The sequence below is a fragment of the Nymphalis io genome, chromosome 25 (assembly GCF_905147045.1).
Source record: "Nymphalis io chromosome 25, ilAglIoxx1.1, whole genome shotgun sequence".
Classification (NCBI taxonomy): Eukaryota; Metazoa; Arthropoda; class Insecta; order Lepidoptera; family Nymphalidae; genus Nymphalis; species Nymphalis io.
Window position 1 is genome coordinate 7,232,864 of NC_065912.1, and position 58,105 is coordinate 7,290,968.

The window sequence follows — 58,105 nt, forward strand, 5'->3', positions numbered from 1 at the left end:
TGAAGGAAAACATCGTGAGGAAACCTGCATGTGTCTAATTTCATTGAAATTCTGCCACATGTGTATTCTACCAACCCGCATTGGAGCAGCGTGGTGGAAAAAGCTCCAAACCTTCTCCTCAAAAGGGAGAGGAGGCCTTAGCCCAGCAGTGGGACATTAACAGGCTGTTACTGTTACAATAGGCTAAAATAAAAGAAAACATGCAAGCATTACTAAAACAGTGAGGTTTTTTTTTATATTCTAGAAAAAGGAAAATATTTCATATTGAATAAAAAATGAAAATAAAATAATAGTAATAATAAAATATATAAATAATCACTCATATTATATATACATATTATATATATGTCATACATATTATATATGACATATATATAATATGTATATGTCAGGTCAGGTGACATATATATAATACATATTATATATATGTCACCTTATCAGAAATAACCTTGCGAGAAAATTTTATGTAAAAACATTTTGTGGGGTTGAGGTACATTTGATTTAAGTAGCACCAATCACAAATATAGTTTATATCCGTTTGCAATATTAGCTTATCTAAATCATTATTAATTATAATAAATTTTCAAGTCATCAGCATAAAATTTGAAGTTCGATTTTATATTAATACATAAATTTAATTTATTTTAATATGGATTTAGCAGGTTTCGGCTTAATGTCACAGTAAAAAATAACCGCAACATGATCTGTAAAAGGAGCGTCAAACATAACAGTGGTGGTGTTTTTGTTACTTCTTAGGATGACATGATCAAGACACTTCTTATTTCTAGATGGAGTTACATATGCAGGCAGCATTCCATGGATGGCAGAGATGTTAAGGTAATCATCCATACGAGGATCCTTAATAGCTGGGTTAATATTAATGTTTATATCTGCAAAGATTGCTGCAGTTTTAATGCTCGCTAAACTAAGTAGGACTTTATCAAGACTGTCAATAAATAAATAAATGTTGTAGTAAGAAGGTGAGCGGTAAATGGCTACTAGAGCAATATCAGAACGGAATTTTAAAACTAGACAGTTAGCTTCCGCAAAAAGAAACTCCTCAACACGACAATCTAAACAGCTTCTGAAGTATGCAACGATGCATGGTTAGTGTACTGTGACTTAAAAGAACTGAAACCCGGTAACGTAGGTAAGACTGACACCTTTCTTAACCAACATTCAGCTAAAATAAGCACGTCAATCTGTTTGTTCAATCTATTTAGCAAAACCAAGAGTCTATCGAAATTACAGTTCAAGCTTGTTATGTTAACATGAAAAACCTTTAGCCCCGTTTTGCATTTCAAAAAATCGCCACTTAATAATATCTTGCCCTGAGCAGTCTCAGGGCAAGATATTATGAAAGCTGAAGCTGTTATAGCTTCAATATTTTCGTTAATTAAGTTTAGATCATTCATAAAGAAATATTATTGAATTTAACAATGGTACGAGTAACGGTCGTTCTATGGAAAGAGATTTGATTCCATTTATCTTGGCCTTACTCACTAAATAGTTTAGAATATTATCAGCAAATGAAAGATTTGATAAGACTGAAAATATGGAAATATGGTAAGGATGTTTTGTGATGGATATATATGTATAAATATAAGGATTAATATAATATAATAATATTGATCTAAATTAAATATAATATTGATCTAAATAATTATAAAAATTAACAACATAGAAATGTAGGAATATGAACTAAGATTAAATATAAAAAAATTCTATCATTAGTATAAAAAGTTTACGAAGAACAAGCAGCATGCATCTACAGCAAATAGCGACATTTGTGTCATTTCTTCATTTTTAAGGAATCTAGGTCCAATTCGTTTTTTATGTGAATTAACTGGTCCCCTTCTTTCTTACGAAGAAATATTTTGCCATTGGACGTCCAGCAATAGGCGTAGGATAAAGATTTGAAAATCACGACTAAAATAAAATAACCTCTTTATTTTAGATATAAAAATCGGTTATCACAATTCTTTAAAAATAATAAAACCTTAACTTACCTAAAAAGCCGAGATGACCCAGTGGTAAGAACGCATGAATCTTAACCGATGATTGTGGGTTCAAGCCCGGGCAAGCACCACTGAATTTTCATGTGCTTAATTTGTGGTTATTATTTATCTCGTGCTTGATGATGAAGGAAAACATCGTGAGAAAACCTGCATGTGTCTAATTTCATTGAAATTATGCCACATGTGTATTCTACCAATCCGCATTGGAGCAGCGTGGTGGAATAAACTCCAAGCCTTCTCCTAAAAAGGGAGAGGAAGCCTTAGCCCAGCAGTGGGACATTAACAGGCTGTTACTGTAACTTACCTTTAATTAACATGATATAATTGGTCGATATCTAGCCTGTGGTATTCATGGATCCGACAAGGATCTTTTCTTTTTCTATTACTCTTACTCATTTATAAAAAATGACTTTCCTCATCTGGTGGGTCACACATGATAATCTGTTCTCTAGTAAGACATTTGGTGTTAATTACATACTATTAAACAGTAAAAAAATAAAATGCAGTAAAATTAATATTTGATATATTATAACTGCAGAATAGAGAGCAAATAATAAAATATAAACTAAGAATTAAAATAATACCACTTTTTAATTTAGTAAATGTTTATTTATATAACATTTCTTCATAAAATAAACGATACAATACTTATAAATGGCCATATTTATCACACTTAATGTATTACTAAAATGCAGAAAAGTTCAAGTTATTTAATTTTTTGTTACCAAATTTTTAACACAATTGCGATTTCGAAATTGAAAATAATCTTTATTTAAATGTATAAAAAGCAAAAATATAAGAAGTAATAATTTTTTAAACCTAACGAATGGTACTATCACATTTTAGTGGAGTTTGTACTATCAACTAAGACTGATTCCTACGTTATATTTACATGTTATGTACAATATATGGCATTCGAGTTAAATTTATAAAAATTAACACAATAATAATAAAATATCTACCTATTGAAGATAAAATAATATGAAACCGGACTTTATATTACTTCAAATATATCATTATAATAAAAAAATATAGCAGACAATCTTATAATAATAATAATGTTTTTGTAATAAAATTCTGTTTTCAATCGTTATTTTAGGCATTATTGTTGTTATAAAGTAAAAATGATTATTAAATATCGAACATTTAATTAACATTAATATTTACTGCTTTTTTTAATTATATTTGTTATATATTTGCAGTATACATATTTATAGTGGAGTATTACTCGGTTACGACTCGAATTGTATGAATATATAAAGTACATTATATTAAGCCTAACTAAACCTAGTTTAACATTTCATTTCGCTTTGAAAAATTATAATACTTTCGACTGTCCGATAGACATGTGACTTGACGAATCAATATACTTAAAAAATATATATATTTTATTGTTTCCTGTTTTTTTATATCTTCATTATGTCTTATTAGTAATAATTCCTCGATGACTTGTTATTTACAGAATAGTTTTTATTACAATATAGTACAATGGAATCTATTACGACTTACAGCCGCCATTGTATTCTTGCGAGTAAATATCAAAATGATATTTTATACATTTTAAGAGTTTATTTACTCATTAAGTTTACTAGTGATTAATTTTACGGAATTATAGAGATTAATCGATTATAAAGGCTGTCTACTTGTACGTACGACTGTATCATTGTAAACGATTAAATTTATTTCAAAATAATTTACGAACTATTTACTTAACATATGAAATGCTTTGATACGTTTAAAATTGTATATAAACCTACGTTTAGGTTTTTTTTGGTTATATTTATTGATTTTATGAGGCAGAGTGATTGTCGATCAGATGGGAGGCATTTGGCCCAGTGACATGATCGCTGTGTGGTAACACGGGACTCAGGGTGTCATGTCGTTCTACCCGAAGTACTGTGTCATGAAGGCCATGACGAGGATCCCTGCGATGAGAGCTGCCAGATGTTTGAGCGACTCCATCTTGTCGTTCTCGCGCAGCAGGTCTGGCAACACTGTCACAAGCGCTATGTGCAGGAACCCGCCCGCAGTGAACGGTACAATCCACGATGTTTTTGCCTCTGGAATTTTATAATAAACATAAAGATTAAGTATAAATAATGTCCTACGGACTGATTTCGGCCACGACGGCCAATCACAAGAGAGATTAGCCAACTGCACGGGACATATTATAGTGCACAAGTGTGTGCGAAACACAGGTGCACTCTCTATTTTCTAATTCTCATAATCCGATGGGACGGCAATTCGACACGACTTAAAAGAGTTCAGGCACAGGATTAACGGCTTTACGTTCTTTCCGACACGGGAGTGTACACTCTTCTAACTTCCAGACTCCGGGCTGCTGCTGAGAATTTTCGACAGAAAACCTTACATCTAGCCACTAGACCAACGAGGCAGTCAAAGATTATGCATATGTCACATGTGAAGCTTGTTGGTGAGTGTGTCGATATAATATGTGTATTTTTGTATATAATGTAAAATTTACGCCCAAATAAATGAATGAGGTTTGTTTGGTCTATAGACCGGAAGTATCTACAGCACTTGTTTATTAATTGTATATCAATTCCTATTCCCAATAGGAACATAAATACGAAAAAGGGAATATTTGTTAACAAAAAAAAAAAACAACCTAGCAACATGACAAGACGATTTAGTGGAAAAATATGAATATATATAAAATGAACACACCGATAGCATTTCTCGCTCCGCTGAAAATAACGGCCGTCATTGCACCGATCAGACCCGCTGACGCTGTAGCCTGAAACAATATTTTTTTTTAGTTTTTATATAGAATTACTAATATTCCCATTTATATACCCCTCCAATTAATCAAACAGCTTGTGTTATGAGCGGGGACGACAATAATCGAACCGAATATTACAACCTTGTGCTATTGACGTTTCGCTATCAAGTATTTATATGGTTTAGGGGTCCGCCTTACTTAATAACGAAGTATATATAAATATATATACTTAATATCCGTAACAGCCTGTGAATGTCCCACTGCTGGGCTAAAGGCCTCCTCTCGTCTTTTTGAGAAGGTTTGGAGCTTATTCCACCACGCTGCCCTGCGTTGGTGGAATACAAATGTGGCAGAATTTCAGTGAAATTAGACACATGCAGGTTTCCTCACGATGTTTTCCTTCATCGGCAAGCACGAGATGAATTATAATCACAAATTAAGCACATGAAAATTCAGTGGTGCTTGCCCGGGTTTGAACCCACGATCATCGGTTAAGATTCACGAGTTCTTACCACTGGGCCATCTCGGCTATTTATATATAAAATTGTATGTCATCCAAGCAAATCCTGATAGATTAAGCTCTTAACTCACATATTTTGAAAACAAACAATGCCCACTAGTGGGACTTCGACATGTACAGTGCACTTTTTAATACAGGCAGGCGATAGATATTGTGTCCACATCGGTCAATGACTTGATCGTCTCGTTACTTAAAACGATTCGTGCATTCGAAACGCGAATCATTCTTAAAAACCGGTTGGTATTATTATAATTTATACATTAAAATATAAATAAAACAATCTAAAATATTATTTCGTACATGAAATAATCTAAAGTATTTTCACAGCAGATTTCATTTCAATTATTAAATTTCACACTTGTTAAAGTATAACAAATCGATGAATAAGAACAATATATGCTTTGTTCTCAATTTAATAAAAATAAATAACAATAACTCAATAAATTTTAAATATATGTTGTTAGCACACTGTGATCCTGGCAGAAAACATAAACATTTCTCTTTACAGAGGTTGCCTGGAAGAGGTCACTGTAAGAGAAGGCCGCCTTTATTAAATGTTTCAAAATTGTGTGCAATAAAGGATTAATAAATATAAATAATAAATAAATAACAGTCAAATTACATGTTTTACTTTTGTTATTAACAAAGTTCATGACTAAATAAATTATATTAATATGTAATTTGTTTTGTTTTTTAATCTAATATAACTTGTGTTAAAAATGTTTTTTTTTCTCACCAGTTGAGCTTTAGCCGCTTCCCACCGCGAAAAGCCGCTTTTAAGTAGAATAGCGAAGTCTCCGACTTCGTGCGGTATCTCGTGAACTGGAAAAAATCAAATCAATTTTGATACTTTATCCAAGTTAGCAAAAACTTACTGGAGTTTTTTTTTTTTTTAAATGTATAGGCGTTATCACACCTGATGGAAAGTGAGATACAGTCTAAGATGAAGCGCGCTTGCCTAGAAGATGCCTATTCACTCTAGACTTGAAGGTACCCATTGTAGGTGGTGGGGAAAACGGAGGTCGGGAGGGTATTCCAGACCTTGGCGGTGCGTATCAGAAACGAGGAAGCAAAACGTTTCGTACGTGTCTCAAATACGTCAACTACGTAAATACAGTACGCTCTTACGAGCACATAAAAACGTAATTTTACAGAATTATATCAAATTTAGATTCTACCGAGAATTACTGGCAAGAAATTAATTAGTTGACTATCTTTTCCAGCATTTCAAATAAAATTAATTATACAATTAGTTATATTATAGTATATATATATATATATATATACATCATGCCTGGAAGTCAATACATGCAACTCCACGCTCCGAGTGACGTCACATCGAGCGGGTCGACATAAGCGACGTAACGACAACGGAAGCGACAGTAATCACAAAATAGTTTCCATTAAATTTAATCTTTTATGCATCATTATATAGAATTAAGAAAGACAAGTAATTATGAAGTCCCATTAAAAAATACTTGAGAGATTTACAATATTATCAATGGTACAGAACAATTACCGAGTATAGCAAAAGTTGTAAGCAGGCCGACCCTGAAGCCGACGAGGAACGACCCCCCGACGGCCAGCCCGTGGGTGAAGTTGTCTATGGAGTTGGCCATAAGGTTGAGATACCCTGCCACCTGGAACAAATAAAACAATACATTGATATATTTCTAAGATATACAGACCACCTAACAGTCAGTGGTAACCAACGCCCACCGACATGGATAAATAATTGGAAATACAATCATCAATCATTCAATCACGTGACTCTGTAATTATACTGGCTTACTCACCTTTAACCGTATATGTATACGTCATAATACTACAACCATCGATAAAAAAGTAGGTAAAAGTAAGAGCCTGTAAATGTTCCACTACTGGGCTAAGCTATGCTCTCAGTTTGAGATTTTCTTCAAATGAGGTTAGGAGCTTATTCCACCACGTTTCTCCAATGCGGATTGATGGAATAAACATGTGATAGATTTTCATCCGACACTCGCAGGTACACGATGTTTATATAGAAGTAATATAGTTTAGTATAGAAGGGTTTACAATAATAACTCACATCTTTCTTCTCGCTCTTCTCCTTGGTGGCCTTCAACGCCTTCTCTTTCGCTTCACGCAGCAGACATCTGCCCATCCAGCGGTTGCCCTTACACCGGACCGCTCCGTTCGTTGTCGTCACTATTGTACTGCAACACCCGCCTTCCCCTTAGATAAGAAACGAAAGAATGTTCGTAGAGTAAATGGTACGAATGTGCTAGTGCGATTCTGATCCTTGAACCTGTGCGGGTTTAAGGATGAGACAACCGTGTAGCTTGTGAAAAGAGATAGATTTATTTTTGGAAGAAATTTTTTCAAAATATAGATAAACGTATTTTCGGCTATTGTTTATATTAATTATTTAATGATAAATTATATTAAGCCCATTACAAATTTCAATGAAAATCCTTAATAAAAATTATACACGTAGATTCCTATTTATCTTAAAAATCGGGATTGTACAAGTACTTGCAAACGAATAACGCTATAAGTAAAAATAATAATAACACTTAAATACTAACCCTTAGTATTATTATTGAAGACGCAGGTATCATAGAGCTCTTTAGCTGACACCATACCGTTGCTCCCGCCACCGCAAAGCCCCCCATTCGATTTCCCCCTATTCTTCCTCCCAACTTCTAGGAGCTTCTCGATCTCTTCTATCTCAATGTGGTTTACAGATCCATTTCCCTGAGGAACATCATCGTCTTCTTCTGCGCCCGCAAAGAGTTTCTCTACCACGATAAAAACTAACATCCCAAATAAACACCAGAGACCGCATTTCATTGATACGTGTTCTCCTTCTGAAAAATTAAATAAATATTTTTCACAGTCTATTATACGAAAATAAAACGGCGAAACAAAGTTTATAAAAATTGACGACTCGGAATTAGTATTAGCTGTTACGCAATTGAATATGTTACGAGAAAAGTTCAAGAGTTATTTTAAAGTTTTGCTAAGTCGCGACTTTTATTGAATAGGGTAAATCCGTTCAAATCAATCAATCAACAGCCAATCGTTGTCCAATGCTGAACATAGGCCTCTCCCAAGGTGCGCCAAAGCTCCCTGTCCTGCGCCTTCGGCATCCAGTTGGTGCCCGCCACCTTCTTAAGGTCCACTATTATAAATCCGTTTCTATTCTTATATAATTTACGATGTTGTCTGAGATGGAGCAAGAACATATTATAGTTCAAATCAACTGAACAGGAATTTTATTGGAAGTTTTCGGAAAACTTCAGGCACATGGGATATATCATCTTAGTTCCCAATAGGCTTAAGAGGCCCTGCCAGCCGAGTGGATATTAACCGCTTCGGAAAGGGGGTGAGCTTAAATATCAAAGAGCTTTGAATGTATAAAAGCAGTTCATACATACGATACTATAACTGATTTTAAATTAAAGGGTTTTCAATCGACTGCTTTTTTAAAATTCGAATACTTTCGAATGGCCAGGCAAACGCGACCAAAGCACCATAGGTACACAGTGGAAATTCCCCGCCTACGTACGAAGCGTTTTGAGTTTACATTCATCATTCGCACTGCGAAACTATGGAATGCTTTGCCTGAGTCCGTATTTCCCGATAGGTACAACGTTGGTGTCTAAAGTGTTAAATCCAGAGTAAACAGGTTTCTTATAGGCAAGCGTGCTACATCTTAGACCGTGTCGATGCTTAACATCAGGCAAGTCAACGGTCAAACGCTGGCCTATTAATTGTAAAAAAAAAAATACTTCTGTATAAAACGATCGTGGTTAATCACATGTCTGTTATTAATGATCCTATGAATTATGTTATTCATTTATTCTGTATAAATGAAACAGGTCGCTGTGAGCAGTGATAGGAATAAACTTGGAATGTTTGCTTTTGATAAGAATTGACGGAACTGTTTAATCAATTATTGAATTATTTTAAACATTTATCCTCACTGCATTATGAGTACCTTGTATAAAAAGCTTTATTTATATTTCAACATTAAAAATGATTATAAATAATATATAATGGATTTGAAGGGTCGAATGAGCCAGCGTAATTACAGGCACAAGGGACATAACATCTTAGTTCCCAAGATTGGTAGCACATTGGCGATGTAAGCGATGGGTTAACATTTCTTACAATACTAACGTCTTTGGGCGTTGGTGACCACTTACCATCAAGTGACCCATATGCTCGTCCTACCTATACAATAGAAATCTCAGACTTATTGATGTAGAAATATCAGTACGATTATTATTGTTTATTTTTTATTTTAATACAATAGACGAGATCATTTTATTTATTTATATGCTTGTATTGATTTCTATTATCTATAAAATGTTAATGTAATCTAAATAGTCAACATTTGTTTTAAATCTTAAGTTCGTTTTGTTTGTCGTTTGGTGACCGGGAAACAAGTTCCACGGTTTAGTAGCTGCGTTTATACAAATATTCGTCGTCCGTTTTTTTTTATAGAATAGGAAGGCGGACGAGCATATGGGCCACCTGATGGTAAATAGTCACCAACGCCCATAAACATTGGCATTGTAAGAAATGTTAACCATCGCTTACATCGCCAATGTGCCACCAACCTTGGGAACTAAGATGTTATGTCCCTTGTGCCTGTAATTATTATCGCAAATGTTTGGCTTTTTACGGTCGTGTCCGGCCAAATCTTTACGCGTCCAGCCCGCCCGGTTTTTGTTACCGGCCACAACGACCAAAACAATGCATGAATGATATTATGAAAGTTTCGTCCTGTTTAAAAACGTATGTTCGGTTTACAAAAAAAATAAATAGCTAATGGTTACAAATAGACTAGTCGGTGGTGATAAATCGGTCATTATTATGGTATTTAAATAATACTGCTGGGCTAAGGCCTCCTCTCCCTTTTGAGGAGAAGGTTTGGAGCTTATTCCACCACGCTGCTCCAATGCGGGTTGGTGGAATACACATGTGGCAGAATTTCAGTGAAATTCGACACATGCAGATTTCCTCACGATGTTTTCCTTCACCATCAAGCACAAGATGACTTATAAACACACAGTGATGCCCGGGTTTGACCCCACGATCATTGATTAAGATTCACGCGTTCTTACCACTGGGTCACTCGGCTCATACATATATATATATATATATAAAATACAGTATGAGTCGAGCCGATAATATAAACGGCTCATACTGTATATGTATATACATATAATGTATATTAATATACATTATTTCATTTGGCAAACCTAACACCAGAGTAAAAAAATAAAACTAACCCCGTGAAAGTTTAACCTACCAGCCGCACTGCGGTTTAAAAATAAAATCTGTCAGATTGCGTAATGTTCGTGACGATATTGTGTTTCGTCATCCATTTTAAAATAGAAAATGATAGTCAATTATATTATTACAATATAATCGATGTTACTGTTATTAAACCATATAAATACTATGTATATCATTGTCTTCAGTTGAAAAATATTTACAGCCTGTTAATGTCCCACAGCTGGGCTAAGGCCTCCTCTCCCTTTTGAGGAGAAGGTTTGGAGCTTATTCCACCACGCTGCTGCAATGCGGGTTGGTAGAATACACATGTGGCAGAATTTTAATGAAATCAGACACATGCAGGTTTCCTCACGATGTTTTCCTTCACCGTCAAGCACGAGATGAATTATAAACACAAATTAAGCACATGAAAATTCAGTGGTGCTTGCCCGGGTTTGTACCCACGATCATCGGTTAAGATTCACGAGTTCTAACCACTAGGCCATCTCGGCTATTATTATTACATAACAAAATCAATACGTACATTACCTAATAGGTATTACGTCACAGACTTGATTATTTATATTTATATATTATATATCATGCAATGAAAAAATAACAAATTGAAAAGAAATTATTGAGAAAATCAATAATAATTAAACAGTAAGTTATAAATAGATTATTAAAATGCGCAAAAGATTATTAAAAGGCAGTGGTGTGCGCGCAGACAGATGTGCTCTGTATATTTTCTAACACTCATAGTGCTACGGATTGACACATCGACACGACAAGAAAGATATGACCTGCAGAACCAACAACTTTACGTGCTTTCCGAGGCACGACAATGTGAACACTTTCAAATTCCAAATCCAAATTTTCATATTCATTGACAAAAAAGAATCTAAGTTACAACTTCTTAATGGCTCGACCTGGAGTTTGGGCCCAGTAACGATTTAGAGCAAAAACATTTTTTATCACTACATACACACGCGCGCACACACAACACATTCATATTATGATTTTCTCGCATTAATATTAAGTAGGAATGTATTTTACTCTACATATTATACTTTTGATTATATGACGATGTTGATTACAAGTAAATAAAAAATAAAAATAAACTCCTTATTTAAAAGTGACCTCGTTATATGTACTTATAAATAATTATAAGCTTGCATTCCGTGATATCATTTCTTTGACCCTATTTTTCTTTATCAAGTACATAAGTAATGCTATAAATATATTACATTTCTAATTTCTTGTACGATCACCTTTCCTTAAAACTCCTTCACAACGTATATCGTAGACAAAGTGTGATTTATCATACTATAATAGTTTGTTTACAAATTTTTCATGCGAATCATTGCACTTGGAACATTAAACATCAGCTGTCTGACTCATTAAAATAATTTGAACTCTATTCCAATGGATTAACGTTTAATTTCCTTTGTATTGAATTGTTATCGATTCGCAACACAAAACCTCATGAGCAATTAGTATATTAATAACATATGCAAAGAAAACGTATAATAATATCGGCACGTCAACGTATATATCAATCGAATTTAATGAATGAATATATTAATACTGATGGGACTTGGTCTTTTCGCAGTTCGGAATACAAATTCAGATATACATATTGTTTGTTAAACGTATTTGTAGTTCTTTGTTATCGGTATAAAATTAAAGTCGGGATTCACTCATTAAAGTCGATTTTAATTATTTCTAACAATGTGTGATAGTACAAGAAATATTGAAAAAAAAATGCCACCTGATGCTACGTGATGACAACCGCCCGGAAAGACATTGACAATGTAAGAAATATTAACCCTACATTGCCAATGCGCCATCGACTTTGAGAACTAAGATGTTAAGTTCTTTATGCATGTTAACTACATGAAACATGACAATGGCTCACTCACCCGAAACACACTACGAAATACTGCTGTTTAGCGGTAGAATATCTGATGAATGGGTGGTACCTACCCGGACGGACACCATTTACGCAAAAAGTTGGATATGAATAATGTTCCATTGTTTGCTAACATGACATACTTATATTATATGGTGTATATAACAGAGAGGCAAGTTTAATATTTCTATATTATTGTCATATGGTTAAAATACAAGTCTAACCGTCAGTTGAGATATGATAAGCATAATACTTACATATAATATACTGCTTTTATATTGATATTAAACTTTATTGCAGAATTATTAACATTGACGCCTAAAATATATACAAATAAAAAAAACTACTGTAAAAATCGCGACCGCGTGGAATGTTGCCAAGAATGCTAGCAGCATTTCCCCTTGAATCGCAATTCCGATGTTCGAAAAATGAATCGGCTCCCTGTCAGCAGTAGAGCCAATAGACGAGGACTATATTTTAATAGGTCCACTCATAAGTATATTAATTTAATACAAAATATGCAAATGAAAAATATCCAATGTTTTGTTTATGGAATCCAGGAGGGTTAAAAACGATTATAAAATTACTAAATGAATTAGTTTTAATTTGAAAAATCAAAATCAATTGCGGGCGTAAGTTACTAAGCCATATATTAAATTTACTAGATTATCGTTTTATTTCATTGTTTTACATAATTTCAAATACTTAAATTTCAGGCTGAGTGGTTGAGTATATTGTTTTAATATTTGTGTTCATACCTTTGGTAGCGGCGAGATCGTGCTGCCAGGCCTCGGGTAGTAGATGCAGGAAGACATCTCCCAATAGGCCTCCCACTGCGAAGCTTAGTAATATCCGCAACGTCGCCGCACCAGCTGGAAATAAACAGACAATTTAGTCATGATAACCATGCATGATTGCCCAAGTAAACAATAAAATTAAATCAATGGTATACAAAGACTATTTTTAGAACATTATCAAAGACATTTTATGAGGTGGTAGGGCGTCTAGGTACCAACCACTTATCAGATATTCCACCACCAAGCAGCAATACTTAGGATTGTGGTCCGGTTTGAAGGGTGACTGAGCCAGTCGTATTACAGGAACAAGGGACAAAACATCTTGTTCCGAGGTTGGCGGCGCATTTGCGATGTTAATAATGGTTAATATATCTTACAGAACCAATGTCTATGGGCGGTGGTAACCAATTACCATCAGCGGCCCACTTGCTCGCCAACCTACCTATAACATAAAAAAATTAAAAGTATTTTAACGAAAACATCGGAGATTTAATTCTTGAATTGGCGTCTATAAAAAAATCCACTCGTTCACTTATCGATTATAAACGCCTCGGATTAATCGAATTATGAATGTACACTGATTTTGATAACATCTATTGCTTTTATCGCGTAATCGAAGCTCAATTAACAATCGTGTTATCACAGTAATATAATACTATCAACTGCCTCGTTGATTTAGGGTTAGCTTAGAAGACATTAAAATTTATTGGATTTTAATATTAATAATTCTCAATATCTACTCGATGTTTGGAAATTGATGACAGTGGGAGAAAAGAGTGGACCTGCTTGAGTATTATATCTCCTACGCAATTGGCTATTTGCTGAAATCGGTCAGCAGAACATTTTTTTTTTTTATATGTCCGGGATGGCAAATGACTCTACTCCACCTGATGGTAAGTGGTAGTAGAGTCCAAAGGCGACGACGGCCAGTACAGTTGGGAAGAATGTTCTGTACTAGCCGTAACCGCCTTGCCGGCCCGCAAGATGCCTCTTCACACCTCGTTTGAAGGAACTCGGGTTGTAAGAGGAGGGGAACACGTGAGCTGGTAAGGAATTCCATTTTTTGGTAGTGCGACAAAGAAAGGAGTTGCCAAATTTCTTTGTGCGCGATGGAATTGATGTCACACTTAGGCGGTGACATCGAGAACCAGCTCGCGTGGACTTAAGAAGGAAGGGGGAAGCAGGAATTAGAGAGAATAATTCCTCAGAGCACTCGCCGTGATACAGTCGATAGAAAGCGCTCAGTGCTGCTATCTCGCGACGCAATTGTAAAGGTTCAAGGGTGTTTGTGACCTTTACGTCGCCAATAATGCGTACTGCACGTCGCTGCAACCGGTCCAAGGCCTCCAGTAGGTACTTAGCGGAGCCATCCCAAAGGTGCGAGCAATATTCAACGCAAGACCGTACCTGTGTTTTGTATAGCAGGCACAGTTGTTGTGGCGTGAAAAAACGCCGCACCTTGTTCAGAACTCCGAGTTTCCGTGAAGCTGTTTTTATAATAGCCTCGATGTAATCCTTTGGACTAAGGTCGCAGCGAACGTCCATCCCCAGCATGGCGATTTTGCTTTGTATCATCAGCAGTGTGCCACAGAGGGAGGGATGAGGGTAAAATGGTGACTTTTTCGCTGTGAGAGCGCATACCTGTGTTTTCTTGGCATTAAACTCAACAAGATTATCAGAACCCCATTTGGCGATGAGCTCTAACGTCCTATCGAGTTCAATGACAAGATTCTCCCGCCTCTCCTCAGTTTCCGCCCGCCCAGCCACTGCGCGTCCGTGGTATCCACCATGCACTGTACTATCATCTGCATAGCAATGTATGTTCCCAAGGGAGAGCATATCATTGATATGCAAAAGAAAGAGTGTGGGAGATAGCACAGATCCCTGGGGGACCCCAGCATTTACTACATAGAATTGTGAAGCGCAACCATCAACTAAAACACGAAGGCTACGCTTGTGTAGGAAGCTGGCAATCCAGGTGCATAGCTGAGCAGGCAGACCATATGCCGGTAGCTTGGAGAGAAGACTTCTGTGCCAGACCCTGTCGAAAGCCTTGGAGATATCGAGGCTGACAGCCAACGATTCTCCATGCTTGTCGATAGCTTCACCCCAGAGGTGTGTTACGTACGCTAGAGGATCACCTGTGGACCGTTTTGGTCGAAACCCGTACTGACGATCATTAATTAGACAGTGATCTTCTAGGTAATGGATCAGTTGGTTGTTTAGAATCCGTTCCATCACTTTACAAAGTACTGAGGTGATAGCTATTGGTCGATAATTTGCCCGGTCAGACCGATCCCCTTTTTTGGGAACCGCTTGCACATTAGCTCTTCTCCAAGCCTCCGACACACATCCCGAAGAGAGAGAAAGTTGGAACAGGCGCGTTAACACAGGAGACAGCTCCGCTGCGCACTTCTTCAGCACTATGGCTGGTATTCCATCGGGACCACTAGCTTTCCGTATATCAAGTGATTGCAGCTCCGCACGCACATCACGTTGCCTGATTTTGATGTCAGGCATCGTGTGGCCACATGAAGGTATTGTTGGTGGCTGCGCACTACAATCATCGATCACAGAGTTGTCGGCAAAGAGTTTAGCCAGGAGGTCGGCTTTCTCCTGCGGACTGTGAGCTAGCGATCCGTCCGGATTTCTGAGCGGTGGCAGCGAAGGTTGGCAGAAATTGTTTTGCACAGACTTGGTCAGACGCCAGAAGCTACGGGAGCCCCTAGGATGCGAAATAAGGTCATGACCAATCTGTACAATGCGCTGTGCATCCGCTCTCGTGTATGCCTTCCTACAGGACTTGGAATTTTTATTGTAGTTTGCTTTCAGTGAGTCAATGTTAGATGCCCCGCTAATGCAGCCGTTGATCCACGCGCGATATGCCGCCTGCTTAGATGATACAGCGTCGGCACATTCACGAGTGAACCAACGGTTACGCGTACCCCTATTGATGAGATCTGAGCTAGGAATGTAGTATTCCATTCCTAACATGATCTCATCAGCAACAGCAGCGGCACTAGCTGTCGGGTCATTCCCACTGAAGCAACGTTCCTTCCAAGGGACTGACGCATAGTAATCGCGCATACCGTCCCAATCTGCCGATTTATAGTGCCTAACGCGACGTTTGCATACCGCTGAAGGCGGCAGCTTGGCCTGTGGCACTTTGATGGATATAAGGCCGTGATCCGAAGAACCAAGTGGAGCTTGAACCACGACCTGATATTCCACCGGGTGAGAAGTCAGCAGAAGATCCAGTAGAGAAGGCGTTTGCCCATCAATGTCTGGGATCCTGGTGGGCTGATCAACCAGTTGGGTCAAGTCGTGTGTGAGAGCAAAAGCATGAGCAGTTCTTCCAGCATGGTCAGTTTTGAGGGATTTCAACCATGATTCATGGTGAGCATTAAAATCCCCCAAAAACACCAATTCCGCGTTAGGAAACTGCTCTTGCGCAGCATCTGCCACCCGACTAAGATGGTCAAATAATCGGCTTGTCTCCAAGTCACCATTGTGGGATCTGTAGAGGCACACGTAGACTCGACTCTGACGAACCAGGTCCACACGTACCACCAACATGGAGAAGGAGGGGTCCTCCAAGCCACGCAATCGGTGACAACAAACATCCGCCCTGACGAACAAGCATACTCCGGCTTTCACTTTAAAAGATTCTTCAAGCATGTAGCCGGGATAGTTAAGGTAGCTGGTGTCGGCATGGCGGAGTATTTGCGTCTCCGTGAGAAACAACATTGCTGGCCTCTCATATCATGCTGTCTCGAGATGGTGGTGGACAGCGTTGAGGTTAGCGTGGAGTCCTCGGATGTTAGAGAACTCGACCTCAAACGACGTAGGTATGGTGGGGGTGTGCACCGCTGAACGACCGTTATTTCTTAGTTGCGCTACCATTTGGAAAAATAAGGAAAAGAGACGTGAAGCGAGCGACGTATTGCCACGATAGGGATGGGCAAAGTATGGAGGCGTGTTTTCCCAAATAGTTGCCAAAAGGGAAAATATACTGATCCGCCGGACGGAAGGGCCCCCGAACCCCCTCGGAAGTGGCCGCCGGGACCCCACCTTCCGGTCACCAACCGGCACGACGGTCCACCCCGAGATTATGCGTGGCCTGGTGGGGCAGCCTCGCGAGCTGGTTAGGCACGCTCGGGCCCCTGTACTATGCCACGGGCGGCCAGCGGAACAGCCGTTTCTTCAGGTCTCCCTGTCCGGCAGTATTCCCGGTAATACAGTTTCCCCCGGCATTGGTTCAACAGCCGTCTCCACCGGACCAACACCCATCGCAGCAATACTCGCTCGGGCACTGGCTGTACGCTGGCTGACCTCGAAACGCGGCTGCAAGCCACTTCACGAGTTTTTCACCATGCGTACGGTGGTAACAAGCCAGGCGGATGTTAGCATCCTACCACCAGATGAGCAGATGGTCGCTCAGATATCCCTTAGTCGCCTCTTACGACACCCATGGGAAAGAGAGGGGGCAGTGAAATGTATTCTTTCTCCGTCACTGCACGGATGATATTATATTTGGCTTTATTTGAATTATAGTGCATCTACGACATTGTTTTTCTAATGTCTTTAGAGATTATCCAATGACAAGGATAAGGAATATTTGCAATTGACAATTAAAAGTAACTGAAATATAATTGTAGTTTGATAAGGGTCTAGTGTAGACCTCGGCTGTTGAGAATAAACACTGTCGTCAGTTCCTAAGGAAGCCAATTTAATGCCTGTTTTAAAATACGAATATATTAATTTATATATTACAAATTTATAGCAAAAACATGCCGTCTAAAAGATTGTCCTGTGGCATTGTACCCAAGACTCTTTTGAACAATTGCTCTTTGCTATAAATTTGTAGTCTATTTCGTTTTTTTTTTTTAAATATTATATATTATAAGAATTTACATATTTCAATCAATTCACACTTATATATACATAATACAATATATACGGGGGGGGGGGGGGAAATCGAAATAGCAACCCCGGAGCGGTGGCTTGATTAATAAAACAAGACCTCTAGTTCCGATATTAATTAACACTATACATTTAATCAATACCTATATGATAGTGCGTACTATAAACTATTTGCCCCCCGATAAAACCGCACAGAACTGGTTTATCTATTTAAAGGGAAAATTTTATCAGGTGTTCATTATGTAATTACTCGTCTTTTTTTATAGTATAGGGTGGCGGATGAGCATATAGATCACCTGATGTTATGTGGTCACCAGCGCCCATAGACATTGGCATTGTAAGAAATGTTAACCATCGCTTACATCGCCAATGCGACGACAACATTGGGAACCAAGATGTTATATCCCTTGTGCCTATAATTACACTGGCTCATTCACCCTTCAAACCGGAACACAACAATAACAAGTACTGCTGTTTTGCGGTAGGATATCTGATGAGTGGGTGGTACCTACCCAGGCGGGCTTGCACAAAGCCCTCCCACCATATGAAAGTTGGTCGAATTTCGACTTCGTACTCTGTTACTATTGATAAATATATGCCTTACAAACGGTTATGATCTGGGTGTTAATATAATGCGTTCTCATACTCTATACATACATATACGTTAGTAAGTTATGTATCGTAGTAGGAGTCGAACCTTTAAAACATTTTAAACGACGAATAATATTAATTTGACGAGCCGGTTGGCGTGGTTGGTAGATACTCGCCTTTCACGCCGAAGATTGTGGGTTCGATTCCCACCCAGGACAGACATTTGTGTGCATGAACATGTCTGTTTGTCCTGTGTCTGGGTGTAATTATCTATATAAGTATGTATTTACAAAAGAAAAGTAGTATATGTAGTATATCAGTTGTGGTTTCCGTAGCACAAGCTTTGTACAAGCTTAATTTGGGATCAGATGGCCGTGCGTAAAAATTTCCCAGGATATTATTATAATAATAAGTCGAACTTTATAAGGTCATTTGTCACTTTAAAAATGTTGCGTTGAATAATATTATTAACCTCTTTAGTTTCCGCTAAACACGAGATGAATTGTAAGTACCTGTATAGTTCTCGGATTTGAGTCCGGAAGCATTAAGACGCACGTGGTCTATCAGTCGGCCATCTCGTCTAAACAATACATAAACAATGACATTGTTTAGGACAGAGATAATTTTTAGAACACTTACAGTCCAACATTATTGAATTACAAATAAAAAACAGTTCAATAACATCGTTTAGCTGATAAAGTTGGTTTTTTAACGATATTTTTTCTAAAACGAAAAAGGTAGTTTGCTTTATAAGTATTAATTATTTCCTAATGCTTGCCCTTGTGTCGGTTTTTGAATGTTTTTTTAGGCAAACATTGCTCGTATTATAGTTGTTACTTTCGACATACGTATCGTATGACGTACATTACAAAAACAAACACAGGTTGCATATTGTGTCTATTCAATAATTTCAATATTAAAACGACTTACTCTTGAATCACACTGAAATAAACCGTGATAAACCTTATTCAAGCGGGCTCTTACCATGACTATTATTCATTTTAGAATATTTAATGCAATGCAGTTGTAGCCCCCCAGTTGGGAATTTAACCATAAAAATAAGTGGGTGCTTTAAAATCAAATATCCTTTCGTCGATGGCCAAAAATGATTGCGGTGGCATTTACCAACATAGACAAATATTTATACTAGAGAGTATTAATCGGTTAAGAAACCTCTAACATATAATAACTGAGGGTCTCTTTAAAGATAAAGGCATAGAAAGGGAACGTCGTGCTCTAGTTGTTGAATTTAACATACACGCACGTCGCTTTACAAAATACAACGACGAAGTAAACCTGACATTGTTTAAAGTATACTCTTTTTGCTTCTATACATGGTCGAGTTGACAAGGCGTGATGTCATCATGTCAATGGCATCAGCGTGAAGTACATTGATATCGTACATCTTGTACCAAATGCCCTCGGGTGTTGCAAGTGTCCATGGTCTGTAGTAGTCACTTTCCATCAGATGAGACGCCTGCTCGTAAAAAAAAATATTCCAATGATGTTCACGCGATACTGCAGCTCGTCGGACATAATAGCTAAGACCGGAGTAAAGGGCTTTTTCACAGTTCATTCATTTTGCAGTCGCTTTAATGCCGCAACGATATATTGTAATATAGATGTATATGTAGACGTACCCAAAAATATTTACCAAATCATCGAATTTAAAAGGCACTTCATCTATCAATGGTAAAATAAACATTATCTTAAAGTTTGTGCAATAAAGAATAAAAGGTCGGAGGGAAACGACATCGGTAGGTGGGCTGTCACTCGTGCGGTGATGTTAGAGATCATTTTTATCAGTGTTTTGGAGAGCGGGCTCGCTCACGTAGTGATAAGCTGACACTCGATTGATAAGGCGAATGGTTTTATTGTAAATTGTTAATGGTATAAAATTATTGTTCACATATAATGAGAATTTGATGTGCTCTTTGTTGAATTATTAACTCGTCTGACTGTGTCGATGGTCTAGTGGTTTAAACTAAAGTAACCACGTATGGCTGTAGTTTTGAGAATTTGTTTGAATGCTATTGGGTTTTTCAACCAACAATTCCTCAGTGGCAATTTTTAGTTTAGAAGTTAGTTATACCTATGTTTGCCTCGATGGAGGTATTATAAGTTATTGCCGTTCTATCTAACTATGAGTGTAGGTATGTAGATATGTCTGTATATGCACACATGAGATTACATTACAGAACAGTATATCTCTTCCGCATATGAAACTGGATTTTGATTGAAAACAATTAGGAATAATACATTAGTCGTATCGTAGTAGTAGGAATAATACGCTGGCCGAAATCATTTTTCGATAAATAACATAAAGGAAAACGTAGTCACTTAAAACAGTAATAAAATGTAACTTAATTCATTTGAATTTCATTTACAGTAACAGTAAAGTAACAGCCTGTTAAGGTCCCACTGCTGGGCTAAGGCCTCCTCTTCCTTTTGAGGAGATGGTTTGGAGCTTATTCCACCACGTTGCTCCAATGCGGGTAGAATACACATGTGGCATAATTTCAATGAAATTATACACATGCAGGTTTCCTCACGATGTTTTCCTTCACCGTCAGGCACGAGGCGAATTATCAACACAAATTAAGCACATGCAAATACAGTGGCGCTTGCCCGGGTTGAACCCACCATCATCGGTTAAGATTCACGCGTTCTAACCACTAGGCCATCTCGACTCTTTTAATTTATTTCTCGACTCTTTTTTTTCTTTTATCTTCATAAAATTAATTAGTATTTGAAATAACATAAAATTATTTATTTTTTTACGCGGGCTTAGCGAACTTATAAACTTCGTCTTACGTACTCATATCATGTCCTGATCATTATCATCACTATAAATATCCATCTCAATGTTCTCCAATCGGCTTTTACTGTCCACACACTCACTGACCCACTTAAGCATTAAACAAATTTTTACGAAATAAAAAACAAATAATATTAATGTCCTCCAGAGAATCTCAAGAGATATTATCTAACTACGCAGTAGCACTATAATAAGTGCACAAGTGTGCGCGAACACAGGTGCACTCTCTATTCCCTAACTCTCATAATTCGATGGGACGGCTATCCGACACGACCGGAAAGAGTTCAGGCGCAGGACCAACGGCTTTACGGGCTTTCCGAGGCACGGGAGTGTACATACTTCTAACTTCCAGACTCCGGGCTTCTACTTTTCTGACGGGCGAGAATTTTCTGACAAAAAAACCCAATAACTTTTTATTGGCCCCACCTGGCAATTGAACCCAGGACCTCAGGGTCTGCGGTCTTACACCTAGCCACTAAACCAACGAGGCAGTCAAAAAACAAATATCGGAATAGCGAAACCATTAATTGTTAAAAATTGGTTTCTGAACCACAAAGGAAATAAGTAACTGTTTTAAACGTGAACAAATATTTCAATGAAAAACTTGATAATTTGGACATAAATTTAGCATTTCGTGTTTCTAATACCACGTTCACATTGAGCCATGTCATTGCTCCTATTGTTTCGTTATGTACTCAAAGTACGTTTATTTCGTAAATCGCAATTAAATACAATAATATTATATACAAGTTGTATAACGTGATAACTGCAATGTTACCTACATAAATTATCGTGACTATCAACCACGTAAACCACTGCCAACCACGATCCTAAAATCGATAGTTGATATTTATTTGCCTGTTTACATAAAAAAAACAATTATTTTGACGCTAAAAAGGAAATCGGATGATATTATGATGTAGTTTGTATTCCATCGCGTGATCAGCAGGGAAGGAAATCCGGAGTTATAAGACTATATTCTGGCAACATTATTTATCCCTCATTGAAACAAGGTTTTGGAATAAGCGAAGGATTTGTTATGGTCTGAACAGGAAGAGGACATTAACTAGATTTTACTGTGGCTTATATAATAATCTATGTACATGAGACCCCAATGCCAAATCATTAACTGAATATGTCAAATTAGTAAAATGTATGGAAAGTTTATTTAGTTTAGTGATATAAATGTGCATTTTAAATGTTTATGTCTTAGCTACTTGAGTAGCCAAACATCATTAGATTTTGCATACACGTTTTCAGGAGTACAGAAAAGGATAGAGTACCTAACACAATCCACTGACAGCCGACTCGGAAGACCGATCCGACACCGCGGGCGGAACTAGTTAATTTATAATAAAATAATAAATTTATTTTGTTTTATCATATAATGACAAATTCTCTCAAAAACACAGGTAATTTCTGCTACAGTACATTATTAAATAAAATTACATGATGAAATTTAGTCAAATACATTCTTATAATGTTTTTATTTCAACTTAGTCTGCATAGCAATAAATGTTTTTGTTAAGAATGTTATCAGACGAGACATCGGTTTTAAGGTATGCAAATAAATGACAAAAACATTCGGATTTCCGAGTACTACAGACATAAATAAACAATAACAATAAGGTCGGCGGATCAGTGAAATACTTGATATGGAGATCGCTAACTCGATGTGGGTTATCAACTATAAGGATTATTTATAACTCGTCTTTAAAATTATATCTTGTTGAATTTATCATTAAATTTTAACCTGTAAAGTTTTATTTAACCCTTATTTCTTTAACACAGGCATTATTAATAGTTATGATCGATTTGATTATCTTTTTTATATGTTTATTTATTATATTAATGCATTAAAGGCTTAAATATATAAAAATGCGAAGAATCAACCAGCGTTTCTGTTAACAGCAGGGGCAAAAGACGAGAAAAAATAATTGTTTTCTATATTATCCACTAAGCTGCATCTGTGCAGCGTGGAGTAAGCTTCAAATCTTCTCCTTAAAAAGAAGAGGATTTAGCCCAGCAGTGGGACATTTACAGTTACTTTATTACAATTACATAAGATACGATCTTTTGTATTCTACGCTACTTAATTCGCAAATTTAAACATTTAAAATTTTCTCGTAAACAATTGAGCTTTTGGACTTTTGTTTAAAATCTTTTATAGTATAGTAAGTGGTGACCACGTACCATCAGGTGGCCCTTTTGTCCGTCCACCTACCTATTATATTATAATATATATAAGTATTAGTAATCTCCAGTTATGTATCCAGTCTATACATTTGTTTTATTGTTAGTACATTACACTGTATATTAAAGAACAAAAGAAACGCAAATTTATCGAAAGTCACGGAGGTCAAGTCGTTCTCAACTTTCCATTTTAAGATAAAAAATATAATCTATGCTAGGACAGTCTGTTCCTCACGGTATCTACACCTCGACCGATAACAGATACGTGACAATTCTAATAATGACAATGTTTATTTCATCTCTTCCTTAATTCAAATCATATAAGGTTCAGACCGCTTTGTATGACAATATTTTTTATCTCACTCTATAGAATAACTTGAATCACTACATATTATAAAACAAAGTGCCCCGCCGCGTCTGTCTGTCTGTGTTAATGGCGCATCGTCAATGTCTCTTACATTGTTAATAAAATCTGGTTAATATTTCTTACAATACCAATGTCTGCCCTACCCATTTGCTGGTGCACTTACCTATTCTATATAAAAACATGTCTTTACCTCTGTGTTTACAAGACTTCTGTGTAGAAACATCAAAGATAATTATTACAGACCTTTGTAATCGATTTAACAAAAGAAATCGTCCAAATCTATTATTTCGGTGCTGTCGCAACCGGTTGGTACGTTCGTTGCAATTTTCGCATAATTGTAATTGCTTGTTTCTGTTTGACAATTAGCTGAAGCATGTAGGACGCTCTGCAGTCTTTGTGTAGTATTAGTACTAAATGTCCGAACGAATTGAATTGTGCTTAAGTTTAAAAATTAATCGTTTTTATATTTATATTTTACGTTTTTTAATACGTACTTGAATTAAAGGAACATAAGAACGTTTATACAGTAATCTTATCGCTTATACCATAATACATAGAAAATATAAAAAAAGGTCTCGAAAATGTACCAACAAACCAAACAATTGAAATGTAACAACTACAGAATATTCTAGATCGAAAAATTGTACAAAAATAAAGTTTTTTATATAGGTAGGCTTGTGAATGGGCTATCTGATGGTAAGTGGTCACCACCGCCCATAACATTCACACTGTAAGTGATATTAACCAACACTTAGATCGCCAATGCGCCACCAACCTTGGGAACTAAGATGCTATGTCCCTTGTTGTTACTCTTAACTCAGTTACCTTTCAAACCGGAATACACGAAAATCCACTAAGGATTGCCGTTAAGCAGTAGAATACGAGGTGACATCTACCTACTACCAGACTTGCCGAAAACCCAATCATCAAGTAAAACCGTGTACTTTGTTTCATAAAACCTATTATATACGTTTTTGAAAATCATTAAATATATATTGCTCATTTACTGTCTACATAGTATCGTAGACACGAGTCGGCGTAGTGTTTACTGTGAACGGCTGCATGTCTCTTCGTAACATGCCTTATAGTTCATTAAATTAATTTTCATAGCCGTCACGAGTACTTCAGATAACACTCGAGTATATATCGAACGATAATGTATTAAACGTGCATTAAACATGTCTGTTTCTAAAGTAACGAATATGATACGTAATCTTAAGAATGTCTATAAATATAAATAATATATATATCAGAGTATTATTCAAGTGTCTAGAAAAACCCGACAAAGGAAAGTCATTGTTCGATGATATAATATTTTAAATAAAAACGAAGTATTTTATTCCGGTAATGGAAAACTCAAGAAATCAATGAATATTTGATGTCTTTATTTAACATGACCGTCGTATCTACGCCTCGTAATTTGTTACATGAGTTAGTCAATCATTGGAAACTTTAATGATTTGTTAATATTTGTTATTTATGAAATTTATTATGTACTTACTGTTTGATTCCATAAAAATACAAATAAAATGGAAATTTAAAAAAAAAACTTAATTACATTATACAATATCGTTGTTTGATTCAGATTTTCATAATCATTTATTTGCATGTAATGTAGTTTTACAGATGTACGATTTCTTAATAGGTAAATACATTTCGCCCACGATATGCAAGCAAATATGTTTGTAAGCAAGTAATTAATATTAAATACAGATTACACCAATAGTTTAAAAATAACAATAATTAATTTAATTATTTACTTATGCTTAACTAGTTTACATTTAACATTTGTAAGAATGCAGTAGTAGACATTTATTTTCCACTAATAAATACTACTACGATATTGGGAAAACGAATCTTTTCCCAATATATATTCTGTCTCAAATATCTTCTGAAACATCATCCATCCCTTCGTATCACATGCCATGTCTATACCATGATTAATCCTTACTTATATTATAAACGCGAAAGTAAGCTTGTTTGTTTGTTACGCTTTAACTATCAACCGATGACCATGAAATTACACGTTAGCGTACGTTGTCAGGGGCATAATAAAAAAACTCATAGGATACCTAACCTTCCCTCAATCAGGGACAAAACCGCAGGCAGAAGCTAGTATTAAATAAATTGGTAATTTGAATAGTACCCTGCCTACACCGAGTTACCACTCTGCATCCTTTTACTAACGATTATTTGGGAAACGGTACACACGTTTGATAGCGTTCGGCTTCTAATAATGATATCGCAATTTTTTCGTTTCCACTTTATACTGGTTAGACATTTTCTTAGACAGTTGTCGCAAGAGTCAATATCGATTTTTTATCATCATTGTAGTAAAGCACTCTAGCCAGTTACCTAACGGTTTCACAACTCATCGCAATCGTACTCAGAAAGCAATGCTTCACTTACGTTATCTGTCTTTTCTAATATTATAAAGAGTTTGTTTTTTTTTTTTTATAGAATAGGAAGGCGGACGAGCATATGGGCCACCTGATGGTAAGTGGTCACCAAACGCCCTTAGACATTGGCATTGTAAGAAATGTCAACCATCGCTTACATAGCCAATGCGCCACCAACCTTGGGAACTAAGATTTTATGTCCCTTGTGCCTGTAATTACACTGGCTCACTCATCCTTCAAACCGGAACACAACAATAACAAGTACTGCTGTTTTGCGGTAGAATATCTGATGAGTGGGTGGTACCTACCCAGACGAGCTTGCACAAAGCTCTACCACCAGTGTTTGTTTGTTCGCACTAATCTCAGATCCTGTCCTAAATCCAAGGGTATAATTATGCTACGACCCATGGAGCGGAATTGTAATGCAGGTGAATCCGCGCGTGAAATTATCGTAAATAATATTATAAATGCGAAAGCGAGTTTGTTACACTTTCACGTTTCACTCAATCGATCATCATGACATTTTATATACTGTATATCGTCAGGGATACAGAAAAGGACATAGGGTATGTAACATCTCCCCCCCCCCCCACATACAAGGGCGAAGACGCAAGCGGAAACGTGTATATATATTAATATGTGATATGGACAATTATAATGTTAATATTTTTATATTTATTATAAATTAAAGTAAAATATATATATATTTCGATAGATGTGCACAACTAAAATAATAAGTCCAATTCGTGCTAAAATCTTAAAAAAATAAGCTATTTTTAACCACCGACGATACTAAATACCTACATACTATCGTTGGTGCTATTGTCCGTGACTTATTTTTTATTTATTGGATTCCATAATATTGACTTACTCGGTAAGCATATAATAAATACATCATTATGATATTTATTACGATATTGATAGTTTCGAGAATATTCTACATAAAAAATGAGCGCCATTAATATTTGAAAGTAAATTCTTAAACTCATTGTAACAAAAAAAAATATCAAGTACGTAGTTCATAATAGAAGATGCTTTCTGTGCTTTCTTGAACAGAACTAAACCCGTAATATATAAAGTAACTTTTAATTAGTATAATAGACAAGGCATATAGTATAATAGACAAGGCAGTCATCACGATAGAATAATTAATAGTGTAGTTAAGACATAATCAGAAATTTATGTAGATATGGAATCGAGACAATTATACTCGCACTTCCATGAAATACGAATCCGACTGTTGGTAGCGGACACAACAAGCCGGGGTATTGAAACTTTAAACAGTAAAACAGTGTTTGAAATACGAGATAAATATCATAACGTAAGCAATTGTTTAAATTATTTTATGTAATCCATAGTAATATTCTTTACCTTCTCCTCAAAAAGGGAGAGGAGGCCTTAGCCCAGCAGTGGGACAGTCACAGGATGTTACTATACTGTTACTGTATAGTAATATTATAAATGCGAAAGTAATTATGTCTGTTATGCTTTCAAGTTAATGGCTAAGCAACTAAACCGATTTTGATAAAATTAAAATAATAAGTTTGAACCCCAAAAAAGAACATAGGCTACTTTGTATATCTAACGCGGGCAAAGATGCGAGCGATAGCTAGTGATAAATAAACTGAGAGCAGAAATTAGAAAACAAATCGTAAGTGTTAATAAATCATGGCGTGATTAAACATAGATATTTCTTTTATTTTTATAATTACTTTTGTTTGAATTTTGAAGTCTTATTTTATCTAAACATAAAGTTTAGAGACAGAGGAGCAAATGAGAGGTAAGTGGTCACATTCGCCCATTGACGATACCAATAAAACTTCAATAAGTCGGCAACCAGTCCATGTACTCGTATACCAGTTCACTCACCCATACACCCATCCAACAGACCTAGCAACAAAAACTTATTCTGTCGATCGATCGATTGGGGTTCCTACACCGTACACCGACACATTCCCAATATCGAAATGTAACCCATGCTTTGTTAAATGGTTATCACTTATGTCTAAGATGAATGTAGAAACTTGATCTCCGTTTATCTTGTTTTTTTTTTTAAATATAACGTCAACTCGATGACATTTAAAAAAAAACCCAATATCTGAAAGGATTTTAAGAGAACAGATAGCAATGGTTTCATATTTAGAAATATGATTTTAACATTTTTGAACGTTTGATTAGAATTTATCTAAATTTTTATGATAGATGGTCTCAAATTGTCTATATATACCTTTAAATTTTTTTTATTTCATCATTATCGCTGTGTGATCATGTTGACATATTGCTTTTATAGTAGAATATTTTATATGTCATATTGTGTTTGCTAATAAACTTTTTAATTAAATAAATCACATACGTGAAATCCATGACTTTGGTGTAACTTATTTTGAGTTTTTTTAGAGTTTATTTTTGATGTGCATGAGTCAAAGAGTTATTATATATAGCCATTTCAATTTTGGGGTGATTTTAATTGATTGGTATAATATAGTTTATTGGTGATAAAAAATTATCATAAGATTTAAATTCTTGTGTGAATTGTAATTTAAAGTGAAATAAAGGTGTAATATTACTAATTAAATTTCTAATTGTCATATATTTTGTTATGTCATCTGTGTAAAGATATTAATTACAACCCTTATCAGCTTGTGGGGGCTTGTGTAACCACTATCAGAACTGTAAACTAGAAGTGACTATTACAGCCTTTGAAGGTATATAATAAATATTGATGATGATTTGTGAAAATTATACATGTTGTTTAAACAAAAATGTAATACCCAATACTGTTTAGAAACTTGAATTATTATTGTGTGGCATTGCACTAAGGTATAATGTAAAATAGCTTTTGAGAAAGGCATGATGTGATTGTAAGCAATAATTTGTATAAAACTTTCCACAAGAAACGACCATTATACTATATTTTTATGAAATACCAAATATAAATGAAATGTGTAGTTTTCCACGATATATATTAAAAGTTTTAGGTCAATCTAATGCAATATATTGGTTTTCATTTGGCTTTATTTACAAACATGTTACATTTTTATAACAATGGCCTTCTGATCTAATTTTACACAGTAGCCAATCTTGAGCCTCGGATTTGGAAAGTTATAGTGAGTATTAAAGAATTGAAGCGAGTACTAATGCAGTTGAAATTCCTATTCCATTTATCTTCTAGCCAGACAATATAATGACATGATCAGAGTATTATAGAAAACATGCACAGGACTAATAGCTGTACCTGATTTCTGAGGCACAGGAGTATATACAAGACCAACAGGAATTACCTTAATAGGAATATCAAAATAAATTTATATGCTTAACCTGAAGTTCTGTGACCTGTTTCTCCGCAAACAAGCGAGCTCTATACTTTTTTTTATATCCAGACTACATTATTATTGTTTTTTTTTATGATCGTCATATTCTATTGGCTTATATTATTTTCAAATAAACAATGATGATACCATTTATGAAATAAATTATTTTATAACTGTTTGTAAATTCCACAGATGTTCATTTATTTTTGTCCAATCCGTGACCTTCAATAAACCATACCACAACAAAGGGACTGATAACATAAAAATTATTTATTATACAAACAAAATATAGTTATTATTTTTTTTAGAAAATAATAAGCTTCATATTGAAGACTTCAGATTTAGAAAACTATTTGTTAACAATAAAATAATTAAATAGTTGTAGAACATTTTTTTGTTTTAAATTAATAAAAGTAACTTTCAATCAACAAATATAAACCAGTTATTTTTTAATTATTATTATTTCAAGTAATAAAAGGTTATGAAATAAAATCGCATTAAACATTTAAATTGTTATTAAAATTAAATTTTATTTTGAACATATCAATTGATTAAGGGTAAGCAAACATTCCATATTAATTAGGTTCAATCGTATCAATTTCTAACAATTTACCGCGCGATCGTTCTTTGTTCTTCTTAAAATGACGAGATGACACAAGAAAATTAAAAATAGTTCTGTTTAAAATAAAAAAATATCTCTTACCTCCGTCTTTAAAAGATGCTGTTTCATCGATAGGAATTATCAACAAAGGAAGGATTCCACTTAAGCCGACCAGCATAGATGCAATAGCAGAAAATAACCAAGGATGTTCATCCAGTTCTTCCACAAAATTATAAAAATACTCTGGGAATAGTTCTCCTATATAAGTCTCCATTTTATTTTTATTTAATTCAAAAATAGAACACAATCTTAATTTTACACCGCGCGAAAACAACCACACTGTATTGTTTTCTAAAGTTTCTGCATAATCGTTTTTCGAAGATTCTCTTACTCAGACGGACTAATCTACACTGAGATTGAGTACGTCCGTTTTTATCTCCACAGATTCACGATTGCAATATTTATTATCTATTTATCAAGTTGAGATAAATATGTGAGAAACGATTAATCGTGTTTTTTCATTTTGCCACCAAATTGCCTGCGCAACCGACGACACCAAGAAATACAATACACCTGCGACGAAATAATGAATTAAAATGCGATTTCCTCGAGTTTCGACTCTGTGTTTGTTTTGTTTGTATTGCAAGCGAATGAAACCGAAGAATTACCAGTGCTGCCAGCGACGAATTTTCATCTGACTATTATATACGATTAGATACAAAAAAAGAGTATAATGTAGTGTTAATGATAATATAAAATCAAATAAAATTAAAAATAGAAATGTATCTCTACTTAATCAGTAAACATTCTTTATGTTATACTGTTTACAGGAATTGTCTTTTACTAGCTAGCAGATACAACCTATAAAAATCTTTAAAAATATCATAATATATGAAAAATATAGTAGAAAGACCCTTATTTTACCAAGCAAAATATTTTTGTCACTAAAATACATTGCGAGTTACTGTAGACCTATTACAGTATGTGAATTGATACTGTGAGCGATGCATTTTTTATTTTCATTTAAATTCCCATATAAGGCGGCAATGTCAATGAGCAATCTTTTTTAGATCAATTATTTATTTTTCTTTATATACATTTTATTCCAGCATTTTAAATTATTAGACAAATATATTATATATGTACCTTTAGTATTGCCAATCTGTTCATACTGAAAACTTAAAATAAATGGCAACATTTGCAATACGACCAATAGCTCAACAATTAGTTCTGACAGGTTCTATTCCTGTCCATGACAGTTACATGTTTCTATACCTAATTATTTATGGTTATATTATTTCATTACATTTATGCTCGGTTTTCTTAAAATATTTCTAATATTAGGCATGCTAGCATACATTTCCTTTCTTCTAAAAATTACGCTGTATATTAGAGTTTTAAATACATTTTAAACAGCTTCTATTTCAAAAGAACTTTTAAAATAATTTATGAGGTTCAATTTAACAAATTATATAAATGCATATTTTTTATACCCGTATAATGAGCGCAGGAAATGCAAATAAATTTGACTGAATGTTACCGTGACACCAAATGCAATACGATTCTTCTTGGCAGCTGCGTCTGAGCGCCCAGTTGAAGCGAAATGCCGTACTTATTTTGGCTTGCCAATTTAGATATCTGACTACATATAAATACATTATACATAACGAACGGACGGCGCAACGCACTAGCAACATATTAAACCAGCTCGTACAAGGTACGCGTCGTAAGTTCTGCGTGTTTAACTTTGCAAAGTTTCGCGCCAAAGTGACGCTCCCGTATGAGGTATTGAGAACGCGTTAAAAATTTGTGCACCGAGCCAAACAATTTTTGTGGTGTTAATTGTTACCCCCTTTTGGGTTGTTGGCAAATAAAAACAAATATGGATTCGTGGGGCATTTTAAATGTGGATACCGCAGCGGCTGCTATATCCCGAGATGATATGCACAGTAGTTTTAGAAGGAAAGAAATTATGGTAAGTTTTTTTTTTCTTTGATAATGACATTTATATGACATAATAGTGAAATTAAAAAGTGAATTTTAATCTAAAAAAACATCATAATATAAAAATAAATAAGTATAATAAAATGTGTTTAATATATAAAATTGAAAAACAATGTTACGAAGGAAATGTTATCTCTTTAAGTAATATTTTTCAGAAACATTTGGTATGAGTAATATGTAATTATATCGATGTCAGTACAGTCAAAAAAATAATGTTCATTTTTTTTTGATCTTTTATTTGTAATAACATAGTTATCTTTAGTTTTCAATTTTAAGTAATTTACATAACTTGTACAGAAGTGAACTTCTAACTGAGAGTATATTTATAAGTAATATAATAAATGGAGTTAAGTGTTAGAATATCCACCATTTTAAGCTAAATAAAACACTATAAACACGTTGAGATTTTTTTTTGTTTATGTTATTGCGGTTTTAATTCAAAAATATAAATTCGTGAATTTCAATAATAATAATTCTAATAGTGACGAAGAGTATAAAACAAGTAGGAGATGTCAGGAATATTTAAAATTTAATATTCCCTAAGACTGTCTTGATTTCGTTTTAATAATATAGTGCTGAAGCAAGATAAATGTAAAATTAACTAAACACACATTACCAATCTTGTTACAAAAACACCTTCGGAAAGAAAAGGAATTACAAAAAAAGGTACCCAATAAACGTACATAAATATGTACGAGAGTGTAAATATTTTGATAATATATTAAATGGATCCGACAAACAGCTTACCGAATCACCGAATTTCGTATATCTCTGACGCAAATTTCTAAATACTTATAGAAATAACCAAATACTACTGCATCCTAAAAAATACATTAAGAATAAACCCAAAATAATAAAAATGTTTCCAGATCCTGACCAACTAAGGTACTTGATGTTTACGGATGTCATAAATGTTCAAAACAGATAATCGAGTAACTGGCAAAATATTGTTTTCAGATACCTTTTTTTATAGAATAGAAAGGCGGACGAGCATATGGGCCACCTAATGGTAAGTGGTTACCAATGCCCATAGACATTGGCATTGTAAGAAATGTTAACCATCGCTTACATCACCAATGCGCCACCAACCTTGAGAACTAAGATGTTATGTCCCTTGTGCCTGTAATTATACTGGCTTGCTCACCCTTCAAACCGGAACACAACAATACCAAGTACTGCTGTTTTGCTGTAGAATATTTGATGAGCGGGTGGTACCTACCCAGACGAGCTTGCACAAAGCTCTACCACCAGTATACTTGTTGCCGCATTTACCTCTTTACTTTTAACTCGCAAGTACGAATATTCACCATTGTCAATTATACATAGCATTTTATTAGAAGATTATTTCAGCATTTTTTGAGCGAACTTGTCTTTCATATTTATTTTTTGGTGTTCGTGCTGTCCTTTTTATAACAGAAGGAATCAATAAAAAAAAATGTTGCCCTAGGTTCAAGACTATTCAGCCTGCTGGTAATGGATAGTTCGCTTGCTCAACATTCACACAAAAAGGTTTTACAACATTCTCTTGTACTTGAGTTAAAAACATTTTAATTTTTTATGATCTTGATTTTTTTAAATTTCAGAATAAGTCATGTTTCATCTTAATACGTTGGAATGATATTTGGTAGGAATGTGATGTTTTACTGTCAACATAAAACAAATTACTGGTAGAAATATGACATCAGGATGTAAAACAGATGTGCGTGACCACGACATCTAAATTAAAGTCGACCCACGGTTATAATGAAACTATATTTTCCTAATTTTTTTTGATGTGATGGTTTGTAAAGTGACATCCTCATGATTTCGTAAAAACACACTTATTATTTTAAACACCATCATGTACGCTATTTTCGTTTAAATATAAAAAAAAAAAAAAAACAAATTAATAAGTGTATACACTTGCTTACTTTATTAAGCACAAGATATACATTTGTCAAGCCTAACTGGGTACGTATACAAGCAGGCTTGTCGGCAAGCGCAAATCATATTTATAAAAAAAAAAAAATTAGATACGTTTCCTATTTATTTCCTAAATACATTATGTATAACAAACTACTATATTATGAGATCTTCTGATCATTTAGACAGTAAAAACGTGTCCTTTACTATAAGAAACCAGACAATAGTACCGCTAATAAAGATCAAATCGAAATAAGTACAAGTAAAGTATAGAAATCGAGCATCTTTTAATAAAATAAGAAAATTCGTGTGTTGTCAGCACGTTCCATACTTCAGCTTAGAACGCTATTCTCTAATGGTATGTCTGGCCAATGGTAATGAACGGCTGCGAAGCTTAGGTACTTAAGTATAATACGAAGAGGTGCCTGTGGTGCTACGACGGATGCTTCATATAACGCTTTATTATTATTATTTTTTTATAGAATAGGAAGGCGGACGAGCATATGGGCCACCTGATAGTAAGTGGTCACCAACGCCCATAGACATTGGCATGTAAGAAATGTTAACCATCGCTTACATCACCAATGCGCCACCAACCTTGGGAACTAAGATGTTACGTCCCTTGTGCCTGTAATTACACTGGCTCACTCGCCCTTCAAACACAACAATACCAAGTACTGCTGTTTTGCGGTAGAATATCTGATGAGTGGGTGGTACCTGCCCAGACGAGCTTGCACAAAGCCCTACCACCAGTAATAAGCTTACTTTAACTCATAAAGGAGAGCAAGATCGAAGCCAGACGTGTTTGATTCATGGCTGAGAAATATTAAAGAGTAGACAGGGATCGCTTCTGCGGAATGCTGATCCATACGGCTCGAGAGACATATTCGTAATTCTAACGCCGACTTAAGAGGCAGCTCAAGATGAAGATATCTACGCATTGAATGTGTTTAAATTTAACTTTATTAAATGTTTTTGTAGTCGGGACGTTATGTCGTTCTTTCATTATTATTTACACTCGTAACAAATTTCATGTCTGTAAATGGAAAATAAAATTGACTCTATAGTGATAATGTAACAAAAATGTTGGTGGTCTCAGATAAGTTTTTTAGGGACTAACTCTTTATTCAGGTTAGGTTAGTTAGGCTTTGAAATAGGTGTTGATTGAATTAGGTTAGTTAGGCTTTGAAATTCCTACCCGATCATAACATTGCGTTGGTTACCATTTTTGGTGATTGAGAATGATACAAAAATTTGGAGCATTTTAATTTTTAACAAAATTTGATATTTAACACAATTTTGAATTACAAAAATATTTAAAAAAAATACTTCAAATATACTCAAATAGACATATATTAAATTCTATAAATAAAATTAAATTGCTCATTATAATTTACTCAATCTGAGTAAGCACTTCTTCTACACCTGTTGGGATAGTTGACAGTAATAAATGAAATGTTTCCAACATCTCGATCCGTATCTAATTAAACGATTTAAAGTTGACAAAAGTTCATTATTGGCTATGTAGCTCCGCAACTATCAATCAACGAGTGCTTTGATGAGCTGTTTAACGTCGGAAGCTATTAATACGACATTTATAATTACTCTAAGAAAATTTCGCATCATGATTAAATTGTAATATTAGAAAATAATGTGCCCAACTCTGACAAGAATCATATGAATAATAAATACAATTAACCTTTCAATAAACGGATATTTCCTTATATTTAAAAATATTAAGGTGTTTATTATATAAAATAATGTTATTCAAGTTTTTTGAATTTTAAAACATATCAAAAATATTTTTCCGCTATTTGCATTCTTTTTTTTTTCAAGCATTTCGTCTGGATTAAAAAAAAATCTATATTGAAATTTCACTCTTTAAAAAATACCAATCAGTCTGCCGATGAGTCATATATCCAGGAAATACCTTTTTGCGTGCCAATTTATGCCGGTTCAAGATCGCAGACGGGACAAATTACTGGCAAACGTAAATACCAGCAACAACACGCCACTTTCGTTCTTAACAACGTGTCATTGCTCGCAAATTAGCTTTTAATCGCTTAAACATCTTATTTCAAAGATGGTCTTTCAATTCTATTGGTTCTTAAATATCACTAAATTGGAGCATACGTTACAGATAATTCTTAAGTGCTATTTATTTGTATGTACTAAGATGCCTTTGATTCTTTAATGTACCGAATCAGTTTGATGAATTGTTTTCGATTAAATTTATTACGATTTATTGGAAGCATTGCAACTGCTGATATAATTTGTTTTTGTATTCAACAACATCTCTTAACGTTAAAATGCGTTTAGGACGATCATATTGTCTATGTATTTCATAAAGTAGCAAATGATATTTTTATATCTATTTATATAAGTATTTGATACATTTTTTTAAAGAAAAATTATATGAATTGGCTATATAGTTCGTTACTGCTTTTAAATTAAATTTTTGTTCTTTGTTACTTTTGTCGCTACTGACTTTTCGATCCCGGATAAGGGGTGAGAAGGTACTAGAGTACGCATTTAAGCCATTTCGAAATACGAATGACATCCATCTTGATGGGGTTTTCTTAAGTAATCGTTGTTATAATTAATATAAAATAATAGAAAAAATTCAACATAAATTTGTTAAATATCTTAATTCTAAATGTTTCACTCTGAATCGAAATCCACCTAAAATGATTTTTTTACTGGATCGTCGTAAAATGCGAGATCAAAGTTTTTTATTTAAACTAATTCTTAACTTGAATGATAGCCCATATCTTTTAAGCAAAATTCACTTTAGAAGTAAACAAGTGAACACACGCAATAGTGCTTTATTTCACTTACCCTCCATTCGAACCAATTATGCTCAAAACGAATTTATATATCGCTCTTGTAAGAGCTACAATAGGAAGTTTATTGACTTGGACATGTTTTCTTGTACGCTCAATACATTTAAAGAGTTTGTGTACATTTGTCAACTTAGTCAATGTTTTTATTTTATCTATTTTTTTTTTATTATATATATGTATACATTATTGTTTTGCTGTTTGATAACTGCTTGAATCTTCATAATTACTATTTATAATTTACAAAATTGCTTGTTTACTGTCATACATGAATTAGTTTAAAGTGGAAACTTGATTGGTGTGTGAACGAGTTAATTGTTGTATAATGTATGTGATGTGTACTGTATGTTTTCCAATTATAATAAAAATAAAAATAAATAAATAAAATAAAAATAATATAAACATAAATGCCATGCAAAAAGCCGAGATGGCCTAGTGGTTAGAACGCGTGAATCTTAACCGATGATCGTGGGTTCAAACCCGGGTGAGCACCACTGAATTTTCATGTGCTTAATTTGTGATTATAATTCATCTCGTGCTTGACGGTGAAGGAAAACATCGTGAGGAAACCTGCATGTGTCTAATTTCATTGAAATTATGTCACATGTGTATTCTACCAACCCGCATTAGAGCAGCGTGGTGGAATAAGCTCTAAACCTTCTCCTCAAAAGGGAGAGGAGGCCTTAGCCCAGCAGTGGGACATTAACAGGCTGTTACTGTTACTGTAAACATAAATGCCAACATTAAGGCCTGTGTTGATACTGGTATCTTATAGATTTATATAAAGTAATATTTAATCATCTTGACTCAATATATGTAAGATCTATGGTTTTATAGTTATGTATACAGCTTAAAATTATAATTTGTGATGATTCCGGAGACATTGTACGTATCAACGCTCTAGGCACAGTGATTTACATGTTCAGCATATTTTTTATTAAGAATAATGTCGTTTTCTTTCATACAATACTTATGCTATTAAGTACTAAGCAGCTCATTATGTTGACCTTTGAATAAACGGCTTCTAGGTCTGTTGTTGCATGGTAGCAAGGCATGGCATGTGACCTTATTCATCAGAATATACCGATGAAACAAATCGATATATTGAACAATCTTGGTTTCCCGTTACACAAAGTTTATAATATCAAGTATATATTAAATCAAAGGTTATAATATAACATTATAATGTGCTTATACACTCATAGCCGTTATATCAATTAAATATATATCATCAGACGAAGAATGTAAAGAAAGCAGTTTTAACTGATCAGTCGCAAAGCGTTAGCCGCAAATTTTATATTTTTACTTGTAATAAACAGTGTTACAGAAATGGTTGTACAGTTATTATTTATTATTATAATATATTATATTATATATATATATATATATATATATATATATATATATATATATATATATATATATATATTATATATGTAAAAAAACAAACAAGAGATAGATTAGCTAAGAAAAGCTTCTACTAAAATAAGATCTATAAGAATTAACGGACGTTTCACTATTTATTATTTAAATCATAATTACATTAATTATATATTTAATATCAACACCAAACATAATACATACTAAGGAAAGCAAAAAAAAAAGTTTATAAAAGTCATTAAGTCGTAAGTGTCGTCTTAATAACAAGTGTTATACACATTTCAGAAGTAGAAAATAGACATCATGTTTACGTTCGAAAATTTAATTATTATCGTCCGTTAAGAGTATTTAAATTTCCCGCTAAATTATTAATGTTGTTTGTCATTTGCAAGCTCAAAATCTCAATTGATAAATTACATCTCATTATGTTACGCAATACATATTTGAAATTATTTTATCGTAAAGTTAATGATTTAAAAATGAGAAAAAAGCATAAAATCGACAGAACTCATGATATGTAGTCCGCCCGTACCATACCAACGCCATCGCCACCCAGATGATTCCAAAATTAACCACAGCGTTTCATATTCTTAGCTCGCGTGAACTTTTCGCGCATGAAGTAAAACTATTATCACTGTGAAAATAGTAAATTTCAACATTTTATACAAAGTTTTAGTGTTTTTTCTGTGGTTGTATTCGTTTTTTAACATGGATATACCCACGGATGTTTGGGGGCAACTAGCTTTAGAAGCTAGTCAAGTTTATTTAACAGAAGGAGGTCAAATTAGAAGCCCGTTCGCTAATACGGTAATGTAGAGTCGTTTTTACTAAACAACTAATTTTGGTTTTAAGTTATATATACAAAATATTTCTAGGTTTTAATTATAAAATACATAATATATAAACGAAATCGATATTCGTGTACTTTTAAAACAGAACGTCTCATTAAAGTTCATAGGTCCAATATAAATAATGGTAGTAACGACGTTTTTAATTACCCAATCGTATAGCATGAAAGTAGCTTTATAAATAACATACCTATGTTTTTGGTGGAAAAGACTTCTTGCTAGTTCTTCTTGGTAGAATCTATTTTTCGGACCGTTGATAGCATTACATCTTTACAAATATTATAATTGCGGAAGTGTCTCTGTCTGTCTGTTTCGAATTCAGGGCTAAACCAATGAACCGATTTTGATGACATTTGGTTTTAAGCAAGCTAGAACACTAAGAAAAAACATAGGCTATATATAAAGGCTTTTTTATACCTAACACCTGACTCCCCAATACGCGGGCGAAAACTAATTTAATGTAATAATAAACTCGAATAAAGTATATTTTGATTTATTGTTTTATAACTCAAATGTATATTTTTACAGACTATAGAAAAACTACCGGATAAGGTGTTGCTCAATATATTCTCATATTTATCTCATCGAGAAATATGTCGTATGGCAACAGTATGCAAGCGATGGCGTATGGTCGCATACGATACAAAATTGTGGACCCACGTCAGTCTGAGACCTGAAATATCAGGATTACATGTGGGTTGGTACAAATATTTTCAATACTTTATATAAATAACATAACAGGATAATATCAGTAGAATATTTTTTTTTCCGGAATTTATCAATAGCGCCATCTATGAATAAACACATTGCATGTTAACCAAAAATCAATAACAGATGGCGGTATATGGAAAATTATCTCAGATATCATCAAATAACTAAATAATTTCTTGCAGGCTCATTGGAATCCCTATTAGCATTGATATCTATAAGGTTCGGACCATCGCTTCGATATATTGAGCTACCCATAGAACTAATTACACATACAGTTCTACACGAACTTGCAGCGAAATGTCCAAATTTGACGCACATGTTACTTGATTTTAGTACAGGTAAGATAGTCAAGATATTAAGTCAACGTTCATCTACTTAGAATATAGTAATGGCTAACATTCTTAAAATTTCTGAATTTAATGTATAATCATAATAGCCTGTGAATGTCCCACTCCTGAGCTAAGGCCTCCTCTCCCTTTTTGAGGAGAAGGTTTGGAGCTTATTCCACCACACTGCTCCAATGCGGGTTGGTGGAAATATATAATATATAATGTTCTTTAAAAACTCGTAAATAAGGCAAAAAGTGTTTTATAATACAATAAGATAAACTTCGAATTCTTGGCACGGTAATTGTAATATCAGTAATAACCATCTATTATATACTTATTGCACTTAACTTTTAACAATTTTATGTGTCGTAAATATTATTTTGAATCTGTTGTCATTTTTGTTTATAGCGATGCAGCTTCACGACTTCTCCGAGATGCAAGCTTTTCCAACAAAACTTCGTTATCTTTGCATATGTTTGTCAGAAGTCATCTTTATGGAAGGCTTTATGAGGAAAATTTACAATTTCATCAATGGATTAGAAATATTACATCTTATTGGTTAGTAACTTAGTATATTATAAAAAAAGATAATGATTTTCTGACGATAGTATTGCATAAAAATTTGCAATAAAAAATTAAGAAAAATATGGCTGTATTTTTAATATTTGTGTTTCATCATTAGCACGATTTTTGAGAGATCACGAGTTTCTATACAGGCAAGTAATACGAAAGCACATTAATTGATTTAATTGATTGTTGCTCTATGAATGTCGAATGATTTTTTGCCACATGTGTCCACCAACTCATATTTGAGCAATGTATGCTTGCTGTGGTCTCCTTTAATTAAAGGAGCACATATATTTTAAAATATTATTCCACGATGTAATGTACTCGCAAGTGTGTATCCTTTGTTGGAGATACTTAATAAATAAATAAATATGGACCTGATTTCAAATGTAGTTGCAAGATTTATCGATATAAAACCGATTGAAATATCGGCAATTTCAGTTGTACATGTACTTTTGAGATAAAGTTTTTCGAATCATTTGGCTCTAGAAAAACATGAGCTTTCTTTATCTGTACTTAAATTTATAAATAAAGGCATTAAGGTTGGCAGCATTTCCATTACCGAGGAGTACCATGAAAGCACGTAAAACCTTCTGAACTTTTTCCCATCGTATTGAATTTGCCGTCTCATCTTGTTAGTAAAGTAAAAGAATACAGTGCACTTACGTTAGCGTACAAAATTGTGCACTATAATATGTCTTGCGTAGTTGGCTAGGCTCTGTTAAGGATGGTTACCGCAGCTGAAAATAGCCAAGAGGTCATCACAATTCTGAATAAACCATTACAGGCACATATGAGAAGGTAGAAGAAGAAGAAGAAGAAATATATGAAGTAATCAATGTACATAAGCTTAAATCTGCCACACCTAATCTGCGCGTGATTAATTTGTACGGTATCAACTTTGTAGATGACTCACACATCGACGCTTTCAGCTCGAATTGTATACAAGTAAGCTTATTCGTTTAGAGTTTGATCCTGAGTCTGATTGATAAAAGTCGAGATGGCCTAGTTGTTAGAACGCGTGAATCTTAACCGATGATCATGGGTTCAAACCCGGGCGAGCGCCACTGAATTTTCTTGTGCTTAATTTGTGATAATAATTCACCTCGTGCTTGACGGTGAAGGAAAACATCGTGAGGAAACCTGCATGTGTCTAATTTCATTAAAAATATGTCACATGTATATTCTACCCACCCGCATTGGAGCAGCGTGATGGAATAAGCTCTAAGCCTTCTCCTCGAAAAGGGAGAGGAGGCCTTAGCCTAGCAGTGGGACATTAACAGGCTGATACTATAAGCTTATTCAATGACTTTTTCTAACGTTATTATCTATTAATTTATTACCTGTAAAGGATGTTGTAAAAAAATTTTCCTTTTTATGAACGAACGAAATTCCTTTTTACGCGTAAGTTTAATTTGTTGATATTATTGTACCTTCCAAAATAAATATTTAAGAATTTATGCAAATTTTCGATGTTCTCGTTATAATATAAGAATGAACTGTTAAAAAATCGCAGTAAGTGACGTGGTTTTCGTCAGAAATAAATAAGGCAAAATCCCAAGTAATACAGAGCATTTAATAATATGTTATTGTAACTATGTTTTTATTGGTTTATTCTATACATTATTTACGTATTATTTGTTGCTAAAATAACTGGTATAGACCTTACTCACTCGTAGCCTTGTCGGACTATCTTCCGATTGGATCTTATGAAAGATATCGGGATGAGATCATAGATAATCTTTAGTACATTTTATAGTTTTGACATATTCCTAACAAATAATAATAATAAAATGTTCATGTTTCAGTTGGAATGTCTCGCTGTAAATTATTGCAACAAAGTAACAGGCTCTACAATGAAGACACTATTCCAACGTTCTAGAAGACTCACCTGTTTGCTCATGAACGGATGCAGTAAGTATACCTACAAAACAAAAAATATATTATATATACAATTTTGTCAGATACTCGATTATTCTTCACATGTATATTTTGAGGGGCCGAGATGGCCCAGTGGTAAGAACGCGTGAATCTTAACCGATGATCGTGGGTTTAAGCCCGGGCAAGCACCACTGAATTTTCATGTGCTTAAAATGTGATTATAATTCCTCTCGTGCTTTAAGGTGAAAGAAAACATCGTGAGGCATATGTTTAATTAAAGATACAGAAACAACAATTTGTTTGCTAATTTGCAAGAGCCATATAAACTCTAAGGCAGTTGTGTCGAAATCGATTCGAGGGGCTACACTTTTCAAATTCGCTCCTCCCAGCTAAAGCTTCCATCGCGTTTAGTTTCTGCTACGTATATTTCCATTTTGATGATATAATTATTTGTCGCTTAGTTTGGCTTGTTTAAAGCCGAGACAGCCAAAAAAAAGTAACCAACTTTTCAGGTCTCCATTCGGAGCACGTAATGCAAGTTGAATGGGAGAAGTCATCTATCCAGGAATTGGACGTGACAGCGACGGACTTGTCAACGGAGTGCCTCATCGACATGCTCACAAGGATCCCTAACTTGAGGTTTTTGAGTGCTGGTCAGATTAATGGTTTCAACGACTCGGTATTGAAGGCCTGGATAGAAGCCGGTACGGCGAGGTTAGTGTTTGTTTTTAAGATACCTATTTTTAACAAAAATAAGGAGGTTTTTAATTAAGATATTTTTGATACGTTAATAGTGCAGCGATTGTGATTATTTAATTTTTATTAAATTCATTTTAGTAGATTAGAAGTATTTATAAAACATTATGCTACTACGATTAGAAAAGTAGTTTCTCTCCGGCACTAGTCACCATCAGTTGAAAATAATGATCTTCTAAAATATTACAACTAACCCAGGAACCTGGTAGCGCTGGACGTAGACGCGTCGGACAACCTGTCGGACGAGGCGCTGCACCGCTTCCTGTCGCGGCACGGCGGACAGCTGTGGGGGCTCGTGATGAGCGGGATGCCGCACATCACAGACCAGCTGTGGCAGAGCGTGCTGCAGCTGCTCACCAACGCCAAGTGCGCAAACACACATATATAAGCTAACCAAAAACTTAGCCTTTGAATTAAAAATATACTGCTCTTTAATTTGGCTATTTTACACTAAATATTTGGTTAATTTCAGAATACTCATAATGGGAACGCAAGAGCGACTCGGTGTTAACATTCACGTTGATCAGGTGTGTCTTTATTACTACCAGAGGGCCAAATTGTTTATGGTCGGTGCAATGTTCCCTTGAATAATTGAGATAAACTAAAGCGATTGATTTTGTGTGATCTGGTTACGCCCTTTTCCTCTTAATAAAATATATGACATAGTGGAGCATATCATCCCCCTTGAATCCCTCAACACCCAAAACTGATATAAATAAAAAAACTTTTCAGTTAATGGACGGTATAGCAAACAGCTGCCCTAACTTGGAGCGTCTCGAGCTGAGGTGGGATCCAGAGAATCTCAGGTTCAGTGACAAGAGTCAAAAAGCTATTGATATACTACGTGTCAAATGCTTAAAGCTAAAATGCCTTGTTCTGAGGTAAGGTTTAACGCTGTTTATATTTCGGTGATATACATTCATTCATGGATGGCATTATTGATTCAAGATGCTATTGGATAGACGTGGAGCTTTAAAAAACGCGGATTCTTATTGTATTAGCTTTTTACGTAATTATAATTAATCTCACATTCGGCGGTGAAGAAAACCGTAACAGCCTGTGAATGTCCCACTGCTCCTCCTCCTTTTTTGAGGAGAAGGTTTGGAGCTTATTCCACCACGTTGCTCCAGCTCCAGAATACACATGTGGCAGAATTTTAGTGAAATTAGACACATGCAGGTTTCCTCACGATGTTTTCCTTCACCGTAAAACGCGAGATCAATTATAATCACAAATTAAGTACATGAAAAATCAGTGGTGCTTGCCCGGGTTTGAACCCACGATCATCGGTTAAGATTCACGCGTTCACTGGCCATCTCGGCTTGGTGAAGAAAAACATCGTAATAACTAATAACGAGACGTGAACTGAAAACCTACATGTAAACTAAATTCTGCCAAATTGGGGAGGAGTGTGTTGGATCCAAGCCTCATTTTTGACAGGAATGGAGTGGGCTAGCCCAGCAGAAATTAATTTATTAATGCAATGTAAATTTATGATTCAGAAATAAGCAGAATGATATAAATAATTCATATTTTCCAGCGATGGTCGGTATTACGAAATCGTAAAAGCGAACTTCGAGCGCGCTGACCGGACCACTGTAGTCAGGACGTCGACCAATTGCAGAGTTTCAAACTATTACTTACTATCTAATTATAAGGAACTTGTGTTTAATTAATCCTTCGCTGTAAAAAGATTGTTATTAATTTAAAAGAAGTATATTTTTTTTATTAAAAAAAAAACTTAATGCGTCATTCATGCCAATTTCTAAATTAATGAAAATTTTAAACGTCGTTAGTCATTGACAGATGTCAAATGTCATGTTTGTGTTGAATCAAGATTGCCAGTCAATCTAGTATTCTCATTGTTCTTGAAATACCATAAACCTATTTCTAAACTAGCGTATTTTAATCATCGATGTCGCATTGCACATGATTGAATGACGCCTTATTTTTAATTATTTTATTTAATTAAATAGGAAGCCAACGTTATGTATTAGGAAAAACATTGCCTTATTACTTGTACGCAAATATTGTTACAAAATATATATCAATTATAAGCTAACTTAACATTAAAAAATATTATTATTTATTGTAAGACAGTTAACTGGCGACATTATGGATAATGGTCTTCTCTGCCCATAGACACTGTAAGGAATATTTGAAACCACGTCATAACTTGGTAATTCTTTCTCGATAATTTGCTACCAGAAAGAAAAACAATTTATTCTAAATATGATTATAAGGTTCTTTCATGAGTATGACCAACAATGTTAAAATATTTGACATAAAAAACTTTTTACTGGAAAATTATTAAATTATTACTGACTAAATATCCAAATGATATCGAATGAATATTACATTACTTAAAATAATTATGCAACTAAGACTAATTGAGGCTTGTTTTGCCATTGTTTTATAAGATTATGTATGTAAATAAAATAATTAAAATACAATACAATGTATGTATCGATAAATACGCACATTGAAATTGATTTATGTTAGCAAACTTTTTTCTAACAGTAGGGAGGAACAGAGACACGCTTAGTGTGCGAGAGTGACGGTACGAGATCGCAGGTTATTTTCAATTATTTTTATGACGCGGGGTATACACACGAATTTTCTTATAATTAAGACTTTTATTGTATTATTATTAGTAAGTGTTTTTTTATAGGTCTAGTTCATAATCCTGCACTGTGATTGGTTATCACATGGTACAACCAATTCATAACTTTAAATCGCATTAGCAATTTAATTCATTTTGTTTACCTGGTTTGATTGTAGTAAAGATAATAAATGATTGAATTGAAATTTGTGTTACACATTTCCCAAATGTTTGTTAAAAATAATAATTTATTTCACACAAAATAAGTGTAAATACATTTGAGGCCTTTACAAATGTTAATAACGAATTAAATGTTTTGATCGATGACCCCTAAGCCAGGAAAATCATGTCTTATAAAGGTCATAAGGTGACAGCCGTGTGCGCGGCCAGGAAGGACTAAGTGGCAATATGGCTGCTGGCTGAGACAATTTTTTTTGCTTTCTTTAGCGTTTACTGAATTTGGTAAGAAAATAAAAAAATAAATTGAAATAAATAGAGCCGAAGTATTTACCTGTCTAGATATTTTTTTAATAGTAAGCTGTTGTAAAATCATTTACGTTTGCAAAGTCAGTCGTTTAAAAAAATGGCGACACGTGGCGGCGTCATTCGTCAATCGTTGATCACGTGACAAAGCGTGTCAGAGATATTTCCATCCATTTTTGATTTTTCTATAAATGAATTTGTCAATCTCTCCGTAACTTTGTCTATTTACAAATAAATACTTTAATTTAAGAACGAGATTTGTGATTTCACGATAAAATTGTTTTCGGTCAAGTATTGAATTAATTGATAAGTCATTATGAATTCATTTTTCAATGCCATTATGTATGTATTACGTACTGATTTTATTAACTTGTTAAGTTAGTATACTTGATATTTTTTGATTGTTGTGTTTCTATGGTAACTATGCATACAATAAAATAATATAAAATACATAACAGTTTTAAATTCGACCGTAATTAAGATCAGCTGTGCTATTCAGAACTCATTTCGTATCTCAATCTTGAAAACCACCTTAAAGTGATACGCCTATTTTTATGCGTAACTTAAATATTTTCATGGCTTTTTTCACGAACCCATAAATACCATAGATTATTTAAGAACTCAACCAATGATATCGCGTGAATATTTTTTATTTGTCTATACTGTGTTTGGTATAAGCTATAGTTAATATCATATTTCGTTAAATGTGGTTTGCAATGTTGTGTTTATTAGAAACAGTAACAGTACAGTAACAGCCTGTTAATGTCCCACTGCTGGGCTAAGGCCTCCTCTCCCTTTTGAGGAGAAGGTTTGGAGCTTATTCCACCACGCTGCTCCAATGCGGGTTGGTAGAATACACATGTGGCAGAATTTCAATGAAATTAGACACATGCAGGTTTCCTCACGATGTTTTCCTTCACCGTTAAGCACGAGATGAATTATAAACACAAATTAAGCACATGAAAATTCAGTGGTGCTTGCCCGGGTTTGAACCCACGATCATCGGTTAAGATTCACGCGTTCTTACCACTGGGCCATCTCGTCCATTACAAACAAATACTAAGTATTTATTTTTTAACGAGATAATTTCTTGCTAGTTACATTTCAATAGAAATATTTATTAAATAAATAATAATTACTAGAAAACGCCTTTTGTAAAAATCTCTTTGTCAACGTATTAATTTTGAAAATTTTAAATATTTAATTTTGCGAATGTGTTGATAGGAAAACCGTTAGTTGTTTAAATTGTCAATACACTGCCATTTATGTTCTTAATAAAGAATACATTTTTAAATACATACTTTCTAATTTTTTTTATTGTGTTTAAAACGATTTATATCCAAGGAAACAAGTATTACATTAAAATAATAGTTTTATTTACATTTTAATGAGAAAAATTACTATTTTTATGTTTCACGTTAGGTTTAATACATATAAAGCTATTTCTAAATACCTTATCTATTTACAAATAGCTTCGCGTCTTTATTTTTCAAAACAATAGTTTCATGTTAGTAGCACTAGCGATTTTGACTCAAAACATATGGAACACAATACAAAATAGGAAATGGTAACGGCGCATCGACAATCCAAGCGTACAAGAAACCTTCTATACTTATTACTAACGTCACACTGAATAATTACGAAAACCCATTCATAACAAGACAGAATTTAAAACTTAAATCACAGAGTCGAACTGATTCAAAATATTTTATAGAACAATAACTTACTATACAAAATAATAGAAAAAAAATTACCGCTGAAAAAATCGAGCTCTAAACTTGATTTTAAACTAAATTTTGTAAGTCTTGATGAATCAGTCACCTCACGCCCTCGTTGAGGAGCAGGTCCGGTTCCTCTTCCAGGAGTAGGTTTTGGTTGTTGCTGTTCTCCTCGTTACCAGCCTCTGAGTTATCCTTACTCGGATCATTGTCTATCTTATACAATATGTCGTGACACAGCGGACACCTGTCCTGGACGTACAACCACTTCCGCAGGCACACGCCGTGGAAGAAATGGTTACATCGCGTTATTTTCGCGGAATGCATCTCTTGATAGCAGATAGCGCACACGTCGTCCAATCGGTGAAGCTGGTCAGCGGAAGCCTCTCTTAGGGAATTTATTTTATTCACAGCCGTTCGCCGTTTCATGAACACCGACCACCCGGCCCTCGCCTCACACCATATGTTGAAGTACGCATGTATACACATCATCGCTGCTCGTATCGCGCCCCCGGACTCGAATAGTAAAATCCAGGCTCCGTTGAAGAACAAGAATATACCGAAGCAAAATTCGATCGTGTTCCCGAAAGCTCGTATGTAATAAACGTAATCGTCCAACTGTTCCCAAAACGTACTTCTGTAAGCGTCGAACAGGAATAGCGAATAGATCATAAGACTGACTATTACTTTGACTATCACCTCTATACTGAACGCGCTCACTGCTAACAGCCACGTCGATATAGAATGTTGAGACCATAAATATACGAGTAGTGATATGGGGAATATAATTAGAAATGCACAGACGCCTAGTGCTCTGACGTGTCTATGTGTGCTCGGATTGTGCGATGCGCTTAGAGACATCAACATAGGATTAACAATGTTATGCAGAAAGTGCAAGAGAGCTGTGAACAGCAAACAAAAATTTCTGCAGAGTCGAATGAATCTTTTCTCTGGGTTTAGAGACGTCAGTCCAGTTTGCAGCGCCAGAATGTAAAACAGTATGGCAGAAACCGTACCGATACTTTTGTCCTCTTCTTCGTCTGTTAACAGTATCCATTGAAAGAAGTTTCCGATGTAGTGACAGAAGAACGAAATGACCGACGTCATACCGAGCACTGCCGTTATAGTCTCACATCCCGTTACTAGCAACGATTTGGCCATCGAAGCGAGCGACTGGACCGCTAGTAGGGTGGAGACTTTCAAACCTTCATCTACGTCGTCGTCATAGTTATCCATAAGCAATAAAATTGCCTGCTCTGCTACACGCATAATCCAAAAAACCCTCAGGACGCACGGCACATTCAATCGCATCCATTCGGTTTCGACTAAAGCTGACAGGCCGTTATGGCTGACGAACAGTCTCCCGTGTTGGTATCCGCCATACATCACCTGTACCACATCATACCCAGAGGTCCAGAGTACGTATTTCACGAGAAACAATGGCAGTAGCGATGAAAATACAGGAGAATGATGCAAAAGGTTCGGTGGCACCGGCAACATGGCCAAAAATGATGGTGCCATGAAACTCATCGGTAATAGTTTCTCTAACGTTGCATTTCGTGGTCCTAAGTGAACATTACGAAAAAGGACAGCTAATATGAACTGTATTGCAAAATTTTGAATGACCAATATTCCTGGTCCTTCGAGATCAACTAAACTCTTCACGTTTAGATTGAGGATATCTTCTAATATGCTCGAAGGGTGTGATGAGGTGACGGTAAGGGTAAGCGCCTGTATCTGTTTAATGGCGGACACGTTTGTCCAATAGGAGATGAAGACTATTCCTATTGACATCAGGTAGAGGTACACGATGATAAGGTGCTTCGTGTATAACACGAATATGCAGAGTGCTGACATGCATCCTGGAAAAAGAAAAAGTAAGATTTATTATATTTTCCCGATAAATTATATTATTATACCGGTATTTTGAATGAAATCATACATATGTAACGATATATAAATATATTATATAAATAACTGTCTTAAAAATGTATTTAATATGTGAATAAATATTTATATATTTTCAAGGCTCATACATTATAGTTTCGAAATCTGATGGTAAGTGGTCACCAACGCCCATAGACAATGACATTGTAAGAATTTTTTTAATCATTGCTTACATCACCAATGCGCCACCAACCTTGGAAACTAAGATGTTATGTCCCTTGTGCCTGTAATAACAATGGCTCACTCACCCTTCAAACCGGAACACAACAATACCAAGTACTGCTGTTTTGCGGTAGAATATCTGATGAGTGGGTGGTACCTACCCAGACGAGTTTGCACAAAGCTCTATAAAATGAGCCCCTCAGTGTAGTTATTAAAATGGAAAAATGCTACTTAAATTAAATCAATTTAAGATAGTATAATTAAATTAATTTTTTTGGCATTCCGTTTTAATAAAACGCCTTTCACAAAATGAAGGATAACTAGCTAAATTAAAATCATGTTGTATTTATTACCTACATTATTAATATTCGTGACGTCATACAGGTAAACAAAACATATGGCGTCTGATCCTTCTAAATTAAACATAGATAAAAAATAATTATTGAAATAATAATATGCAGAAAATACCGCACCGGTTTTTGAAATCACATCGAACGAGGCGTTTCACAACGTTAAGGTATTAGTAAAAATTTATAAATTAATATAATATAAATAGTATTTATTTATATGCAAACCTTGATACAAGGCTGACAGAATAGAAGTTTATAAGGTCATATATGTCATGAATGTGTAAAAAATAGTAACAATTTTAATATACTGATATTAAACATTAATTATTAATAATAATCAATCAATCGATCAACCAATCGAAGACAATCGACAACGATTGTCGTTGATACTATCAAAATTTCAAAATTATTTTAATACACATCATATTGTTGTAAGCGTATTGTTTATTTACTTGGTGGTAGGTCTTTGTGCAAGCCCGTCTGGATACCACCCACTCATCAGATTTTCTACAACTGAACAGTAATACTTAGTATTGTTGTGTTCCGGTTTGAATGGTGAGTTACACTATTGAGATAGTGTAACTACAGGCGCAAGAGAAATAACATCTCCCAAGGGTGGTGGCGCATTAGCGAGGAGAGGAATGGTAAATATTTCTTACGGCAAAGCCTATAGGTATTCGTGACCGTTTACCATCACCTGATGGTTTGCTAGTCACCAAATTTATAAAAAAAGGAAGTAGTAAAGACTTTCTTAAAAATATAATTAGTATTTTTACTTACTTCTTAGTTAAAACTAAGTTATTTGTTATAAATTGTAGATCAGTGAAAAAAATGTATTTTTAAAAATCGTCATTATTATCTTGTTTTTGTTAAAAAGTAATGAATTGACCTTCAACATAGAAAATACCATCATTAATATATACCAAAAATAGAAATGGACATAAAATTTAACTTGAGGAACACCCATTCTTAGAACAGAACCAGAAGACTAAAAAGAACATAATTTATTAATCTTACAAATTTAGTCTATCGATACCAAATGGGATATAAGGAGTTGGCCCAATGTTTGCGTATCAGTATGATTGATAGGCTCCAACACTATTTGGTCGACCACCATGCAATTTGTATATAATTTGTCATTTTATAGTATTCACTTGCTGCAACTCGTTCCCAGTTGGCTCTGCAGTGCATTTATTTACACCGTCCAACAAATTCATATGACAATTTTTATATACAAATACACAATTAGAACAACGTTTTGCTAGCAATATAAAATAATTGTAATAATAGGAAGTAACATTCGTTTTATGCAAATTATATACAGGAAGTTTAAAATTAACCTTTCATAAGAGTGCATGGCTACAATTTTATGTTCAAAATCTCAATGTATTCAGTTTGGATTATTAGCTGTTTTCGTTGATCCGATTATACAACTCAAGCAATCTCTTACAGTCTTTTTTAAATACATTGGACGAAAACAGTTAAAATTTGATACGTTTCATCAGGAAAGAATATAAGTACAAGTATTTATTTAACTTGCAATGTGTATTAGTTTGTTTAGTTAAAATATTGCAAGCTGTGTTATTAATACTTTCTCTTATCCTAAGGAGTTTTGTATGTTGGCTCAGTTTCGATGACGACGCATTTATGTGGTAAGCATGAAAACAATCATTTCATGCTTTGGCTCCAGACGAAAGAACTCCTCAATGATCAATAGCATAAACACCAAATTTTGCATATACAAACTTGTATTTAAAAAGGTTATTTTACTACTAAAATATATTTTTACTTTCGGTGAACCAATATAAAATCAATTAAACATGTGGAATATATACCTACTAATAAACGTTTTTAATCGTAATGCCTAACCGAAAAAACTACTTAAAACTTATACAAGAAAATGCAACTAGCTTTAGAATAAAATACTTGGTAAAGTAGAACCAACATCTGCCTACGCTTTTACTTATATCCAATGTAAGAGCATATTATGACAAATATATAAAAAATAAATACGTTTTTTTTTACATAGATAATTAAAAACACAATAATAACGAGCATTGGTTAATAACTATAATATAATGTAGTATAGTTTTAGGTACATGTTATACATGGCAAGTTTATTTCTTGACTTACTTTTATGCATTAGCAATAAGCGTGATTGTGCGTTTTCTTATGTATTTTTTACAACTTTAACGTTGTTATTTTTTACATTCTTTCTATCGTAACATTTCAAATCGAGGACTACAATATTTTTTCTCTTATTATTTTATATCGTGATATTACGAAACCCTGTTCACTAAAGTATAACTTATACTTGGCTGGTTTTTTTTTTAAACTTGACCTAAGTTTTAAGGTCATTTACTATCGCAGTTAATTTGTGGTTTGACAAATTGTAATTATCATCAGATATTCTACCGCAAAACAGCAGTACTTATTATTGTTGTGTTCCGGTTTGAAGGGTGAGTGAGCCAGTGTAATTACAGGCACAAGGGACATAAAATCTTAGTTCCCAAGGTTGGTGGCGCATTGGTGATGCCAATATGCTCGTCCGCCTTTTTTTACTATAAAAAAAACCTCTAGGGCTTTTATTTACTACAATAACATATCAAACTTCACGGTAACATCAGACCTAAACAGAAATACACATGTATAGTAACATAACCTTCAAACCGGAACACAAGAATACCAAGTACTGCTGTTTAGCGGTAGAATATCTGATGAGTGGGTGGTACCTACCCAGACGAGCTTGTACAAAGCTCGTGGTACTGGTGGTAGAGCCACCAGTAAGTAAGTAGTTTTGAGATTATTTAGCACATAAGTTCCCTCTGAATACTGTGGTATCATTTTAATCTTTAACGACCTTACATATAAATGTCGCTTAGCGACTGTTGCGCCAAAACACTGTTTTTGCTCTTTCAGTCATTATTGATTTGAAATTCAAAAAGACAGCTTTGTTTAACTAATCACCCGCTAAGCACCGTTAGTTACCAATAAATTACTGAACATTTCGTTTCTCATTTATTATATTAATATTAGCGAATATAGTTGGAAATTATTAATAACGACCGATAAAAGTGATGGATTTCAGAGTTTTTTTTTCAGACTTACCAAATCATAAGGTAGCTGACTAAGGTAGGTAGGTGACTCATTGTAAATATATACCAAATTACATTGACTGTAACATATATGACACTTAGTAACATTACGATTATCGAGTATGCTAATTGCGAATAGTTTGATTATTTAGCCATAAATAAATTGATAATTAAATGCTATGTCATTGTAATATCACAATCAAAATTGACAATTATCAGAGTAGGCATAAAATTATATAATTAACTAGCCGCCGTCCCGACTTCGTGGGGGTAATATAAGATTTTTTATTTTTTTATTAAAAACAAATCCCGATCGCAGCGCTTACCTATCTGGTTCAAGAGCTTAGCCAGTATCCGACTTTAACGATGAGTTCTAATGAATGTGTGAATTATTTTTTAATATTATTTAGAAATACTAGACAGCATGTTAAAATACTATATGGTACCTAATATAACCTGTCTGTTAGTCTGAACGTGATAAATTCAAAAACTACCTTACGAATTTAAATACGGTTTTCACCGACGGTGATTCATGAGGAAAATTTCGGTGTTATATTTATTAAGTATTTGTAAAAATAGCTTAAATAAATAAATGTTGAAGATGCATGAAGAAATCATTACAACAGAGATAATCACTGACGCGTGCCGCGTAAACAAAACATTCATTTTTACATTTAAATGACGGTACTTCGTCAAAGTAAGGACTATTTTTAAAATAGAATATAAATATTGAACATACATTTTATTTTCTAATTTATATTACCGGCGTTTAAAATATAACTCAATTTATATCTTCAACTATAATTAAATTTTAAATGCTGCAATTAACATATTTGTTTTTTGTACACGGTTTTATTTAGGTGCTCATTTCAAACTATATATAGTATATTATACATATTTTAACTGTACCTTTTGATAAAGACTTTGTATTCTTTTAAAACCAACGATAAGTGCATATAATTGACCTACTGGCTAAATTAAAAAAAAAATTACAACTTCATTTGTTCTCCATTACGTGTGAAACTGGAAAAATATACTATACATAATATTATATATTAGTTTTCAACTGCAACTTTGCCACTGTGTGAAATACCAGGCGTTCCAGGGTTACCAGGTGTTTGGTACTCTATTTCTATTACTGTATCCCTGATAATGATTATACTAAATTTCATGATGAGCAGTTGAGAACTGAATATGTGAAAACATAATAAACAAACTTTGTATTTATAATATTATGGTAATATTAGTGGATTAGGATACCATGATAATTATTTGTATTGTATGTTTGATGATAAAGATTACGGAGTTGAGAGTACTTGCTTACTTTTCAATAGGATGTGGCTAGTTTTAAATTTATTTTGTAAAATGAAAATTAAAAGTGCTTGTTTGTATTAAGTATCTTTGTATGAAGTAATGTCTAGGTTTTATTCAATTAATTAATCATGTATATTAATATAAATCCCTAGGTGAACAAGCACTGCTTGAGTACTTTGAAAATTTTAGTTATTTTAAGAAATAATAATCAAAACCTTATCTCAATGTAAAATTTAGGTTAACGTTAGAGCTGTTTCCAAGATACTCGAAATATTTATATTTTTTGTGGACATATATATATATATATATATATATATATATATATATATATATTTTGTCCATCATATTTATATAAGAATTGTCCATTAATTTTATAAGAAAACCAAGAATAGTAGTGGGCTAATATTTTTTGTCTTAACAAATAATATAATCATCAAATTTGTCTAACAAACTTGAATTTACAGTAATTTTATAACCACATTACAAAAAAACAAGAAAATGTCGGAACAATTAAGTATAAAAATTGATTAAAAAATTATTATTGTTTTAAGTGCTAAGAGAGAACAGTAATTTAACATTAATTAATTTTAATCACTTTATCATAACTGTTTATATATATTTTATAATTCAATTATAAAATAACATACAATGCAACATTACAAATTAACACAAAGAAATTATAAAATAAATTATTAAATATGTCCATTAATTTTACAGCCGATTTATTAATATTGTAATTTTAATATTCATGATCAATACTATGATTGCATTTATCTCTATTATGTTACAAGAAAATGAGTTTTATCATAGAACAGAATAGATAAAGCTTGTATTAGTTATAAAATTTAAATACATTTTATATCAAAATATACATTACATAAAATATACTTCATACAATATTGACGATATATGCAAGGTGGCTGGCAGCGGTTGGAGATTAAGAGCTGAAAATCGAGCTCAGTGGCGTGCCATTGGAGAGACCTATGTCCAGCAGGGTGGTGATGATGATGATGACTTCATACAATATAAGTATTTGCCTATTACAGCATAGTATATTGTGTAACAAATTACACATAGTTTACATTAAATAAACATATTTTTTATGAGTTAAGGTGTTTGTTTTATTGTTTTCCTTTAGATTTATACTCTGATAAGTAACAGCCTGTTAATGTCCCACGGCTGATCTATGGGTTCTACTCCCCTTGAAGTTTGCATGCTATTGCAGGTTACTTTAGTACTATGATTATGAATTGTATGCATTTGTTGTATGTAATGAATTTTTATTATTAATTATATTTAAATATATTATCCATAATATTATTGCAATTATTTCTTGTTTGATGTTGTAAATATGTTATATTTTCTTGTTTTTCAATTAATCTCTTCATATTAGTGACCTTAATTATATATTTGTTTATGTTTGGTAATAATGGTATATAGGTAACAGAAATATATGTATATTTTTTTGTTTAAATATTTATAGCAAATTGATGTACACCACTAAGTGTTGGTAATTTCAAAATAAATATTGAATTAATAATATGTCAATATACAACTATAAAATTATAAAATATCTATATATAACAAATGTTTATTGAAAAATAAACTTGGTAACAAAGTATTTGTTTTGAAAACAACATAAAATCGTATGTTACGGAATGTTTTAAAACCACTTTGATGTATTTTGTACATTGTGACATTTACTCAGCAAACCAAGGGTTTCGAAACCAGTTGGGAAACTGGAAGTTTTTACGATGTTGCAAAATAGTTCATACCATAGCTGAAAAAATTACATACCTAGACAGCAAACGAAGAATTTGAGGAGTGTTAAGGCGAAAGCGTTGTAGAAGTTGGCGTCGTAATAATTAGTGTCGGAGTCACTTATATCGACGTGGTCACCCGTCACAGTCGATAACAGGGATACCTCCTCGCTGGTCGATACTGGCAACCCCAAGCTGATCTTCAAGAACTCATCCACCACAAATAACGGTGGAACCCTCAGTAACACCTCCACCAGCACTAGGGCCTTCGACCTCAACGACATCATTCATTTATGCAAACCTTTTGATACCGACAGTTTGGCAACCACAGCCGGTTCGAACGGCGACCACGGCGGGTATTATCGATTAATTTAGTAAAATCATCTACTGTTTTGAAATCACGTAATATTTTTCGAAAATATGACTGAAATTTTTGCGACAATAAAATTTGACGTTTTAAATTTAGTGTTATCAAGTTTAAAAAAGGTATTACATTGCCATCTTAAAGTTTTATACTCGACATAAATGCTTACGTATAGATATTTTATAAAATTTCTACCCTCTTTATTTATTGTAGGATGATATTCTTTTACTTTCATGCGTAAACATTTTTTATTAATTTTAATCTCGATAGATAGCGCCACTATACTAAGCTTATGGAGTGTAGTTTATTTTATTTTTGATTTTATTGTTAATCATTGAATTAGTGTTTTTGGGAAATATATATAGAACCATAAATAGAGACCTCAGTATATGTTTATAAGCTGATTGACGAAAATCAATGTTGTTTAATAAAAAGCAATATAAACGTCTCTAATAAGTACTTGTACGACAGAGCTTCGCTCGGCTTTTTTTTGTTATTTTTGTAAATAATTAAGTTTTTTAGGAAATATATTTATAGTTAAAACTAAAAAGCTCAATCAAGAAAAAGTTGGAGCTAAATTGGAGCCGTTTGTGAGATACGTAAATATATAATTTATAAGAATTGGTAATTT

At 34.0% G+C, this 58,105-nt stretch overlaps 3 protein-coding genes across 5 annotated transcripts; 1 reads left to right on the plus strand and 2 right to left on the minus strand.

Annotated features, from left to right (window-relative positions):
• Positions 1-2,611: 2,611 nt before the first annotated feature.
• LOC126778214 (zinc transporter ZIP13 homolog) lies at positions 2,612-31,092 on the minus strand. Of its 2 annotated transcripts, XR_007670125.1 has the most exons (9): positions 30,564-31,092; positions 13,220-13,333; positions 7,849-8,130; positions 7,350-7,495; positions 6,801-6,921; positions 6,018-6,103; positions 4,707-4,776; positions 3,007-4,078; positions 2,612-2,976 (listed from the first exon to the last, which is right to left on the minus strand). XR_007670125.1 is itself a non-coding variant. In XM_050501691.1 (8 exons), the coding sequence occupies exons 1-8, from the start codon at positions 30,733-30,735 to the stop codon at positions 3,903-3,905; spliced, it is 1,167 nt and encodes a 388-aa protein (XP_050357648.1). In that variant the 5' UTR covers positions 30,736-31,092; the 3' UTR covers positions 2,612-3,902. The 2 variants fall into 2 exon arrangements, 1 of the variants encoding a protein (XP_050357648.1); XM_050501691.1 differs by having other exon boundaries at positions 2,612-4,078.
• A 1,046-nt stretch (positions 31,093-32,138) lies between these two features.
• Positions 32,139-46,487, plus strand: LOC126778161 (F-box/LRR-repeat protein 2). Of its 2 annotated transcripts, none has more exons than XM_050501601.1 (11): positions 32,139-32,436; positions 39,964-40,132; positions 40,329-40,484; positions 40,884-41,033; positions 41,830-41,990; positions 42,851-42,956; positions 43,436-43,637; positions 43,878-44,045; positions 44,152-44,206; positions 44,412-44,560; positions 45,220-46,487. In XM_050501601.1, exons 1-11 carry the CDS (start codon positions 32,344-32,346, stop codon positions 45,353-45,355), a joined length of 1,545 nt encoding a protein of 514 aa, XP_050357558.1. In that variant the 5' UTR covers positions 32,139-32,343; the 3' UTR covers positions 45,356-46,487. The 2 variants fall into 2 exon arrangements, with proteins under 2 accessions (XP_050357558.1, XP_050357559.1); XM_050501602.1 differs by lacking the exon at positions 32,139-32,436 and adding an exon at positions 39,250-39,394.
• Positions 46,488-48,156: 1,669 nt separating this feature from the next.
• Positions 48,157-57,576, minus strand: LOC126778122 (protein TRC8 homolog). The gene is made up of 2 exons (XM_050501521.1): positions 57,148-57,576; positions 48,157-50,344 (listed from the first exon to the last, which is right to left on the minus strand). The coding sequence occupies exons 1-2, from the start codon at positions 57,395-57,397 to the stop codon at positions 48,582-48,584; spliced, it is 2,013 nt and encodes a 670-aa protein (XP_050357478.1). The 5' UTR covers positions 57,398-57,576; the 3' UTR covers positions 48,157-48,581.
• Between the last annotated feature and the right edge of the window lie 529 nt (positions 57,577-58,105).

Coding starts and splice junctions, on each gene's coding strand:
- LOC126778214 (XM_050501691.1), bottom strand. CDS start 30,735: ATGGAGACTTATATAGGAGAACTATTCCCAGAGTATTTTTATAATTTT. Junction 13,334..30,563: donor AGCATCTTTTAAAGACGGAG/GTAAGAGATATT, acceptor GTTTATTTCCAG/CTGGTGCGGCGACGTTGCGG. Junction 7,496..7,848: donor CTTCAATAATAATACTAAGG/GTTAGTATTTAA, acceptor TTCTTATCTAAG/GGGAAGGCGGGTGTTGCAGT.
- LOC126778161 (XM_050501602.1), top strand. CDS start 39,296: ATGGATATACCCACGGATGTTTGGGGGCAACTAGCTTTAGAAGCTAGT. Junction 40,133..40,328: donor AATATCAGGATTACATGTGG/GTTGGTACAAAT, acceptor AATTTCTTGCAG/GCTCATTGGAATCCCTATTA. Junction 41,991..42,850: donor TCAGCTCGAATTGTATACAA/GTAAGCTTATTC, acceptor TTCATGTTTCAG/TTGGAATGTCTCGCTGTAAA.
- LOC126778122 (XM_050501521.1), bottom strand. CDS start 57,397: ATGATGTCGTTGAGGTCGAAGGCCCTAGTGCTGGTGGAGGTGTTACTG. Junction 50,345..57,147: donor ATTCTTCGTTTGCTGTCTAG/GTATGTAATTTT, acceptor TTCTTTTTCCAG/GATGCATGTCAGCACTCTGC.